At 26.6% G+C, this 72,089-nt stretch overlaps 1 protein-coding gene across 1 annotated transcript; it reads left to right on the top strand.

The window, feature by feature from the left end:
• The first annotated feature begins 15,300 nt into the window (after nucleotides 1-15,300).
• LOC145830085 (phosphatidylcholine:ceramide cholinephosphotransferase 2-like) lies at nucleotides 15,301-67,965 on the top strand. The gene is made up of 9 exons (XM_082937973.1): nucleotides 15,301-15,441; nucleotides 19,866-20,045; nucleotides 26,696-26,801; nucleotides 29,987-30,082; nucleotides 31,277-31,469; nucleotides 41,554-41,671; nucleotides 53,271-53,424; nucleotides 64,929-65,095; nucleotides 66,099-67,965. Exons 1-9 carry the CDS (start codon nucleotides 15,331-15,333, stop codon nucleotides 66,288-66,290), a joined length of 1,317 nt encoding a protein of 438 aa, XP_082794099.1. The 5' UTR covers nucleotides 15,301-15,330; the 3' UTR covers nucleotides 66,291-67,965.
• Nucleotides 67,966-72,089: the final 4,124 nt, after the last annotated feature.

The following is a 72,089-nucleotide window of genomic DNA, read 5'->3' as shown; positions in this document are numbered from 1 at the left end:
AGTGATGAGCCCAAACTCACTTGCTAGACCTTCATAAAACGTTTATCGTTGCGAAGGGAAGAGTCAGTTCTGATGTTTTCTACGTTATAAAAAATAGATAAAACTTGTTCAATTATAGTTTGTTATGTTTTTAATTTTCCAAGTATTTTATTTTTGTCAATATAGTACACTATCATAAAAATTAAAATACAAATTATTAATTAATGAAATCAATCATTTCATAATACAATTATTAATAAATAATTGAGCATATAATGTCAGGGGTGCAAGATCAAATTAAGAGATTTTAGGGGTGCGATCTTTTACCCTTAGACAGGTGCTCTCAATAATCATAATTTCTAATAACGAAAAAGTGATTTAAAATGTTTTTTTAGATCTACATCAACATGCAATTTGAATGACATTACATCAGTAATATCTTTTTGGCTGGCTGACTCAATATATTTTAGATTCAAATTAAAAAAACCAAAAGTAAAAACAGCAGAAGAATTGGTGTCCACAAAATAATCGATGCACATTATTCAACAATATTTACAGGAACTTTTGGTAAATTTCACATTGATATTATACTTATATGTGCTACAAGGTCCAAATTTCAAGGAGATACTTTTTAAAAAGTCAAGACATAGATAAGGTACGCCTATAAGAAGTACGCAACCGCATAAAGTACGCTCTAAATTTTCATTTACTACCAGGTACAAAACAGTGCACCAAATTTATCTTTGATAACTAATGTGTTTTTAGAAAGTTTATTAGATATTTATAACTATAAATATTTACAGATCACGGAAAGAAATGAAAGTTTTCAAAGCAAAACAAAATGTTGTAATTTCTGGTGATATTCCAACTTCGATTGACATTTCAAAGATTTATTGTGACATTAATAAAAATAATACGATCATTTGTATTTATTTTAAACTAAAATTTAGATATAAGATATTATTCATTTTGATAACTTAAAAAAGTATTAACAATAACCACTTTTTTATAAATAAATATAACTAAAATAATAAAAATAATAAACTCATGATCTGTTAAAAATTAGTCTGTTTTCCTTTTCAAATTCAATCTTGTAGTTTTTTTGTCTAAAAGTAGATGCAAGCACAGTACCTGGGTTTATTAAAAACAAGAAAAATGTGATTAAGTTGTTTTTTTTTCTACAAACACACTGACGCACAGTATTTATGCCTTATAAAACAGTAAAACTATGGTTAACATGTTTTTTTATTCTACAAACACTCTGACGCACAGTATTCATGCCTTATAAAAGAGTAAAACTATGATTAACTTGTATTTTTATTGCTACAAATACACTGACGCACAGTATTTATGACTTATAATACAGTAAAACTATGATTAACTTGTATTTTTATTGCTACAAATACTCTGACGCACAGTATTCATCTGTTAAAAAACAGTAAAACTTTGATTAACTTGTATTTTTTTTGCTACAAATACACTGACGCACAGTATTTATGACTTATAAAACAGTAAAACTATGGTTAAGTTATTTTTTTATTCTACAAACACACTGATGCACAGTATTTATACGTTATAAAAGAGTAAAACTATGATTAAAACTATAATTTTTGTTAATAAGAATTTTATTTTTCGAAATTAAAAAAATTCCTGCTTTCAATCCTTTAGAAATTTAATTATACACTTTCTGTAAAATTTTGAAGAAGATTGCTTAATTAAATGAAGGAGGAGATAGATTTTTTGTGAAATGGTCTTTTTTCGCGTTTTTGTTTGCACCTTCCATTAGTAAAATATTGAAGTCACCAACTTTGATCGCTTTTATCTCAAGAATTACTTTGAATATTTCAAGTGCTGGAAAATGTTTAAAGCTCAAATAAAACTCTATATAATAAGATCAATTTGAAAAAATCTAGGCACCCCCCTATTCCCTTAATGTTCTTCGTCATAATTACTGCACTTATAGCATTGAAAGTTAATATCTGACAATAAAAATTCAAAGTTTCATCAAAAGATTATATTGATATAACAATATATAAAATTTAAAACTATTGTATTGATAGATTTATTTAAAAAAAGGCTGACAGTTTAGTAAATGAAAAAAATAATTTAACTTTTGATAAAAAAGTTTAATAAAAATAAATATAAAGCTTGTCTAAAAGTGTTTATATATAAATATTATTAGATCATAGGACCATTAATTTTAAGCGCACTGTTTTAGTTAAAAAAATATATACAATTATTGTGTTAAAAAACAAACGAAAATCTTATATAAATAGCACTACTTCATGTTTTTAACATTGTAAATTATTTAATCTAAACTTAATTAATATACTATAAAAACTGTTTAGTTTTGCAAGATTTTCGAGGTGAAATAGCCAGCCAAGATCAAAGTTTATCTAACTCAACTGTAATTAAACTGAGAGTAGAAAGAAAGAAAATGTGATCACTCACAACTATGGTCAATGGATTGGTGTGGAGAAAGACCTTTTGGTCATCGAGCCTCACACCAGACATTTTATTTTTTTTTAGCAGCAATATTTTATAACTTTTTTTTTATTTCATAACATTTTATAACTTTTTTTGAGAATAGAAGCAAGACTCAATTACGCTAAATCTAAAAATCTTATCAATTGTTTAACTTACTCCGTCAACAAGATGTCTTCTATACAAATTTTGGCCAGGGGTACAAATACAGTTATCCATTTTTTATTATTATTAATATATATCCATAAGCTTATTAATAAAAAAAAATTACACAGTTTAGAAAGTAAAAATGTTTGTTTATAATAATGTTATTTGTGTTGTATTAATGTTTCCGACAAGCATTTTTTTAAGGTAAACATAAAAAACAAAGCGATAAAAAATTCCATATTAAATAAAGAACGAATAGTGTATATGCAACTATATACATCCGTATCTGTACATGCATTATAATACAGAAGAATCAAAAATTTACTGTTTAATAACAGACTAATGTATTTTTTGTTTCTATATGTACTAAAGAATCACTTTTATAAACAGTATAGAAATATGCGATCGTCTATTAAAATACAATATAAAACAACTTAACCTTAGTTTTACTGTATTATAAGTCATAAATACTGTGCGTCAGTGTATTTGTAGCAATAAAAATACAAGTTAATCATAGTTTTACTCTTTTATAAGGCATGAATACTGTGCGTCAGAGTGTTTGTAGAATAAAAAAACATGTTAACCATAGTTTTACTGTTTTATAAGGCATAAATACTGTGTATCTTTCGCACGTTGCTTGTGGTTGGTCTGATGGACCAGGTTGGCTACGGCGCGAAGAGTGTGGGTCAACACCCCTTTTGTTGATCCCTCTGTCAATGTTACGCTGGCTACAGCGAGTTTCGGGGTTGTTGACCTTGTCTAAAGTATGATGTATGTTCTCTTTAGAGAACATACTATCCTTTTTGGGGGGCTTGGATCTATTACTCATTATGCTATACCAAGAGTTAGGTGTGGCTCACTAGTTGTTTAATTAAATTTAGATATTTTAGATATTTAGATATTTAAATTAATTAAATTTGATTTGTAAATTTCAGAGATTATTAAGAGCACCAAAAGCAGCTTGCTTCTTAATTAATTATCCACAACAAAGCTTATTTATTCAATTTTATGTAACCAAATTACAGATAATTTCAATATAATTAACTATTAACACCAAAGTTTATTTATTTAAATTTATGTAAAATCAAATTACAGATAATTTCAATATAATGAAGTATTAACACCAAAGTTTATTTATTTAAATTTATGCAAAACCAAAAGTACAATTAACTTCAATTTAATTTTATCAACAGCAGAGTTTATTTATTTAAATTTATGCAAAACCAAAAGTACAATTAACTTCAATTTAACTTTATTAGAAATTTCATTTTAAGAGACAGAACTAAAAAATAAGAGATTAATAACAATACTCACAATTTAGCACATAGAAAGGTTAAGCTTGTAATGCCAAACATCTAATAATTCAAATCTAAGGCGGCAATTTAGAAAGTTAACAAATTAATACAAAAAACCCCTAATTAGAGAAAACTCTTTTGCTGAATTTAATTTATAGCCAGAGGCGTTGCATTTTCCCCTCTTATTAAACATTTTTAGAATTTTAACTTAGGTTTTTTAGATAAATATTAGTTTTAAGGTGTTAAACGTTTGTTAAACTGAAAAAAACTTTAAATATAGTCCAGGTGAAAACCATTATACACTAAAGCACTCAACTTAGAGATATATAAGCATGCAACATAAGTTTATAACTTTCTTTTTGTAATTTACATGTAATAATCAGAAATAATATTTTAAGAGATACTTATGATCATCAACTTTATGTGCTAAAAGGTACTTGCATATAGCAACATTTTTGAGCTAATTCAAAATCTGGATTTAAACACTCTACTAGCTATTTTTAAAGTAAAATTAAAACTATAAGTATTTAAATGTAATAAATGCTTAAGACACTTTTTAAGTGTGGTAAAAATGCTTTTTTTAACAAAATAAAAAAGAAATTCTAAAGAAATTGTAAAGAAAAGACTTTTTTTGAATATAAATTTACAAATTCCTAATTACAATCATGAGTCAAAAGTTTGTTTAAAAGTCAATGTTTACCGTTCATGATGATGGTTCCTTACTCTTACACTGGAGGTTGAGGCTCGGCCTCTTCTTACTCGCCTTCTCCTCCTCTTCTCTGGTTGCTCCAGCTGCGGCCGCTCTTCTTGTAGCGGTTCTCCCGGAACTCTGGCGGGAAGTTTGGCTCCACTGACGTCCTTCTCCGCGAATTAATCGCTGGCGACCTGGCGTTGTTCACCATCGTCATCAACGCCAACGGATTTGAGGGTCTGCTTGACATCATCAGCAGACGGGTTGGCATTGCCCCCATGGGATCCGAAGGTGTGCTGCCATGTATGCATTTCCAGACGAATCGACATCGTCACTACAATTCTGCTGTACGTAGTGGCAGCCTGTTCTTATTAGAATGGTTCATTCTGATGTCTCTGGGGTGTGGCAGTTCGACTTACCCCACCAAACTAGATGAGTGAAAGTTACTGAGCCATGATTTTTACAATTTGCTTGGCAAGCTTTCCCAGTGCTAAACAGGAGACAACCAAAACTCAATGCAATATAGAAAATTTTAGATTTTTATATAAAATATCACACAGTACCTATTTTACCTAAGATAATTACAAAAAAAAAATACATGTCTATAAGATACCAATTTTTAATGGTTGTACAAATACATATAAAATCAAAAACCCCATTAATTTTCAAATTAGAAAATTAAAAAGTTAAGTCATTTAACAGTAATATAAAAAATGCAAGCAGCTTCTAGGTGTTGTACAAAATAATCAGTGAAAATCAACTGTTGCTTATTTGAATAAGCCCTTAAGTAGTATTCATCTAAAAAGTACCAAATATCTTTCTATGCTTGTACAAAAAAATACCAGGTCTCCTGGCTTTGACCATGGCAGGCTTGTAACTATCCAATATTATCTCGAGCTCGTAGTTGTGTTTTGGCTTTGCGTGGTAGGTTGGCTTCCTGGTAATTTCAGGGAAGTCCATTAATAGTCTTTTGCATTTTTCTTCTAACGGAGTCGTATTCTTACCACCCAGATTGATGTGGTTGACTGAAGCTACTATAGGGGTGGGCAACTCAGCAGGTGCGAACAGTCTAGCTGATTCGTTTGACCCCATCTTGCATAGTTGAGAGGTAGATGGCAGGATCGCTAGTTCGTTCTTTCTTAACAGGTCCATGCCAATAATGCCAAAGTGGCGTGATTCTTGAATAACCCAGAACGAGTGGTTGATGGGTTCTAAATTCCCCAATTGAAGTTCGACATCCGCGCTACCAATAGGGTGGGTTGTTTTGTTACCAAACCCTTGGATGGTTCTACTTTGTTTAGGAAAATATTTGTCTACACCGTTAGTCAATTCCTTCGGCAGGACTGAAATTTCGGATCCGCTGTCAACCAAAAAGATAACATTTGTGTTTGAATCCGCTAAAAATAGTAGACCCTGAGGGAGGTTCTTCGGTTTGGTCGCAGGGAATTTATTCAGTTGAAAAGTCCATTTTTCTACACTTTTATCTTTATTGTGATTGGTAGTGTCGAGAGATTTTTGTTGTGGTTCTGGCTGCGGTTGCACTGATCGTTTGGACTGCCCGTTGTGGTGCTGGCTAAGGTGGCTCAGATCGTTGGCGCTGGTCGAGGAGGTGCTGGCTTCGGTGGCGCTGACCGTTGACGCTGGTCCTAGTGATGCTGGCTGTGTTTGCGCTGACCGTTGGGACTGCCCGTTGTGGTGCTGGCTAAGGTAGCTCGGATCGTTGGCGCTTGTCGTCGAGGTGCTGGCTTCGGCGGCGCTGACCGTTGACGCTGGCCCTGGTGATGCTGGCTGTGTTTGCGCTGACCGTTGGGACTGCCCGTTGTGGTGCTGGCTAAGGTAGCTCGGATCGTTGGTGCTTGTCGTGGAGGTGCTGGCTTCGGCGGCGCTGACCGTTGACGCTGGTCCTAGTGATGCTGGCTGTGTTTGCGCTGACCGTTGGGACTGCCCGTTGTGGTGCTGGCTAAGGTAGCTCGGATCGTTGGCGCTTGTCGTGGAGTTGCTGGCTAAGGTGGCGCTGACCGTTGACGCTGGCCCTGGTGATGCTGGCTGTGTTTGCGCTGACCGTTGGGACTGCCCGTTGTGGTGCTAACTAAGGTAGCTCGGATCGTTGGCGCTTGTCGTGGAGGTGTTGGCTTCGGCGGCGCTGACCGTTGACGCTGGCCCTGGTGATGCTGGCTGTGTTTGCGCAGACCGTTGGGACTGCCCGTTGTGGTGCTGGCTAAGGTAGCTCGGATCGTTGACGCTGGTCGTGGAGGTGCTGGCTTTGGTGGCGCTGACCGTTGACACTGGCCCTGTTGATGCTGGCTGCGGTTGCTCAGAACTTTGGTTCTCATCAGGTGTTTCTGCTGCACTACGTGAGGCTGTTTGCTTTATATGAAAAGTCATCTTTGGTTTGTTTGAAGGTGTGGACACTTCATTTCCTGGATGACTTATAGTGCAGTTTGAGGCATTTCTGGTTGATCTCGGTTGAGATGGGGGTTGCTGTCGAGGGGCGGTTTTATTTACAAACTGGACAGCTTGGGTGTGAGATAGTGTAGCCCCAATCACTCTCCCTCTCACTGCGGAGAGTTTGGGAGCTCGTTTTTTGCATGAGGCGGAGATATCACCTGGCTCCTTGGTAGGTCTTCAGCCTTTGAGGTGTGTGAAACATGGTGGGGAACCTGGATTTGAGGATCCATGTATGTATTCTGTCTAACCTGAGTTGAGATGTCGTGATTTGTCCTTGTGGATGGATTTAGACTTCTCAATTCATGTAATTCTTCTTGTAATTTTCGAAATTCCTCTAGAAGTTTAGCCCGTCGAATTTGTTCCTTCAAATCTTTGATCCCCTGTACTAACTCCTCGGCACCCAGTTCTTGAGGTGGCACTTGAATAGGGGGTCTCCTGTTGTTTTGGAGGGAATAGTCCATGTTTAAGTGGTTAGGTTGGAGTTGTTGTTGGAATGGCAAAGGTGAAGTTCTTGCTGGAGGAATGGAGCTGTTGCTAGGTGGTCCTGTCACCCTTGGTGGAGGCCCATAGTTGCTAGGTGTAGAATTTTGTTGGGGTGGGTAGCTTTGTCTTGGCAGACCACTTGGATTAGGCTGGTCTCTAGGTTGTTGATAACTGCCCATTGCTGCCTGGGGTTCTTCCTCCTTTTGGTTATTTCCTGACTGATCCCCCCCTACGTTCATGTCAATCTCGGCACTGATTTCTATACCCTGTGTATCAATTAAAGCGTGTTCACTCACGTCGTGGTCACTATATCTTTCGCACGTTGCTTGTGGTTGGTCTGATGGACCAGGTTGGCTACGGCGCGAAGAGTGTGGGTCAACACCCCTTTTGTTGATCCCTCTGTCAATGTTACGCTGGCTACAGCGAGTTTCGGGGTTGTTGACCTTGTCTAAAGTATGATGTATGTTCTCTTTAGAGAACATACTATCCTTTTTGGGGGGCTTGGATCTATTACTCATTATGCTATACCAAGAGTTAGGTGTGGCTCACTAGTTGTTTAATTAAATTTAGATATTTTAGATATTTAGATATTTAGATATTTAAATTAATTAAATTTGATTTGTAAATTTCAGAGATTATTAAGAGCACCAAAAGCAGCTTGCTTCTTAATTAATTATCCACAACAAAGCTTATTTATTCAATTTTATGTAACCAAATTACAGATAATTTCAATATAATTAACTATTAACACCAAAGTTTATTTATTTAAATTTATGTAAAATCAAATTACAGATAATTTCAATATAATGAAGTATTAACACCAAAGTTTATTTATTTAAATTTATGCAAAACCAAAAGTACAATTAACTTCAATTTAATTTTATCAACAGCAGAGTTTATTTATTTAAATTTATGCAAAACCAAAAGTACAATTAACTTCAATTTAACTTTATTAGAAATTTCATTTTAAGAGACAGAACTAAAAAATAAGAGATTAATAACAATACTCACAATTTAGCACATAGAAAGGTTAAGCTTGTAATGCCAAACATCTAATAATTCAAATCTAAGGCGGCAATTTAGAAAGTTAACAAATTAATACAAAAAACCCCTAATTAGAGAAAACTCTTTTGCTGAATTTAATTTATAGCCAGAGGCGTTACATGTGCGTCAGTGTGTTTGTAGAAAAAAAAACAACTTAATCACATTTTTCTTGTTTTTAATAAACCCAGGTACTGTGCTTGCATCTACTTTTAGACAAAAAAACTACAAGATTGAATTTGAAAAGGAAAACAGACTAATTTTTAACAGATCATGAGTTTATTATTTTTATTATTTTAGTTATATTTATTTATAAAAAAGTGGTTATTGTTAATACTTTTTTAAGTTATCAAAATGAATAATATCTTATATCTAAATTTTAGTTTAAAATAAATACAAATGATCGTATTATTTTTATTAATGTCACAATAAATCTTTGAAATGTCAATCGAAGTTGGAATATCACCAGAAATTACAACATTTTGTTTTGCTTTGAAAACTTTCATTTCTTTCCGTGATCTGTAAATATTTATAGTTATAAATATCTAATAAACTTTCTAAAAACACATTAGTTATCAAAGATAAATTTGGTGCACTGTTTTGTACCTGGTAGTAAATGAAAATTTAGAGCGTACTTTATGCGGTTGCGTACTTCTTATAGGCGTACCTTATCTATGTCTTGACTTTTTAAAAAGTATCTCCTTGAAATTTGGACCTTGTAGCACATATAAGTATAATATCAATGTGAAATTTACCAAAAGTTCCTGTAAATATTGTTGAATAATGTGCATCGATTATTTTGTGGACACCAATTCTTCTGCTGTTTTTACTTTTGGTTTTTTTAATTTGAATCTAAAATGTATTGAGTCAGCCAGCCAGAAAGATATTACTGATGTAATGTCATTCAAATTGCAGGTTATGATTAACTTTAGGTGGGCACCAATATTGAAGTGTAATTCAATATACAGGAATTTTTCACCTTTATTTTAAATAGTTTTCAGTTTTATTTTGAAGCCCTGCTTATCTACTTATACTACTGATAGTACTGAATGTAATTTTAGGTGACTCTTCAACTGTATATAACAGTTTCATTTCAACAATGCAACTATTTTTTATTCTTTTAGTATTATGGTTTATGTAGGTTACATATCGCTGTGAATTAATTATAAAAATTAAGTCGGTTCCTTATTTAACTCTAACGATAATGTCATTTCAACTAAGTGTCATTTCAAATTATGTTATACATCAATAGATAAATTGATAGTTTCTGTTCGTTTTAATAATACTAACATCAGAAAGCTAAATATATTTTATAAGAATAAAAAAATTTAAAATTTGCATTGTTGAAATGACACTGTTGTATACAGTTGAAGAGTCACCTAAAATTACATTCAAATTATAACTGAAAATTATTTAAAATAAAGCTGAAAAATTCCTGTATATTGAATTACACTTTGATATTGGTGCCCACCTAAAGTTAATCATAACCAAATTGCATGTTGATGTAGATCTAAAAAAACATTTTAAATCACTTTTTCGTTATTAGAAATTATGATTATTGAGAGCACCTGTCTAAGAGTAAAAGATCTAGACCAGAGGTCGTCAAGCTAATCAAATTCTGTGTACACCAAGCTGCAAAAAATAAAATCGGTGCACCCCAAGATCTAATTTCAATAAGCGCTGCTAGTGGTGGGACGTAAAAACTTTTATTAGTGCGAAATGCTCAAGTTAGACACACATTCGGGTACAAGTTCTATATTCGACTTACCCCTCCATTACTCACTTTAACTTTAAAATATCCTTTTAATATTTCGTACATACAATTTAGAACATCTCCTCTTTAGGAAGCAGAACATATCGAGAAAAAATGACGATTATTGACGTCATAATCGACTGTATAAACCAAATACTCGTAAAAACACCGAATTATCGGAAAAACCCTCCCATTACTCCGTTTACTCCTTAAATATCCTTTTAATATTTCATACATACAATTTAGAACATCTCCTTTTTAGGAAGCAGAACATACCGAGAAAAAAAGACGATTATTGACGTTATAATCGACTGTATAAACCAAATACTCGTAAAAACACTTATTAATCATGTTTATTTACCCTGCTATAACTTATTGCAGGGTTTCTAAAAGGTTTTAGCATATTTTTTCCATGTTTTAACAATTTCTTCCAGGTTTTTCTCAATTTACACGTTTTAGGGTAAAATTTGTTTAAAATTAGAGTTCAAGGTAAAAAACGGAAGTAAAACATTTAACAATATTAAAAAGATATCTGATAGCTTCTTTAACTAAGTTTATAACAAAACAAATTAAAAAAAAAAGACTTTATTTGTACAATAGAATTTGGTTTTGAATCGGCATTTTATACGTAAAAGTAGTTTGAAATTAAATTTTTTATTTCAGGTTTTTCCGTAATTTATGCTCAAAATTCTTTTTTTTTAATATCCCAAATTCACGGTAGTTTTTTGCCGGAAAAGACTAGTTCTAAGTTTTTCTTAGTTCTGTTCGGCAACGCTGATAATTCTAAATTTGTAAGTCTGTAAACGCCTTCCAAAAACAAAGTTTTGTACACAATATAGAAACTCATATAAACTTTTTTTTACCCCGTAGCTAAATTAAAGTAGTCAATTAATCTCAGCTTTTTGCATAACCGCTCTGACTTTTTTATCATACTTTTAGTTTATCACTACAGTTTTTTATTTTCGCTAGTATTTTTTTGGACTAGAACTAATTTTGGAGAATATAACAATCTGGCTTATTTACTACGGAAATGTAGAAAAAAAAAAATTTTCAGCGTGCAATTAGAATTTATAGATAGTGTATCAATTTAAAGTGAGTAATATATGTCCAAGATTGGAGGAATTTACATATTTGTTTGTTTAATTAGATATAATTAATTATTAAACTGATTTTTTAATTATCTTATTTTCGTGTACTTTTCGGAAAGCCTGTTAGCTAGAGAAAAAAAAAGTTTAATTAAAGCTGTAATGAACTGCAGTAGTTATTTAAATTAATCATTTTTAAACTTTCTAAACTTAAGAGAATATTTAGAGCTTGCTGTAATTATGAGTAATTAGGCTTAAGATAACTGATGCAACAGTTCATCAATGCAGTTAAAATTTAAAAATTTAGGTTTATGTAGCAGTCAGTGTGTTGTTGTGTAGCTGTTAGCAGAATCTACTGAACTTATTTTGAACTTGTTTGTATTTTTTCATTGAAGGTATTGTTTAAATATAGATTTAACATTTTTAAATGCACTTTAATTGCTTTAAATTATTTGAATTTAATTTAAACGTTGAACAGTTTATTAAGCGTTGTATAGTTTAGTGTTCACTAAAAGTTTTTCCTTAATTTTTATTAACTTGTTTTAAGTCTTTTTAAAATAGATTTAATAGTTATTAGTTTTTCAATTGTGTTATAGTTTACTGCACTAAGCTTGGTTTATAATTTCGCTTTTTTTTCTGCTGAGTGATTTATAGAAGTTTTAAAAGTTATTTAATTTTAAAATATAGATTTTGTAATAGTGTTTTGTAGTAATTTATTTGTTCTTTATATGATAGGTAAATGGCTGAAAACGTCTTGTCTAATTTTTTTAAATTAGTGTCAATTAGAATAAAATATTTATAAGTTAGTAATTAAAGGTAATTTTAGTTAGTAAGGTACCATTTAGTTATAATAAGTACTAGTGATAAAATAAGTGTACCACAATACACACCTTATAAAGCTGGTTTTATTTGAGATTTTTTATAAAAAATGACCAAGCCTTTTATTAATACAAAGAGAAAAAAATGTAGCTTATAAAATTAAAAAGAGGTAACATTAAAGCAAATTGCTGGATACTTTTAGCTACATAGTTTTATGTTTTTGAGATTAACAGCAAACACCTTATTTGTAAACGTTTGGAAATTGCGACAAGCATTATAAAGAACGCAGGTAATATTAAGTTAAGTAAAATATGAATCACTACTAAGCAAAAATAACAAGGATAAACTAAGTTGCTATTTTTATGATCAATTTTACTAGTTATACCTACTTTCAGTTATAAATCAAGACATCTGCTATGAATGCCATAGAGTCGACCCTGCTACGCACAAACAAATCAAAAATGAAAAGGTAAAATGGGTTAGTAAGTTTATATTTATTTTTGTTTAAATGTCCATCAGTACTATCTTATTGTAAATAAATAACAGTTTTTAGTTTTTTGTGTTTAAAACGTATCTATATTTTCAGTTAGGATGCTCAAACTGCAAAAAATGGTTTCATTTCTGTTGCCTTCCATACAATAACTCAAACGAAATATTTGAGTCTTTTGATAAGAAGAAGTGGTATTGCGCACTTTGTGGATATGTCCAAAGTTCTGACGAAGAGTGTTTTAAAGAAGATTTTTTTTAACCACATACAACTTGTTAAATAGTTAATAATTACAAGATGATATTTTTTGTTTAGTTTGTTTTTGTTTATAATAAATTTGGCTTACAATATGACTGACGGTTTTTTATATGCGAAGGTGACTATATGTTACATTATTAAAAATTTATTAAAAAAAATTACTAAAAGTCTAGTACTTATGAACAATTAATTAGTATTACTACATTTTTTCATTTATAATATTCGATTTTATATAATTATACACTGAAAATGCTATTAGTAAAAAACAAGTAAAAACCGCAACAAATGTACAATAATTATAACAAAATAAAATTATGAGTATTTGGTACGAAAAATTAAGAGTATATTTATGGAGTAATTGGAGTAATGGGAGGGTTTTTCCGATAATTCGGTGTTTTTAAGAGTATTTGGTATATACAGTCGAATATGACGTCAATAATCGTCTTTTTTTCTCGATATGTTCTACTTCCTAACGAGGAGATGTTCTAAATTGTATGTACGAAATATTAAAAAGATATGTAAGGAGTAAACGGAGTAATGGGAGGGTTTTTCCGATAATTAGGTGTTTTTACGAAAATTTGGTTTATACAGTCAATTATGACGTCAATAATCGTCATTTTTTCTCGATATGTTCTACTTCCTAAAGAGGAGATGTTATAAATTGTATGTACGAAATATTAACAAGATATGTAAGGAGTAAACGGAGTAATGGGAGGGTTTTTCCGATAATTCGGTGTTTTTACGAGTATTTGGTTTATACAGTCGATTATGACGTCAATAATCGTCATTTTTTCTCGATATGTTCTATTTCCTAAAGAGGAGATGTTCTAAATTGTATGTACGAAATATTAAAAGGATATTTTAAAATTAAAGTGAGTAATGGAGGGGTAAGTCGAATATAGAACTTGTTTTCGAATGTGTGTCTAACTTGAGTAACGTGTGCATTTCTCCTTAAAAGTCTAACTCAGTTTGTATTTACATGCAAACTATTTAACAACTGAAGCTGTCTTTTTTAATTTGATCATCTTTTTAATTGACCTCTTTATTTGTTTTACTTATTTTCACAATAATGGTTTAGTTATATGACTTTGTCATACATACTTATTAGTTGAACACTTCTCCTATTACTACAAAATCCCCAGTTTAGTATTCTTCAAATACTTTATTAAATATTAACTACATAATTCATAGAGACTGCATGTTAATTTCTAAAAACTAGTGTAATTTTATTGTTTAAATATAAAGAGTTTTTGTTTAATTAAACAGTAGTTATTTATCTGTATCAAGTTTTATTTTAGAGTGAAGTATGTCATTGTTTTTACGTAACTATTATTATTTTTTTCTTTATGGTAAAAAAACATCAGTCTCAAACTCAACCCCTTGCAACAATAAACATTTTCTGGGAAAAAGTGAGTGTGTTACATCATATGTAATTTTACCTGCCCCATTAATATTTGACTATAACTTTCAAAAAAAAAAACCCATGGTGACTCGCCATTTGGAGAACACTCACAAGGCTAAAATCTCAACACTAAAAACCACAAAGTGTGGGAAAATCATGAAGCTCAAATCCCCAAGTTAGTGTTCTCTGGTGCTACAACAAAAAAATCACACCAACAATTTTGAACAAAAAAATTTTATTTCTTAATAACTTTACACTGTGTGAAGATCAACTTATTACAAAGCTTGATACCATTTTTGTCATACTTCTTTTTAAAATATTGGAACAAAAGTGGCAAGAAATTATACAATAAGATAGTTTTACAAACTTATTTAATAACCAAGTAACCAAATAATCATAAAGTAATCAAGAGATTAATTAATGTCAAAAGCAATTAGTAACAGTTAAAATGTTTAAGTTTACTTAGTTGTAATTGATCTATAGTAAAACTAAACAAAATAAAATGAAAACAATCCTTATAAAGTATACAAAAATAAAGAAACAGTTTAGTCAAAATCTTTTTGCTTACATAAAACAGGTTTCCTTAACAAAATACAAATGGCTTCTAATTAAATTAAATCGAAAACATTACTACAAGTTTTAATAATTTTAAGTCTATATAGATTATATCTGTTTGCACAAGTTGAATTCTTAACCAAATGTTCTGCAATAGATGAATGTTTTGATGCATTTAAAACATTGACTGGTATATCATCTTTATTATCTAAAACACAAAAATTTTCTTTGTTCTTTGGCACATGTACTTTTATTCAAAAAAAATTAAAATATAAAAAAAAAGCTGATTTACTTCAATTTAAATTTTGATATTAACATTTGTTTAACATACAATATATATATTTTTTTGATTATCGAAAAGTATTTAAGCAGTTGTTTGTTGTTTAATTGGGTTTATATTGGAATGACTAAAGAAAATAGTAGAATAGATTTGAGCTATTTAGAAGAAGTTGCAGACTGGACATCAAGTGAAGTTGCAGAATGGTTTCAAAAAATAGGCTTTGGTGAATATTCTGTAAGTAGTTAAACTGTTAGTAATGTATCTTTAAAATTTGTTTTAAAAAAAATAAATTGTATTTGAATTAAAATTAAATAATATATACAAAAAAATATGTAGTTCATTATTATCATATATATTGAGGGCATAGAGGGGGGGAGTCCACCTTGATATTTACAAGTTTATTAATTTTATAGAGTTTTATCTGAGCTATCAGACATTTTTATCCGCTTGAAAAAACTTAAATTAATTTTTGAGATATAACGCTCAAATGTTAGTGACCTGCTTAATAGGTTGCTTATAGAAAGCATGAACCAAAAACGCAAAAAAAAAGATCATTTTATTAAAATTCTATCTTCTTCATTTTTAAGTCATCTTTGTCAAATTTTAAAGAAAGTTTATTATTGAATTTTATAAAGATTGAATGCAGGAATTTTTTTAATTTTAAGAATGAAATTTTTATAAAAAAAAAACACTTTTTTTTTTGTTTTTGTTCTAAAATTTTTATTTTTTTATATTAAAAAAATACCAATATTCAAAGTCCTTTAAACTATAAAATGAATGTTTCCTGAAAGTTTGAGGTCTTTAGCTCAAAAAATGAAGGAGAAGATATATTTTTAGTGATTTTTATAATATCAGTGAAAATCACCTTTATCACAATTAAGTCTTATTTTATTAAGTTTTAACTAAGCTACAAGTTGATTAAATTTTTTTTTTTTCAACTTGAATTAATTTTTAAGATATAGCAGGTCAAAGTCAAAAACTACAATAGGTTCCTAATGGGAGGCGCAAACTAAAACGTCAAATAACTAGAAATCAGTAAAAACCTATCTCCTCCTACGTTTTTTGAGATATCTACTTCAAACTTTCAGGAAATCTTCCTTGCATTATTTAGAAAATTATGTTGGAATTAAATAAAAAAAAAAATATTTAAACATTTTAGAAAATTATTTTTTGTTTATTTTTTTATAACATTTAAAATAACATTTTTTTTCTAAGTTCTTTCTGACAGAATTTTCTTTCTTATTACTGCAAGGAACATTTCCTGAAAGTTTGAGGTATTTATCTCAAAAAATGTAGAAGAAAATAGATTTTTAGTGAATAATTTTTTTCCCAGTTTTAGTTTGCTCCTCCCATAAGGAACTTATTGTAGTCTCCAACTTTGACCTGCTATATCTCAAAATTTATTTTGAATTTACAAAATCTTTAAGAAGCATTTTGTAGCTTAGTTAAAACTCTATAAAATGAGATCAAATTTTGAAAAAAAAAAGATAACACCTCTATGCCCTTTTTACTGGTTGAAAAATTGTCTAAAAACTAAGTAAAATATTTTGCAAATAAAGTAATATTATTTTCATAATTTTATGTTAAAATTTTTATTTTAAAAAATGAAACTTTTAGTAAAAAAAACACCAAGCAGTATAAAGAAACTTTAGGCTTATTTGAATGCAATTTTTTCACAAATTTAATAAATTTGTGGCTCTTAAATATTTTCAATGTATAGATGCTCTTTGAAAAAACATTTTTACAAGTAAAAACAGTAATAACTAAGATGTAAGTTTTAATTTTATATCTTTTTAAATGGTCATATTAATAAAGTGTTAAGTTGAATAAAATCTATAAAGTTTAAACTACACAAAATGTGCTGTTTTTAGTTATTTTAGAAATTTGTTAGAAAATTAGCCCTAACATATGCTGACTATTATGTGAATTAATATTTTATGGTGGTTACCTTAAATCATATATTTCTTTTTAGTAAAAATTATTAGTTTGTATCTATATTATTTACTTTTACAAGATAGCCACTTAATCAGGTTAACTTTGGTTAGAAATATCAGGCTAATATGAATCATATTAGGCTGAATTAGACTTTTTTTTGAGAAAAATAGGCTAGTTATTATTTTTAAAAGTCTAGGCTAATTTTTTGCTAGAATTTAAATGAGTTTAGGTTGATTTAGTTAAAACTTTCACATCTAAAATTCAACTTATGTTTTACTATTTAACTTTTATTAATGTGGTTGTGATTTTAATCCTAAAGTAAAATAATCTGCCTTGCATTTAAATCCACTTAAGTATAACATAGTTGTTTACATAGCATTTTATAAACATAAAATTGAAAACATATGTGTATACATTTCTGCTCTTAGTGAATTAAAAGTAAACCGTATTTTTTTATGATTCACTGTGCGTAATTTTGAAGATGTTAAAAACCACTGCTTACCATTATATATATACAGTGGTTTTATATACACGGTAAGCATAGGTTTTTAACATCTTAAAAAATGTGCACAGTGAATCATGGAAAAATCTGTGCACAATACACTACTGACGAAAAATATATTTACAGTAAACAATTTAAGGCTGTAGCAGGGTTGCCACACACTAAGGGAAACTCATGATATTTGACATTTTGGAAAATTTCACGGTAACTCATGATAATTTAGGATATTATGACTTATTTTTAATCAGGATGACTCAAGACAGTTTTTATTTTCTATAAAAATTTCAGGACAGATTTTTTCTAATTCTAGAGCAGGGTTTCCTAAAGTGGGCGGTACCACCCCCTAGGTAGTACAGAAGGGAGGCGTTTTTGAAATTTTGGGTAGTCACAAAATTTTGAAACTTACACTAGATATTCTTGAGTTGCAGATGAAGAGCTAAAAAAAAAAGGTCTAAGGTGTTTTTAAAAGGTATTTTTTGAGTAATCTTGTTGGAGGGGGGCATATCCTTTTTAATTTCTTTAAAGGGCGCCATTTGAAAAAATGTTTAGGAAACCTTGATCTTGAGTGAGATTTAATTGATCCATTTTTAATATTTTGTTAATTTTTATAACAAATTTTGTTCAAGAACATGATTTTTCTGATTTTGAAATGCCTATTGAAAACGTTTTTAGCCTTCCGGCAAGTTCTTCACTATCATTATACATAACATTGTAGTTTTTGTTTAAAGTCTGAAATTAATATTTATCATAACTTATTTATTCATGCAACTGAGTACTTTATGTAATTAAAGTTAGTGAAATAAAATGTCAAAAAAATTAAAAACTATATTCTGCTATTACAAAGTTAACTTAAATGGTTACATAACACTATCCATAAATTTTGTTTGTTGATATAAATTGATTTAAACTTTTAATGATGAATATTCGAAAACATTATTTCTCTTAAATTTAAGTATCATCTAATGCAGAAGCATTCATCACATACAACCTTACTTTTAATCATTAAAAAGTAAAATGAACATGAGGTACAAGTAGATTGGGTCAGAATTTTATTTAACTTTTTTTTCATAGAGTAAAAATCTTTTTTTGTATATTTTATTAATAACTAGCTACCATTTGCTTTTTATTGTCTAAAAAACTAAATTAACTTTTATATTATAAGCAGCCAAACCATAAGAGTTTCACATTTAAGACAGTTTTAGTACAAAAAAAGCTATTCTACTAAAAGTATTTTAAGAAAGCGTTTCAAACTTTATCAGTTAAGTTTTTATAAAATTTTAATATTTTTTTCATAAAGCTATATGTTGAAATTGTTATACTGATTTGAAAAAGAAAATAAATTTATTAATATTTTTCTAAAATGACCAAAAAAATAAATAATCTGTTTCTATTATTTAATTATTGACTTTTTTTATATTTTATTCAAAATAAGACTGAAATTTTCTTGACAGTTTAAGTTTTCTAGTTTAAGAAATAAAAGAGAAGATAGTTACTTAGTGTTTTTTTATTGGTGGGAAAATCGGATGAAAAAAAGATGTCAATAGGTTTTTATCAGAATTTTTTTTACACAAATGACATATCTAAAAATTTGATTGTTTTTTATTCTTTAAAAACTGATTAATATTTTATTTAAGGTTTCAATTTTAAGCCAATGTTAATTTAAGTAAACCTCCCTGTGACCTGAAATTGATATTCTTTTCTAAAAGATTAGTTGTTGTTTTAGTTTCATGAATTGTCATTTACTATGAAAAATAAGTTGTATGGGACAAGACTTATTATGCAATTTTTTTTTAACTCAAAAATTTTTTTGTGCACCTTTGAATGAAACATTGCTGTGCTCAATGCACACTGGTTTAGATATTATTTCTCAAAGTTGCAAAATAATAATTTTTTTTATAATATAAGTTTATATTAACAAATTCTGACTCTAGTTTTTAGTTACTAAGGCTAGTTATTTTGCATCAAATAGTGGCAACCGGGTTTTCAAAACATTAGTTCGGTTGTTACTTGTGAATGAGTTCAGCTATAGAATCAAAATGTGTTATGTTAAGCTGATTCTATTTCAAAAACAAAATAAACGCAAACATTTTTTATATAAATTATTATTTTAGTTTACAATACTAATTTAGAACAATTAATTTTAGTTTTAAATAAATAAGTTTTTTTCTCTGTGTTTGAGGTGAAGTGAAAAAAAAGTTTCTATAAACTGAAAACTTTGCAGACCACTGTAACTGGTTCTTTAAAAAAAATTAATGGAAGAAAATTACTTCAATTAACATTTGATGACCTTCATAACTCACCTTTTTTCATTGAAGAGGTTGAAGATTGTGAACAAATACTAGCTGCTATTGATCAGTTAAAAGAAAAGTTTCATATACACAATATCAATCAACAAAGCAAAGTATGTTATTTTACTTTTTAGTTTGTTATATGATAGAATAAGTTTGAATTTCATTAAATAAAATTGAGTCCTGAACTTATCATTACTAATTTATTTATTTATTTTTGAGTATAAACAATATTTAAAATGATATTGTAATTTGCTTAAAATCAAACAATATTAAAGTTCTCAAATTAAGTATATTTAATGGGACGAGTTGCATTTTGCTCTCACAGATTATTACAAAAAAATAATATTTACAAACTTAAGGTTTATTATTAACAGTTTTTTTATTTTGCAAGTTCCATGTGAGTTCAGTTGTATTATTAATATATAAAACTTCATACTTTGTATTAATGCAGTAATAGTATTATTTTAAGTTAAGGCCATGGGGGGGGGGTAAACCATGTTTTTTACAAGTTGATTTTATTTTATAGAGTTTTTTCTAAGTTTCAAGATGCTTTTTATCTTTTTAAAAAATTCTAATTATTTTTTGAGATATGAGCAGTCAAAGTCGGGCCGCATAATATGTTCCCTTTGGGAAGGGAAAACTAAAACAGCAAAAAAAGACTATTTCATTTAAAATCTATCTCCTCATATATTTTTTAAGCAATCTTCTTCAAACTTTCACAGTCTAATCTTTATACAATAACAAAAAAACATTACTTTGGAATTAAAAAAAATTTTTGTTAAGATATATTTTTTTATGAATTTTTTATATTTTATTTTATTTTTATTACACTTTTTTTTTTGTTATAATTTTTTTTTTTTTAATTATTAAAATTCTAATGTAAAATTTTTCCTTTTATTATAAGGAATGTTTCCTGAAAATTTGAAGAAGATTGCTTGAAAAATGAAGGAGGAGATAGATTTTTAGTGAATTTTAAAATTTCCAAGAAAATTGACCTGGAAAAATTTGCGGTCTATACGTTTATATTAGAAAATTTTTACAAAAAATTAAATATTTCAAAAGTTAAATGATAATTTTGAATTCTATAAAAACTGGCTTGTAATTTGTACTGAAAGCTTTCTTATAAAAGCAAAAGTTAATTTTTGTAAAAAAAATGTTGGACACCCCCCCTATGGCCTTATAACATTATATTTTAAACCATAAGTTTTTATATGCTTAATTTTTATTTAGTTTTGTGTTACTTAGTTTTATTTAAAGTAATACCTTCCAGTTATTCATTAAATATTTTCAGAAATATTTTAGCAACTGATGGTCTCTCATTACTTGATATAAGAGTGAAACATTTATTTGTTTGTAGTAGTCAGAAAATAAAATAAAATATTTATTATTAAAAATAAACAAAGATAACATAACTTATAGGGGAGATGTCATAAATTCATGGAGTGTCAATTTTGCACGAACTGATCTAAAATTAATCTAAAATATCTAATTTTTAAAGAATTAGCAAAATATTTATTTATTTATCAAAAAATAAAATTTTAAAGAAACAAGTTTTAAATTGTAAAGTTAGTACATATAAAACTCGTTCAAAAGCAACTTGTGCAAAAGTTACATTTGTTGAAAAGTTTCACTCCTTGTATTTGTGACACGTTCTCATTTGTAGAAGTGTTTACATTTTAAAAGTTTATAACTATCCTAACATTTAAATTTAAACTGATGGAAATTTAAACCAGTAGTTTTAGAACAAAGTGATACATTAATAAAAATTTATTTGTATCAAAAAGAATGCTTAAGTTTCGAGTTCGTCTAGTTATGGTAAATACAAAAAAATATTAAGTGAAATAACAACTTTTGTTAATAGTAAATTATGAAAAGTTATTTTGCACTCTAGTAAATTTTTATTATTAGTTAGCTTAAATTTTTATCCAAAAGTATTTTTTTAACTATTAAATAAACAATATATAATTCAGGTATGTATACTCAGGGTTGCCACTCGGTCAGGAAAAGTCAGGAAATCAGGAAAAGTCAGGAGAAATTTAAAAAAATGACAAAAGTCAGGAAAAGTCAGGAAAAAATGGGGGGTTTTGAAAAAAAGTCAGGAAAAGTCGGGAAATTTGATAAAATTAAAAAAGAAAAATTAGATTTTGTCAGTTTAAATTTACAAAATTCCTTGTTTTTCAAAGCCTTCAAATGGTAAAAACTAATTAAAAGTCCTTTAAAGTCAGAAAAAAATACCAAAATTTCTTAAAAATTTACAAAAATATTTAATTTTGTTTCCAATGCCTTCACCTGGTATAACTTAGTAGAATATCTTTTATAAAACTTTTTAAAAGTTCCTTATATGTCGTTTGTTTATCTAGATACATTTATGCTAGGAAATGTTAAAAAAATGTGTCTTTTTTCAGACAAGCTGTGTTTATAAGGTAATAATACAAGTATTTAGCTGATAGAGCTGTTTATTACAAACATCAATCATACACAGATGGTTTAAGTGATGTACTGGAAGTTTGATGATAGAATTCAGCAAAAAACTGTTGTTTTTAACCAGTATTAAAATTAGATTGAAAGCTTTATATAGTTTCAAGTGTTAGATTATGTATATTAGAATAAGTTTAATTTAAGAGCTTGATTAAAAAAAGTCAGGAAATTTTTGGTAAAATTCAGGAAAAAGTCAGGAAATTTTTCTCAGCTTGATCAGTGGCAACCATGTATACTACATAGTAGAGTGAGAAGGTAATAGTTTGTTGGATGATACGAATTTATGTTTACAGTATACTCTCGCATCTTTACGCACTCGTGACGTTACGCACTCTCGTTTAGTTACGCATTTAAGAATTCTAAATAATTCAAACAATGAAAATCTTAGTTTTCTTTAATATTGCACAAATTAGGTTTATTGTATATTTTTAATGTAAAGTATGTTTTTAAATATTAACTCACCTCTCTATATCTTTATATTTTGTAAACTTATGTTCCTTGACTTATTGATAAACATTTAGTTATACCTCAGTATATCAGAAATGTGTTAGCAATAAGAGATTAAATTAAAATTCTGAAAGAAATATGACTGTGTTAAATAATGAAAGTATAATGAAATAATGAGAGTTTGTAACACAAACAAATAATACAGTACTCTTGCCCTATATATGAATAACAATCTAAAAAAGAAATCTTTGAAACTTTCTAGCAAAAAGTAGCAGTGATACTTTATAAATATAGAGCTTACACTTAACACAAATCTCAATTGTTTCTTTTTAGTAAACATATAACTAATTTTCATTTAACGTTTTGTTTTGTTTAAGTTCTTCTTCTGTAACACTTGCCTTGCACAGCAATTTGCTAAGGTGAATAGAATATAAATGTCAAGTATCAAATAAGTCAGATATAAGTCAAAGATATAATCTACTTATTATTAAAATTAGTAAAATTTTTCTACAAGTATTATTATTTTATATAAAATTAAATTCTTATTTTATATGTATAGTTAAATCTTTTGTTTTCGTATTTATAAAATAAGTAAACAAATTGTTAAAAGTGGAAAAGTCCTCAGTCTGCTTCTAACTAGAAGCAATATCAAAAAACAGCCATTATAGTAAGTATATTTGGTACCTCTCGTATCTTTACGATCTCTCGTATCTTTACGCACTTTTTCTGTGGACACAATGTGCGTAAATAAGCGAGAGGTTACTGTATTTACTTAAAAAATAAAAATGAATGATAAAAAATTATTTATCTTTCAAACAACTGTTTCAATAGTTTATAGTTTCTTAGTCTAACCATAAGTTTTTACAGAGTCTAGAATTAGTATATGAAGAAATAAGTATAAAATAAATTAATTTACATAATAGAGAACATCTACTATAAACTATAAAGTTGAATAAATGGAACAATAACTGTCAGAAAAGCTAAATACAAAATGTAATGGAAAAAAGATTTCTTGTTGTATTATTAATTTGTTTATAAACAATAAAAGATCAGTAAAGTATAACATAATGTATTACACTGGATTTCTCTGAATAATTGCAATTTTACACGAAAGCATTGAATATCTTTTGATGAAATTAAAAACAGTCGCTTTCTAACTCTAAAAAAATCTGTGCATAGTAGAGTATCTACTGGATAAGTTAATGAATTGTCTTTAACATTAGATTGTTAAGTAAATACATATCTTATAAAAAAAGTTTGTAATGATAGCTGTACGAAGTTTCATAAATTTTAAAAGAATATCAAGAAAACAGATAAAAATGTATGCAGATAAAATTTATGTTAAAAAAAAGTTTTATAACAAATAAGATTTATTTATAAAATTTACACCTGATTTTTGTCTTCCAACACTGATTTTTTTTTGAAATTTAAGTAGTAAGTAAGCCTGAAATAGAATCAGGTACAAAGGTTCAACAATTATTAATTTCAAATGATAAATGTTGATAGAAATCAAAACAAAGAAACTTCTTTTGAATAAACAATATAAACAATTTTCAAAGTACTTGATTTATTGAACTGATGAACGTTTCTCTTTGTTGATGGGATAAAGAAAATAAGATGAATGTGTGTATTCTATAAACATTTAAAATTAATTGTTTAAGTAGACCAACTAAAAACTAATAACAATTACAATATATGTTAATCATATACAGTATTACAGGGTTGTCAAAAAACTTGAGATCCTGGAAAACTTGGAATTCGACAATAAAGACAAAAAAACTGGAAAAACCTGTAATTTTTAAAATTTTAGTTTTTTTTGAAAATTATGGAACTTTAAACAAAAATCAGTAAATAACCAGGAAGTTTAATAAAAAATAACACATTAAACAAACATTTTGATTAGATACTTATAAACAAATATTTAACAAAATTTAAAGTATAAAGCTTAAGTACTATAAATTGAAAGCATTAATAGCAGTTTTAATAAGAGTAAACAGACTTATTTAAACTTTATTTAAAATAAAATTAAACAACAAAAACAAACTAAGCTACTTTCGCTACTAAGTTTTGTTTTTGTTGTTCAATTTTATTTTAATTAAAGTTTAAATAAGTCTGTTTTCTCTTATTAAAACTGCTATTAATGCTTTCAATTTCTAGTAAATAAATATTTGATATTTGGGTTGCTAAAAAAGAATAACATCGAATTGTTCAATTATGACAGAAATAACCTGAAATTTTGAACAAAAATTACTAAAAGTACTTGAAAAACATGTATATAAAGAAAATTTATGAAAAATACAGAAATTTTGATTAAATACAAAAAATGTGTCATTTAATTTACTTATGTGTTATTTAGAATTATATTTATTATAAAGCACATTTAAAGTAGTATAACAGCATCTTTTAATTTTTTTTTATCTTGTAGAACTGCGTTTTTTATCTAAATTTAATTTTATAATAGGAATGTACAAAAGAACTTGTACTTTTAAAAACTTGGAAGAAGTTCAGAATGCCTGGTAAAAATTTCAAAAAAAATATGGCAACCCTGGTAGAAAGATTTTAAATTTATTGAAAATGTAAATCAACTTGACTTTTTTAATATCTAGAATATCAAACAAATCAAAGTTTAAAATTAAAATAAAGTTTAAAATATATAAGTAGAGCTTGGTTTATACTTTTTAAAACTGGTTTAGTTTATTTTTTCTTTTAGTATTTTAAAAGTTATTCAAGTTTAATAGTTGTCAGTTTTTACTAATTTCAGTAAATAAATTACTCAAAATTCTCTTTATAATGATAAAAGCTTACACAAATTGTAAATAAAAAAATAGAAATATTTACATATCGCTGTTTTTTTTACCTTTTTCTTTGGTATAACACAGGGGTCAACAAACAACGGCCTGCGGGCCGCATTAAATATTCTGTTTCAACTAATTTAGTATGATTAAAAAAAAAGTGTTATTTTTAAAAGATATTTTATCGCTTAATTTTTTTTTGTTAAAAAAAAGTAGTAAATTTTTTTTTCCTTACATTAAAAACGTTCTTTTTTCGATTAATTGAAAAATTACAAAATTTGGCAATATTAAAATCTACAAATTTTCTTAGATAAATTAAAATATAAATACTATTTTTTGCTTTCCTTTAATTGCTTTATGTATGTTAATCATTGAAAGAATTATAAAAAAAGTCCAGTTCTTATTTTATTTTAGAAATATATAGGGAGTAAAAACTCTATGAAGCCCTAAATTATAAAATTATTCTTTTATTAAGTTTCTGCTTCTTAAAATATTTGATTTCTATTCATTGATTTCTACATAAAATATTTTTTTATTTTACGCTGACATTTTATCGTTATGTTATTGCTAAGTCAACTAAAATGTCATTTGACTTCGTTGATGAGTTCATCAGTTGTATTATAGTGTAAAGTATTCAAACTTGCTTTAAAAACTTAGCTATGAATATTTATTTATTGTACGATCGTAATCATACTATACTTAAATTTATTTCAAACTGTACGTAAAAATAGTTAATAAACTAAAAAGTTTGGTTAGGTGTCAGAAATGCACTTTAGTTTAATTAAATAAATCCAATTTTAAAATGAAATTAGTAAGAAATTAGTTATTTATTGAAAAACAATGTTTTAACAAAAAAATATTAATTTATAGAAATTCTTAGTTTCAACAGTCGTTTAAGTTAGTGCAAAAGTGAATCCGTGCATTTGTCACTCGTTCCCAACAAGTTTTGCTATCTAAACAGCTGACTATTTCTTGCATATTTTTATATGTTCGAAGTATTTACTTAAATAAAAGTTACTAACTAAAATACCATTCTACAATAGGAACGTTATTTTTATGGAAAAGATACCGTAAAAGCTGGTGGACATAGTTTGAGTGTATTCCATTCTGAAGCTGGAGATGAAAGTATGAGAACACCACTTATTTCAGGTACGACTAAATTGTCTATACTTAATAATTAGAATAACTTAGACATAAAAGTTCTGTAGTTTATAATAATGTCAGTGTGAATTAAAAAATAAGAACCTGTCTTTAGTAGTTAAGAGTTTCATGTTATTTAAAATATCTTCTTAACAATCAAATTGATACAGTTCTACGGGCTTCTCATTTTCCCTGGATTTCCCTAGATAATTCAGTTTTAATTCAGATTTCCATAAATAAAATAAAAAAAAAGCTTGAAAAGTAGTTTAGTTCCCTAGATTTATTTTTCCTTTTGTTGAACCAATTTTTAGTTTAATGGATAACTATTAATGATAAAGTTTTTTTTTAGATCAAGTTGGTCTTATTTTGTAGAGTTTTATCTGAGCTAACAGACATCTTTAACCGCTTAACAAAGCTCAAACTAATTTTCAAGATATAAAAGATCAAAGTCGGTGACCTCCTCAATAGGTTGCTTACAGAAGGCGCGATCCAAAAACGCGAATAAAGACTATTTCACTAAAAAAATATCTTATCCTTCATTTTTTAACGAGTCTTCTTCGAATTTTCACAGTAGCTCTATTACTAATATCTAAATCGATTGAATGTAGGAGTTTTTTAACTTTGTAAAAAAAAATATCTATATTATATTTTTTGTTTTTATCTAAAATTTTTATTTTTTAGTATTCAAAAAGCCCAACATTCATAGTTTTTTAATGTAAATTCATTAAGAATTTTTCCTAAGAGTTTAAGGTATCTAGCTCAAAAATTGAGGGAGAAAGTAGGTTTTTAGTGAGTTTTAAAACTTCTGAGAAAATGACCTTGAAAAATTTGCAGTCTATAGGTTTACAATAAAAACTTTTTTAATAAAAGTCTATATCTCAAAAACTATTAATTTTTTTTATACTCTATAAAAACTGGCTTGTAGTTTATACTTAAATCTTTCATATAAAAGCCTATGTTAAATTTTGTACATCCCCCTTTTAAAATCTTAAAGCTTTTCGAATCTTATCTTGATTTTTTTTTAAAAGTTAAATGAAATGTAAAACTAACTGTTTTGGAGATTGATAAGTTTTGTAACTATACAAAGTTATAAAATTTAAAATGAAAAGTATAGTCATATTAATTTACAAATGGTTTTTATTTACTAACTAATTTATTACATAATTGACTCACTATTTTTAGTGATATACCGGGTCCGCATCTTTTTTTCAAATTTAGATCCGACACGATCCGGATACTTTTTCAAACAAAGTCCCGGCTGAATCCGGGTTCAGTTAATTTAGAATTTCAAAACTTTGAAGATAAACTAGACCTATTGGTTATATTTTAATAATTTTATACCTAAAATTGAGTGTAAGAAACTTTTTCAGTGTATGAGTAATTATTGTACCAGAAAACCTATTGCTGGCCGGACATAATAATTGAAATTTCTGCGCAAAATTGTATTCTAATAATAATTTTCAAGTACTATCATGCAAAAGGAATCAAATTAATTGCACATTTGTTTTAAGAAAGCTCATTGTTAGTTGCTTTGCACAAGTTTGTTTTCAAGGTCAAAATTAGGTATTACGCCAAGGATTCAGCTAATGGGCCGTACGTTGCCCGTTCATAACCTATTATTATGTTTTAGTTGTTAATTAAGTCAAGTTAGATAAAAATATTCTTGATTATATATTAAGTTCAATCTACTTTGTTATTGAATAAGGATGGACAGCATTCGGCCTGCAGGTAAAATCGGGCTTGCGACTACTTATTTAAAGATAACAATTTGTATTTAACAAGTATACAAAAATTAGTAACATTTCCATGTTTTCCTGATTGAATTAAAAACCAATATTTGCAAAATTATCATTAAACTAGTTGATTAAATATCTGAAAAACTGGTCAATTAAATAAATACGTTAATTGTTCATCATTGTTAGAATTAATAACGTCTGCCAAAGTTAAAGTCATTATCAATTTAACCAATATAGGTTTTTAATACTATTAATTAACAACAGGGTTGCAAAAAAACCTGGAGTCTTGGAATTTGAAAAATTTTGAAAAAAACTTTGAGTTTTGAACAAAAATCACTAAAAAACCTGGAATTTTTAACAATTTTTACATGTTAAGTAGTAAAATTTTAATTTGAAAAATCTACCATATAGATAACAATTTTTGTCATCATCCAGAATATTTTTTATTAGAATAAACGTTTAAAGTAGCTTTACAGTATCTTTTGAATGTTGTTTTACTACTTGGCACAGTTTTTAACCTTAAACTTAGCTTTAAACTAAAAATAGACCCAAAGACGTGTACTTTTAAAAACCTTTAAGAAATTAGAAAACCTGGAAGAAATTTCTCAAAAAAATTTTGCAACTCTCTAACAAATTGTTGAGCAAATAACTTTGGGTTTTAAAGCTTATAATGTCTACAAATATTCTTGTACAAATCTACAAAATTATTTTTGTTGTTATTAAATACGTACAATCCCTGGGCTAGGTCTAGCTTGCCATTTTTTTCAAAGTTTAAGTGGAATGCGGCCAAAAGGTAAAACTACGACCAGCTAAACCAATTTTTGAAACTTATATTAGATTTTGTTGAATTAAATTTTTATCAATTAATTATTTCATATAAAATGATATTCTTAGCGTATTTTGAGTTAAACGTTCAAATTTTTTCTTAAATTGAAGTTTAATTTATTTTTACTTAAATCATTAATTAAAATAAAATACTTCTATATTTAAATAAAGAAATATTAGTTTTTGTATGAATACCCTGTTTAATAGTTAACGTATGTAAATGACTTCATTTGTTTAATTAATATTAATACCTTAGTAAAAATATTTATTTTAATTAATTAAAGTTAAATGATCAAGTTTAAAACGATCAAGTTTAATATGATTGCGAGTTGAAAATTATTACGAACTAATGGTAAAATTAAAAAGTTTTATAAATTTTTTAGGTTATCAAAATGAATAGTGAAAATAAATTTGAATAAAAAATGTTTTTTTTGAAATAAATCCAGGTTTTTTAGTGAATAAAATATATTTCAAAAAAGTTTCCCCGTTTTTCTTTATTTTTATTAGAATCAAAATACTTATTTAAAAATAAAGTAATTTATAATATTATAACTTTATTATTCGTTGAGTAAAAAAAAAGAACAATATCAATCCATTTGTTGATTAAGTGTAATGAAATTTATTCTCACACAGGAGATGGAAAGTCCCAAAACACCAATAGTATTTGTAGTGAATTGTACCCAGTTGAGAAATTAAAAACATTTATAGCACTAGCTTATCTTTTGACAGGTGTGTTGTTGTTATTATATTTGAAAGTATTTTATGAAATTATCAAATAACTAAAAATTTCCTAAACGTGATATATTTATCAATTTTTTTAAGTAGTATGAAATTAAAATGGGATGAAGGTAGTCTTCCTCTTTTGATTTTAAAGACCGGACAGGATTGAATTTTAGATATATATAAACAAAAATGGTAAGAACCATTAAAAAAATCAGTCACAGTATTATTATTAGTATGAAATTAAGATATAAGTTTCCATAATAAAAGTGAAAGCACTTTATCAAGTTATTTACGCCTTTTTTTTGTTTCACATTGTCAATTATATTTAATGCTGAAGCCAAGTTTTCGAACTAAATTTACAATAGGTAGAGGGTTGCCATAAAACCTGGAAACCTTAAATTTGAAAGTTTTTGAAAAAACTGAGTTTTGACAAGTTTTGAAAAAAAACCTGGCATTTTGAACAGCAAACACTAATAGCCCTGGAGTTTTAAACTAATTTTACATGTAGAAAAATAAAATTTAGATAAGATAAAAAAATCTATAATGTACTTTTTTTTATTTAGAATTTTATTTATTATAAAACACATTTAGTGCAGCACTAAAGTATTTTTTCAATATTTTAATGCTTTTTAATACAGCTTATACCTTTAATTTACTTCTATACTAAAAATGGACAAAATGGAATCGTAGTTTCAAAAACCTAGAAGATATTTAAAAAACCTGGAAATTTAAAAAAAAAAGGGCAACTGTGTAGGTATAAGTAAAGATGTTTGTACCAAAAAAAAAATATATTTTATTTCTGTTATTCATTGTGTTCTTGATCTTGTTGTAATAGTTTGTTATAATTTGTCATAAACCATCATGCGTTAGTATTACTAAAAGTTCGAAATCAATTTTATCTAAATTTTTAAAACTAAATTGATTATGCGTTCATACAAAAAACTTACAATATGCACATAAGTATTAGAGTGTTTTTATTTTTTATTTAAGGTGTGAAGAGCATTCTATTTTTTTTATTTAAGTTAAATAAAAAACCCTTAAACTTTTGCCATAAAATATTATGATGATTTAATCACAGTAACCCATTTATCAAAAATTATTGTTGGATGCTAAACTCTTTGACTTTTTTAAATTTCCTGAAGTATTATTTACACTTTGAGAAATTGTTTATATAATAATTATTATAAATTGGGTTTTTAGGTTTTGTAGTATCAGTATTGACATTGCAATTTGTACACGAAAGAGTTCCGTCAATGGAAGAGGAACCTCCTCTACCAGATGTCTTCTTCGATGTTGTACCTCAAAGATTCAGTAAAGCTTTTGATGTTTGTGAGACACTAGGATGCATTCAAGCTGTTTTTACAATTCTTGTTGTTGTTTTTCATAGACATAGGTATGTTAGAAAAAAAATAGTAGTTCAGTTTGTTAACCTTGACTTATTTTTCTGCTTAAAATTTTATCAGGGTTGCCAAAAATCATTAAAAAACCAGGAAAAACCTGGTATTTTAAACAATTTTTACATGTAGAGAAGAAGAATTTTGATTTGACACAAAAAATCTACCATATAGATAAAAATATTTTGTCATCATCAAAGTTTATTGTTAGTATAAAACACATTTGAAGTAGCTTTACGGTATCTTTTCAATGTTTTTTATACTATTTAAAACAGTTTTTTACTTTAAACTCAACTTTAAACTAAAAATAGACCCAAAGAAGTATTCTTTTAAAAACCTGGAGAAAATTTGCCAAATAAGTTTGGCAACCCTGTTTTATACTTAATTTTATCATATGCAAAGTGTTCAAATTGTTTAAAACAATTATTTATTTACAGCATACTTAATCAAGCCTAGACATTTGTCATTTTGATTAGTTTTTCGATTGCTTGTCAAAGTAGATAAAAAAAAAGCTAGTCCAATAAAAAATTTGGTCATATTTATAAAGTTAAAATCTGTAAAATAAATTATCGATAAAGTTATTATAAATTGAAATTAGGTTTTAGAATACTCCAAAAATTGTTAAAGTTAGACAAAAACAAAGAACTTTTTCAAAATTAAAACGAAACTAGTATAACAATGGATAATTTAAGTTAAAAAGGTAAAATAAATAAGTTCAAAATAAAAAAAGGTTTATAAAAATGTATAAAGTTTGAATAGTTTATGTTATTAAATTTTTTTTATATCTGGGATTTCTTTGTTTACGCTACTTCAATTCATTATCAACATGAAATACTGTCATAGCAGTTTTTTCCAAGTACATCAAAAGTCTTACAGACATATACCAAATTTGTTTCAGGCTTAAGTACTTGAACTATACACATATATAACTATAATTAAAAAAATATTTAATTGAAAAAACATTAGTTCTTTTAACTTTAGATTTCAGATAATGTTGCTTAAATTTGTTTTGTATAGTGTTTTTATCAGTTTATACACTTATCTCCATGTTCTATTTCGTCTGTAAAATTTTTTAATTAAATACTGATATTTAACCTTTTATAATTTCAAGTATCCATTATTTTTATTAGTTTTCTATTGAACTGTAAACATATTTTTTGTCCTAATTTAGCTTTTTTTTATAATACATTAATTTTTATTTAAATTCTTCATTCAATTACAGCTTCATACGTGTCAGACTAAATCAGGCTAATATATTTTTTTAAATTGGAAAATATAATTTTTGGTCAGTTACGATCCTTAAAATTTTGAATTATTGAAATATATTAAAAATCTTCTTTTTTCAGTAGATTATTAAATTGAACTTTTTAAAAAGCATCTAGTCTTTGTAACCTTTGTTTTACCAATCATTGGCAAAATGTCAGGATTTTTCAGTAGAAGTTCTAGAAAATTTCGTAACTTCTTAAAAATTTAATAAGAAGTTTGTTTTACTTTCAATATATTACTAAGTAATGAATTTCTTTGTGAATAAGCATATGGTTTTTGTAGTCCAAAACTCTGTGAGCTAAGCCCAATTTGACGCCGGTCAATAAAAGTTAGGAAATCGTCAGTCTCATTGGGACATGTCAGTCTAAAATTGCAAAGTTTTGAGTACAAACCCTGATATTAATTTTCTTGATTATTTATTTTTGATCTTAAAATATTCATTTTTTTGTTTACCCAAATAATTCTGGTAAAAGAACAATAATTAGATTGAGTCTTTCTTTTGTTTTTTTTAGTAGGACCTTCTAAAGATCTTTACTTCCTCGTCTCATTGTATTGCATTTAAAATGTTATAGTTTGTGTATCTAAATTGTTATTGTTCAACAGCAAGTTAACATAAGGTTTGATCCATCCAATTCAATCATTAGATTACAACAGGGTGCCCAAAAACCTGGACTTTGATAATTTAATCAAAAAAAAAAACTAGAAAAACCTAGAATTTTGTACAATAATTGTGAAAACAGGTTTTTTTAAAGTTTTAGTTTTATATCGACTTTATTTAAAAAAAAGTTTTATCATTATAGACAAAAAAAATATACTACAAGTTTTAATTGATAAAATATAAGTTAAAATATTACTTTAGTTAATGAAACTACTTTTTTACTTGCACTTCCATTGTTTTGAATGTCATGTAAAGTCTTTCAACAAAAAGCCATTTCTGTCTGATGCATCTAAATAGAGTTTATTTTACAAGACAGTATTTCATTTACTGTTTTCGTTATAGTTCATTGTGTTTTACATAAGATAAGTGAAGTTTATCTATTATAAAATTTAATTGTCCCAAAAAAAACCATCATAAAAGACTAGTGCGAAGTGAATCAAGTAGGAATACAAGACGAATTGTAAACTATATAAAATTTTTATTGTTCATATTTCATAAATTTTTCTTTAGTTCTTGTTTTCATTTTTATTTTACTTTAAATTAGATGTTGCAACTATTATTCAATTAAATCAATTGATTAATAATAATAAAAATTAACGAATTAAAACTATTAACAAATTTTAACTAGATTGCATGGCTATTTATGTAAGATATCAACATAAATACTTTTTTACAATCATATGAGAAGAACTTTAAAGAAGTTGGTTAAAAATATTAGTACTGGTTGCAATAGAAGAAAAAAGATTAAATAATAATGAATCGTTTAAGTAGTTTAAATCTATAAAAGCAACTTTTTTTAACTTTAGATTAGTTTACTAAACAACTGGTGAAAAAAGATGTACTTTTAAAATCCTGGAAGAAATTCTGAAAAACCTGAAAATTTTTTTTAAACCTGGAAGAAACTTTCCAAAAACTATTGGTCACCTTGTTTAAAACCTTCGGTAGACTGAGACCCGGGTTTCGTTTATATTAAAACACGTCAGTCAGCCGCAACCGAAAAACTTGCATTTGTCAATCTACAAACGGTAAGTTTCTTTATGGGTTTCTTAATTGCGGCAGCAAAAATTTTGAGAAAATCGGCTAAAGATTAACTTTTTTCATCGTGACGTATTTTTTAAAACTTTTTTATATAAATATTTTGGTAAGTTTTTTTCAAAACTAAGTTTGTGAAGTTATTCAATTTTATTTTCACATGACACCATTTATGCAACCTTTTTTTAATATAATTTGTTAAATTATGGGTTCCCTTATTTAGCATATGCCATAAAGCTTTAAGTCACTTCAAATTTTAAATTTTATTAACAAAACAATGTTTCATTCAACTAAATAATTTAATCGAAATCTTTGGTTGATTAATAAATTTTACTTGCTTCTATTTGAATAAACTTTATTAATCAACTGAAGATATTATTTAAACCATTTTAACTCCTAAAACATTTTTTTCTTAAATTTTAAAAGGTGCATCGTAAAGCTTAAAACATTAAATGCTTCATTTATAATAGTTAAAGAAGAATTTTATTTTCATTGTTCAATCCTAACTAGCTTTATTTAAACTTATTATTACAACTAAAAATTTTTAGTTTTAATATGTGTAAGTATATTAAAAATTAACATCGTTTGACTTTAGTAACTTGCTTAGATAAGAAAATAGTTGTAACACTTTAGCATTTAGTTGTGTTATTGTAGCAACCACTCTAGATTAACTTAGAGGACTAAAAATTGCCAATTAGTTTAAGAGTAACTTTTAGTATTTAAGAATAACTTGGCTAATTTAGAAAAGTTAGGCTTATAACCTTTATAGATTTTTTTAATATTTTTTGTTGCACATGATTTGAATATAAAATTCGAAGTATGCATAAACTAGTTTAAATTAAATAATTTAATATTATATGTTTTGATTTTTCGAAAACTAATAAAAAGATCTCAGATTCTAACTAATAAAAAGATTCTAGAGGAGAAAGTATATTTATTAAATTCTTTCAATATGTTTTAAAGTAGACTCAATTTTGGTCAAAGACTTCTTCAGTGCTTATTTCAATAATCTTATTCAAGTAGAATCTTTTTGAATTTTATTTGAATAAGATTTAAAAAATAATCACTGAAAAGGTCTTTGACCGAAACTGAGTCTACTTTAAAATATTTTGAAAGAATTTAATATTAAACATAGAGTACTACAAACCACAAAATTTTTCTTCTTTATATCATTGAATAAGTGCCCCATAAAGTTTAAAGCTTTATAGCCTTTTCAAAAAAAAAACATAAGTTCATATGTGTTTTTATCGGTTGAGTTGGTCTTTTTATAGGTTTCCTAGTTGTAGCAGCAAAAGTTTTGCCAAAACTGCTTAACTTATTTTTTCATGATTAAATCATCTAATTATTTGGAAAATCTTAAGTTCTCTAAATCAAAACAGAATGTTTGCTGCAATAATATAACTAAATGCTTAGATGTTTCAATTATTTTCCTAACCTAAGCAAGTGTTTTTTTTTCAGTATATATCTACACAAAAATAAAGTTAAGGCATCTATAAGTAAGTTATTTTACATAAAAAAATTCAAAATTTTTCTTCTCTATATTATTAGAAAGCTAACACATGAGTTTTAAAGCTTTATAGTACTACAGTGCTTCCTCGCTAATCCGGTCCTCGCTAATCCGGTTCCTCGCTAATCCGGCCGGTTTTAGTCAAGAAGTCGACTTATTTACTTTAGCGTTTTTAGCGTTTAATTTCATTTTACTTCGAAAAAGTTTTCAATTTCCGTTTTATAAGTATGCAAACAATATATTGTTACGTCATAATAAAGTATCATTTGTATAATCTTAAGTTTTTTTCATACTTTTCCCGCTCAGTTGTAACAAACTTGTTTATTATTCATTTGCAATTTTTCTGTCTTTGCTAAGCAAGTTACACTTTAATATAAATCAACATATCTGGTTAAAAAATGGATAAGACAGCAAAGAAACGAAAACGCGTTCAACTAACAATTGAAAACAAGTTAAAAGTTTGCAAAATGGCAAACAATAATGTGCCTAAAGCTGTTATAATGAGCCAGTTTAACATTGGTAAGTCAACTTTAAATGACATTTTGAGAGGCGAAGAAAAGTTCAAAAAGTTTAAAGCCGAAAAGGAGGAGCTGGGACTAATTGGAGCTGCTAAAACGGCAAAAAAAGTAGAGGGAGGCGTCTTTGACAAGCTAGACAGCGCCCTTTACATTTGGTTTCGTCAGGTCCAATTACTGGCCCAATACTATTAGAAAAAGCCTCCGAGTTCCATCGTTTAATTTACGGTGAACACTCAAGGCCCTTTTCAGCAAGTACGGGGTTTCAATGGAGGTTTTGCAGGAGATTTGGCTTGCGTAATCTTAAAATATGTGGCGAAAAATTAAGTGCAGATAGTTCAGCTGCTAATAAATTCATAAATGAGTTTTCTGTCATAACTGAGGGCTAGTCTGAACACCAATTTTTTAACTGCGATGAAACTGGGTTATACTTCAGAATGTTGCTTGGTCATACATTAGCTTCAGTTAACGACCGGCCAGATGGAACGAAGAAAGCAAAGGACAGGGTAACAATAAACGCATGTGCTAATGCAAGTGGCACAATAAAGCTACCTTTATTGTTAATTGGAAAGGCTAAAAACCCGCGTTGTTTCCGTAACCTCAACAAGGAAGAGCTGCTAGTTGTCTATCATAGTCAAAAAAATGCTTGGGTCGATCGTGACATTTTTCGCGATTGGTTTTTTAACTGTTTTGTTCCCGAAACAAAACAAAGACTAAGAGAACTTGGGCAAGAAAAGAAGGCATTTTTGTTTCTTGACAATTGTTCTGGTCATCCTAGTGAGGACGAACTTGTATCAGCTGATGGAAAAATCACTGCAAAGTTTCTGCCTCCAAACGTTACTTCACTCGTACAACCAATGGATCAAGGTGTACTCGAGTCCATAAAAAGGGTTTATAGAAAGTCGATTCTTAGAGATCTTATATCGCAATCACATTTCACAATTGAAGATTTTTTTAAAAGAACCGACATGACAAAAGTTGTCGACACCGTTTCATCTGCTTAGAGTATGGTAAAGCCTTCTTCCATTAGAAACTTATGGAAGAAATTAATGCCATTACAGCAAAGCTCTTCCATGCAAAACATAGACCCTTCAAAAAAACTCAAGACAACGAGTTTGTACAGCAATTTGCGAGATTAAATATCACATTTACAGAAGATGATATTCAAAGATGGATGAGTTGCGATGGTCCTGGATATGAGCATATGGACGAGCAAGGAATTGTTGAACTGGTTACTGGGGATAACGAAAAAGAGACTGTTGAAGTTGTTAAAGATTGGTGTTTCCCAGCCTTCTAAGTGTCCATTTTCTCATGCTGAAGCCATGCAAAAAATGGACGATTACTTAGCTTACTATCGTTGCTAACCAGAAGCCACACCTGAAGATGTGTCAAAACTCATCCAATTTCGTGAGTTTTCTGCTAAGAAACGAGAAAGCACTGTAAAACAATCTTTCATTCATTCTTTTTTTCGAAAAAAAATCTTAATTTAGTTAAAGTGTTAACAGAGTAGTTTATTTCCATTAATTTTGAACTTATAAAATTTTGTTTCGTTTAGTTTTGTCTGTTTTAATTCTTTTTTCTTTGAATAAAGTAAAATAAATTAATTAACAGAAATTTTATAGTACGTTTTGTTATATACATTCATAATATAACTAAGGTAGATAATTTGTAAAAAAAGCTATATTTTGTTCTTATCCGGCCAAAGGCAAATCCGGCCGTATTTTCAAAAAAATCTTGCCCAACTTGGCCGGATTAGCGAGGAAGCACTGTATTTGCTAAATTAGGGAACCCATAATTTAACTAGTTTAACAAATTATATAAAAAAATTACTAAAATGACGTCATGTGAAAACAAAATTGTATAATTCTAGAAACTCATCTTTAAAATGACCTTACTTTATAACTATATAAAAAAAGTTAAGAAAAGTAGACTACGTGAAACAAAATATAATAATTTTCAAAAAAGGAAACCGTTAAAAAGACCGACCTATCTACAAACGGTTTATCATGTTTTACGATGCAGCAACCGTTTACCAGTATTGATCAGTGACATCAGCTTTATATTTTGCAATGCTACGTTTTATACATTGTCCGCTTGGCAAAACAACTGGTACGCTTATTCAATAGCACAGAGAAACGTTGTTAGCTTTCATAAATAAATAATCTATTATTTATTTTAACAGTTTATTACTAACAAAACAATGTTTCACTCCTATATTTGCATATAGAAGATCCTCAGTTGTTGTAAACAAATCTTATTAAAATAGATTCTTAAAAAGCACATGTAGATTCTATTTGAATAAGATTTGTATACAACAACTGCTGAGGATCTCCTATATGCAAATATAGGAGTGAAACATTGTTTTGTTAGTAATAAACTTTAAAAAAAAAAAAGATAAAAATATTCTTAATAACATTTAGGTCGAGAACTTTTAATTTTTTACATAAAACAAGTAACAATATTAAAAATAAATTATTTGAAATAATGATTGTCGATTGCAAAACTTCTTTTGTTTTGGTTTCATACTAGCTAACTTTATTAACACTAGTAATTTCCCTTGATATCCTCAGTCGTCCCCATTAGGCGATATTGCTAATTTTAGCAAACCCTGTAGTAGAGTTATAATCGATAGAAAAATAATTATTCTCTCAGATCTAGTAAATATCTTAAAGCCTTTTAAAAAAGTTATTTACGCTAAAATCACACCTGAATGGAGAGCTTTTTGTCCCAATCAAATAATCCTAAATTTTATCTAAAAAGTTTAAGTTGTAATATCGATATACTTACAATTCCAACCCGCGATCGATTCTCCCCCTCGCATGATTCCAACCCATTTTTTTTCCTTATTTATTTTTGTATTTATTTATACTCTTTTCTCTTTATAATTTTTTTACTATCACTGTTACTCCTAATTCTTACCCTTGGTCGGTAAGCAGTTCTCGGATTCGATCGGGGGGAATTTGATCGCGAATTTACTGGGCGGTTCACGCCCCTTACGCGCAAAGTGGGCCCAAATCACGTTTAGCTGCAGATAAGGGATAAAGTTTATTAAAAAATCAGTGTTTGTAAGTCTTAACAAATATTTAATTTCTTATGTAGTCTAAGGTTGTGTCTATTGTGTTTTTCAAACTAAATAAAAAGTTTAATACTAGAACAAAGATTTAAGTATATAGTACAAAAAATACTTTAAGTAGTAGTTCTTATAAAACGTTTTGCTCTTTGAATGTTTTTATATCGAAAATATGTTTGTTTTAAAATTAAAATTCAGCAAATTAAGCTCATATTTTAATTAATTTCGTTATGTAACAGCTTGTAGATCAACTTGATAAAAGAACTCCTAAATTCATTAAATGAAATATTAAAAATAGGTTTTATAGGGTGTTTTCGAAAAATACGTCGGCTAATTTTGAGTAAAAGCTATGTATCACTAAAAACGGCATACGGAGACTATGTTTTGTTAGTGATTTGATTTACTATATCTGAGGGCTAATAAAAAAGTATATATATTGTCTTGGCGTGCCAAAAAACCTTAGTTTTATAAATTATGTTAGACTGTCGATAAAAAAAATGCAAAAAATTCATATTTTTTATTCATTGTTACAAAAAATGAACAAATTTTGATAAAAACACTAAATGAATTAATTAAACAATTCTTAAGATACCTTTTTTAATAATAAAAACAGCATTAAACTACTTTTATGTTAAATTAGTTTTTTAACAGTTCTTTATTTAACTTTTGACTTATGATTTTCAAGACATCAAAGTTTTTACATATAAAAGGGCATTCGAATTGTCTCGCGTTAAATGGTATAACTTTTGTTATAAACATAATGTTTTAGTAAGAGTTAAAGCACTAAATGCGCTAGAGTCTTAGTTTTATACTCAAAAGTTTTTAAAGATAAATACCAAATTTATTTTGCTATTTCCAATCGCGAACCCACTATGGCGTGTTTGTTAGCCGAACACGTTTTTTTGGTGACTGAGTTTGCCATAATATTAGTATTAACTGTGAGTTGGAAAATATTATTGCATGGTTGTTTTTATTCTTAGTCCGTATTGCCTAAATCAGATATTTAGCAATTAGATAATTTAGTTAGATATTGACAGTCCGTGCGAACTACTACTAAATGATATTGCATCATACCTATTTACAAACAGTGTATTGCTTTATTTAGTGATTAATTCGCTACTTTGTAGTAAGTATCATCTACCTTTTAATGAACATAATAAGTTTGTTGTCATAACTTTAAATATTTTAAGATTTTAAAATCAGAATAATCTTTTACTCAAAAAAAGAGATCATCAGTTGATATTAAAACCTTATTCAAATAGAATATAGTAGTTTTTTTTATCAAAATTGCACGATTTACTCTATTTATTCGAATCCTTAGATTAAACAGTATGTACCATTTTTATAAGATTATTTGCGTTTGTATTAAGATTATTTGGCTAAATACAAAATATTAGACATTTTTTTTATTACCATACTTATATTTTCAATATTGTTTTATAATTCAGATATTAAGATAAAATTATAATTCTTTTAGTCTGAAATATATACAATAAAAAACAAATAAATTCTTTGAAATTACGTATTTAATATTTTAGCTACCTTATTCGATATAGTAAGATAAGTGTTATTAATAAAGTTTACATATACACTGTTAAATATAAACTTATTACGCTAAAATTTAGCTAGCTAGATAGTTTTTTAAGCAATTTACACAGCACTTTTTTTGATTCAACTGATGCACGTCGCTTTGTGTTAAACAATTAACACAGTTCTACAGAGTGTTAGTTGTTTGACACAGAGAAACGTGCGTCAGTTGAATGAAGAAAAGTACTCTGCCAGTTGTTATCATTGTATATTTGAACAAACTTGTTTTGTAGGGAATTTAATAAGCAAATTATCAGCAAGTAATTTTTGAATATTTGTTAAACATTTTGATAATTTTACTTCGTTAACACTAATGTTTGTAAACAATAATCTATTTAATTTTTTTATCTCGTGATGCACTAAGCTTATTATACAACTTTATTAACATTAATACTTGAGTTAAAAAAAACGAAAGTATAAAATCGTATTAAAAATAATAAAATTTCAGGTACATAGTTCTAAGAAGAATTTTCTTTATAGTAGGGACTCTTTATTTGTACAGAAGCTGTACCATGTACGTCACAACTCTGCCTGTACCTGGATTGCATTTTAGATGTGCACCAAAAGTTTGATTACATTTTTACTTAAAAACCTTTCTTAAAAAATCAGTTAAAAATTTATTTTGTTAAAGAAGAATTACGTTTGCTAATATTAAAATTGAAATCAATTTATACTACCACCTGATACGATTTATTTTATTAAAGTTTGTAAAATAAGTTTTGCTGATGTTTTCAGTTTTTGTGTGCGTGACTTTTACTAAATGTTTATATTTGAAAGTTTAAAATCTTATTTCAAACTTGATATCAATTCAAAAAAATATTTAATATAAAACATGTTTTTAGTTTTCTTTACGAGTTAAGCATTTATTAGGGTTGCTAAAAATTTTGGAATTCGAGAAAATTAAAAAAAAACTGGAATTTTGAACAAAAATTATCATAAAACTTTGAAACACCTATAATTTAAAAATAATTTTACTTGTAACGTAATTAAATTTCGGTTAGGTACGAAAATTCCATTAAAAATTATGTTTTTTGTATCATTTAAATTTTTTTTGTTAGAAAAACTTTCAAAGCAGCTTTACTTTACAGTATCTTTTCAATGTTGCTATACTATTTTAGACTGTTTTTTGCCTTAAATTTATTTTTTTACTAAAAAGGGATCATAAAACTTGTTTTTCAAAAACCTGGAAGAAATTCTGAAAACCTGGAAAAAAAAATTCAAAAAACCTACGGCAATCTTGATTTAAATGACTTGTAGAGAACATAAACAATTGTTTTTTGTAATACTAACTACTAGAATATTATAGCTCAGTTTTTAAAGTAAAATCATTCTGCTTTTAAAGTTTTCAATTTATGAAATTTTTATAACACGTAAGAAAAAATTGCTTCGTAATAAAAATTTTGTTTAACTTTTGTGAAGGACCAGGGTTGCCACTTTACTTGGAAACCTGGAAAAACCTTGAAAAACCTGGAATTTGACAATTTAGGCAAAAATAACCTGGAAAAACCTGGAATTTGAGAAATTTAAAAAAAAATCTGAAAAAACCTGGAAATTTGATCAAAAATCAATAAAAATATCTGGAAAGACCTAGAATTTTAACAATTTTCACACTTACAGTAGTAAAATTTCAATTTGACTCAAAAAATCTATCATATAAATGAAGAATTTTTGTCTTCATCAGAAACTTTTTTTATTAAAAAAGATATTTAAAGTAGCTTTACATTATGTTTTCAATGTTTTTATACTATTTAACATAGTTTCTTATCTTAGACTTAACTTTAAACTAAAAATAGACCCAAAAATGTGTACTTTTAAAAACCTAGAAGAAATTTGGAAAACCTGGAAATTTTTTTGAAAAAACAAGTGGCAACCCTGTAAGGACACATAAAACTAAAAGCTTTTAAATAAATTAAAAATTAGTATAAATATGCTTAAATGAACTATTATTTTATTCTTGCCACAGTAAAAAAAAAAAAAAATGTTTATTGAAAGTTAACAAACATATTTTTTAAAACGAAACAAAAGCATCACTTTATTTACTGATTTCCAGTTTATTTACACATTTATCTTTAAGTTTTGGTAGTGTAAGCTGTGTAATTTGAATAATAAATTCTAAATTAGAACTTATCTATCTATCTACCAAAAGGGTCATTGTAGGTTTTTATGCCCACAAATATAAATGTATAAAGTTATGTTTTATAAAATTAGTCGTATTTTTTTAGTAAAAAAATAAAACTGAGTGGTTTATGATAATATATGAAAAAAACTGAATTTAGAATTTTCAAAAACGTTTAAAGTGTATAGAGTTTAAAAATAAACTTGTATTATATGATTAAACAACGATATTATTAAAATTATTTAAGTGCAAAAGATGGGTAGCTTATTCATTTGTTTTCAAGTTAGTCTTATTTTTTAAATTAACTCTGAGATATGAGCGATCAAAATCGGAAATTTAATATGTTTTATGTGAAAGGCAAAAACAGACCATTTCACTGAAAGTTTATCTCCTAGTACAGTTAATTAGCAACTGCTTTTAAGCTTTCTAACAATTATTAAATTACCTGATAGGTCTGTATGCCTTAAACAAACTCGGGCACTTATATAGCTATAACGATATCGGACTTTACAGGGATGACAGCCTCGTAATAATAAGCAGAAAAAGTAATCAATAGCTAGAAAGACTAAAAAAGAACACGGTGAAAACTTTTAATGAACTCAGTTTTAAAATAACAAATGATATAGGTGCGATTAGATACAATTTCCTAGATATACTCCTAGAAACTGCTAACAACACATTCAAAACATACCAAAAAGAAAACTCCAGCATCAGTTATATTAACAATTATTCGAACCATCCGTTCATTATCTAAAAGAACCTACCAAAAATGATCGAAAAAAAACTCAAAAGACTATCAAAAACCGATTTTTTTTTTAAAGAATCAATAACCGGATACCAGAGTCCATTAACTAATTCCAATTTTAAACAAAAACTTAAATACTCAAATCACCAAAACAATCAAAACCAAAAGAAACCAATACGGACAAGACAACTATCTATTTCAACCAACCCTACTGCCAATCAGTGAGAACAAATACATGTAAAGCTTTTCTGCAACTATTAGATAAACATTTTAAAGAGGATCATAAGTTCAATAACATAATAAATAGAAATAATTGTAAAATTTCATATTGCTGCATGAAAATATTAAGCAATTAATCCACAAACACAATCGAAAATACTTGAAATAAAAACGACGAAGAAAACGAAACACTTTGCAACTGTCAAAAAAAAGTCTCCTCAATAACAAAAGCTTATTTGAATATATATCGTATATAAAGTGACAATCAGATCAGAATACGAAACAAAAAACTATTTGGGCTCAACGAATGGGAATTTAAAAAAAAATGGTACAAAAATATCGGTGATTTTAAAAAGTACAAAGAAAGTGGCACAGAAGTATCAAAATACATCTAGAAACTTGAAATAACAACATTGATTATAAAATAGACGGGGAAAATATTGGCAAAGCCAAAAACCTACAAAGCATTTGCAGTGCTTGCATACTAGAAGTAGTCGCGATTGCCAAAGCGGACAGAAGGGATAACTCAAATGAACGATACGAACTCTTCTATTCCTACCCCAACTTAAAAAAATTAAACTTCAAAACTTAAGTCTTAATTTGTCTGTGAAGTTTGTTTTATGCATGCTCTTAAAATGTTTTTGTGTAGCTACTATTTTCTGGAAACTAAAAGTTTTACATAAAGCATTTAAGCAAAATTTAATTTTTTTAATATTTATTACAAGCATATAATTCTTAAAGTTTTCGATAGATACGTCACAATTAAAATTAACTACATTAGAATTAATTTTAACTTATAGCTCTTTTACTACTAATAACTATATTTTTATTTTAACAATGTATTGTTTATTTTAAAAACTCATTAAAAGAAAAAAAGAAGCTTACATCTAGGTTCTAGTTATCATTACTTTTGTAATTTTTTTGATTTCGAAACATAACTAAAATAAAAACTTTACCATAATTTCAACCTTTTAATTTGTTTTGCTTTTTAAGTATTTTTTATAATTGTTAAAATAAAATTTTCCATGACTGTTACATATATTTTTCGATTTTTTATATAGCACTGACAAGGTCTTTGAACGAAACTTAGTTTGCATAATAAAGTCTTAAAAGAATAAAATAAATTACAAAGAAATTGTAGTTTTTCAACTTAACTAACAAACAGTCGCTTCAGTACTTCGCACTTAGCCCGCTTGGTTAGATTTCAACAGTGGTTTCGCGACTATGCCTGCCCGATGATTCCTAGTTAGGATGAAACTGGTCGTAGGTTGTCTCGGAACGGTTGTTGTTGATCGTGCGGTAAAGATCATTGTTTGTTATTGATGGCGCGAAGCATCTCAACGTTGTTGATGATGGCCATAATAGGTATTGGTTACAACCAGGGATGTAGCTAGCTCAAAAAAGTTACGAATCTCCAAAAAAAAAGTACCACATAAATGACGCGTGATGACGTCATTGGAACAGAGCAGTTTAAACTGGGAACGGGTCTAAATTGCGCGAAGACAAAATTGCACGAGTGTACAAAATTGCACGAAGATACTTTTGCGCGAAGACTAGTTTTCACGCGGGCACAAAATTGCACGAAGACCTTTTTGCACGGAAGCTCGAGTTACAATTTTGCACTGAAGGTCAATTTTGCACGACAGACAGTTTTGCACGGAGAGTCAATTTTTCACAAAAAAATGCTAACTTAAAGAACAAAATAAAAAATATAATAAAACCTTTATATTTTATAAAAAATAAAAATAAGCATGTAAAAGTGTAATTAATTTTAATTTAATTGTTTTATAACAATTTTATTTATCTATTTTTAAAAATTTATTTAGGTTTTTTAAATTGAAACTAAATTATTGTGTTTAAAAACTAATATAATTTGAAAAGTCTTAAGTAAAAATAAAACTAGAATTTAAATTTAATAAAAATATTCCTTATTAATGAATAAACATGTATTGATGTAAACTTAAATTAAATTAAAATTATAATAAACTTCAATATAAAATAAAACAAGATTAAAAATGTAAATAAATAAATAATATTTACATTGGGTAGGTGTTAAAATTGCACGAGCGTACAAAATTGAACGAGGGGACAAAATTGCACGATGATACTTTTGCACAGAAAAAAACGAGCATGCGAAATAGTGAGAAGAATAAATAAATTTAGAAAGGAGAAAATCCGTCTGATGAAATTTTTATTGTGCATTGTACAGAAAATTTTGTTACGGCTGTGTAATTCCATAAATTATACTTAAAATTGGATTTTTTTGTTTGATATATAAGTTTTAAACATAAATTATATATCATTATTTTTATTTGTCTAAACTTTTGTTCTAAACGTTTTACTGTAATTAGCTCTTACGTTTCTCCTGCTCTGTTTTTTCTCTTTATCTAACCCAGACTTGCGAAAAAGCACTGTCAGAAGCAACCTTCTTACGTTTTTAGAAGAAAAGGATACAAACTTTTGACTAAAATGAAACAAACAAAATGATACAACAGCTACAATTAGTTAATTTCTCTTTTTAACAAAATTTTTTTATTAATATAAACAAAACTCTTTTTGGAAATTAAATTTTAATAATGGTTAGAATCTAATTTTATAATCTAGTTTTTATTTTTACTTATATAATTTTATTAAATTGATTTTTGTTTATTATTTAATTTGTTCATTTTGACTTTTAATTGTTATTATTTCTTTTAAATTTATTTAATTATTTGTTTCATTTATTTTGTCTTGTTTTATTAATTTTATTAACTTTTGTTTTGGAGATTTATTTAATGTATGTATTTCATTTTTAATTTATTAATTTTTGAACTTTATAAATCTTAATTATTTTTAAACTTTTTATAAATTTATTTATTTTTTAGTTATTTGATTTTAAATTTTGACTTTTTTTAATACTTATTTTAATCTATTTAACATTTAGTTTTTACTTTTTACTTGAAAATATTTTTTTTTGCTTAAAAATATTATATATGCATTTTTTTTTATTTAGTTATTATTTTTCTTTTTTACTATTAGGTTTGTTATTTTTTACTTAATACTTATTTATTTATTTTATTTTTATTTTTAATTGTTTTGTTGTTTATTTTTTAAATTTTTTTTATTAAATCTACTTCAAATTTTTTACTTAATTTTTTTCTTAATTTTTTATTATTTAGTTATTAAATTTTATAATTCAATTTTTTTAATTTTTTTAAATATTATATATATATTTTATGTATTTTTCTATTATTTAGTTATTAAAATTTTAAATTCTGATTTTTTTATTTTATTAAATATTATATAAATTTTTTCGTGCAAAAAAGTCTTCTCGTGCAATTTTGTCCCCTCGTGCAAAAATGTCTTCACGCAATTTTGACCCGTTCCTGGGAAAGAAACAAAATCCGTGCAAAATTGACCCTCCGTGCAAAATTGACCCTCCGTGCTAAATTGTCACTCGTGCAAAAATTACCCTTCGTGCAAAAGTGTCTGCGTGCAAAAGTGTCTTCGTGCAAAAGTGAATCTTCGTGCAATTTTGTCTACATGCAATTTTGTGCTCTCGTGCAAATTATTCTTCGTGCAAAAGTATCTTCGTGCAATTTTGTGCTTTCGTGCAATTTTGTCCCCTCGTGCAATTTAGACAGCTACCCGTTTAAACTACCTCTAATGTTATTGAATTTTATATGAAAGTATGCAGTTTTATTAAAAATTCAAAATAAATGGAATGTTGAAGTATGAGTAATAACTGTATGCAAGGCAATTTATGTAGCCCATGACCCCCTGTAACTCCTTATGTGTTGCTACTTTTATAAACTAATTAAACCTTTCACTCAAAATGAAAATATAAAATGAACAATTTAATTTTAAAAATAATATTCATAGGCTTAAATTTTATAATTTTGAAAACAATTAACATATTTCAGAAAATGTTTGCAAAAACTGTTGCTTTTATTAGAGAAAAATTGTATTAACTTTTTCATTTTAGTCTTTTATAAGAAAAAATATCAGATTCATTTTACAATCTTTAACATCACCTGAAAACAAACGTTTATCAAATAATTAAACTGATATATCTTATAAATCTATGGTATCCTTTATAAATTTTGTAAACCACTCTAAATCTTTTAAATTGATTTAAAAAACAGAGACAATACATAACATATTCTTGAAATGTTTATAAAAAAAATAAATCCAAATAAAATTCATATTGTAAACAACGATGCTTGAAAAAAAAAACAAACATATTTAAATACAAGTTGAAACAAACTTTAGTATTTCCATAGTTGTCTGATAACATTATTCAAGGAGCTTTTTCTTAAAATACTTTATCTGAAATAGTTTTTTAACAAACTGAATTAAACGGCAAAAAATGGCATCAAAATCTGTCTGGCATATAACTCTGTAAAATTAGCAGGAAGCTAAAAACCGTGGCAGGGCCATATTCGAGATCCTGCAAATAATGAAGAGTTTCTGTAACTTCCAGGATTGGCTGACTTTGTTAATAGCATTGAGTGTAACAGGTACCGAGTGGGTGATTTTACTTTTAAACGATACTTGCATCATTTTCACCTTAGGAACCTTAGACTTTAAAACTTATTTTTAAAAACCTTTAAAACAACTAAACTTGTTAAAAACCACACATAGTGTACCAAGTTTACAGTAGTAAAACAAAGAAAACTCAAAAACTAATTTTTAAAATGTAAAGCTAACTGGAAAATACAAAAATGCTTATTTATTTTATTTTTATTTTTGTAAAACTGCTTAAAACTTGTTTATATTAAGATGAAAAAAACAGAGATAATGAAAAATCTTTGAAAAATAGGAATAAAAACAAAAACTCTGAAAAATTATTCATATAATAAAACACTATGCATAAAAAACAAATTCATTGTAACAAATTATATAAAATTATAAATTAAACAACTTTTAACAACAGCTCTACTCTCCGGCCAACACCAATTCCAGAGTTTTTTTTAAATTTTTCTTAACATAAAAACTAGCGTTTACCATACAAGAATGAAAATAAAACAAGTTAATAAAAATAAATTATGGGACAGTATTTTTTCCTTAGTAAAAAAAGTTCATTTTCCAATTTTTTTGCCTGATAAAATGTTGTAAAACTTTTTCCTAAAAATTTACCTTTCCTGCTAGAACCTTTTCATTAACCAAGGACTTTTCCATTGTTAGTACACCTAATTCATTTAACCTGGTATTACTCATCCTTCTTCTTAACCTGTTTTTATCCTCTTCATACAAGAAAACTTCCTTTCAGCATCCGAAGTTGACAAATGGGTTGTAATAATAATCTCTCCTAAACTCACTATTTCGTTAAAAATACTATCTAAACCAGGGTTTCCCAAACTTTTCTACAAATGGCCCTCTTTAAAGAAATAAAAAAAGCCATGGCCCTCTTCAATAAGACTACTCATAAACTACCTTTTTTTGCTCTTCATCTGCAGCTCAAGAATATCTAGTGTTAGTTTCAAATTATGACCTCATGGCCCCCCTGTGGCTCCTTTACTGCTCGTGGCCCCTGAGAATCTGTCATGGCCAACTTTGGGAAACCCTGATCTAAACCTTCTTCCTTGAATTTTTTCAATAATTTTCCAATGGTTCTTCACACCACCTTTAGTAATAAATTTTAAATTGTAGCCTAAGTTTACAAATATTATTGGAAGTATAAATTTATAAATTGTTTAATTCTTATAATTTTATTATAATATTTTTCTTACTATCTTTGTTACCCTTAACCCTTACCCTTGGTCGGTATAAAAAAAAAACTGTATAAATTTTTACTTTATTTTTATTTTTTTACTCCAGTGCAAAAGTGTCTTTATGCATATTTGACACGTCCTCATTTATAAGATATACTAATAATGTATGTATTTCTTGTTTAAAGTTGGAAAATTGTATTTAATAATATTATCAATGTATAATACGCAAAGTAAAAAGAAGCTGTATGTACCAATTTCTTTATTTTAGTTTCTTTTTTAATTTTACAGTCTTTATTAAAAATAAATGTACTAAAAAACTATTTTGATTTTTTAAATTATGGTTTATTATCAACTTTTAACTTTAATTGTAGTTATGTTTTCGGCGATCTCCTGTTAAGCTGAGATGCTTTCCCGCCATCACAACAAGCATTCAACTAAACTTTTAAACGCGGTTAATCTAATGCTATTTATTATTAGAAAATATGAATTTGAAAGCTTGTAAAATATTCTTAAGTTTGAAAAAATCTCTTAGTATGTAAATATTTGCTTGAAAATTAACATACTGATTTTATATTTCTGCCTTTTCCATTGTTCACTTTAATATTTCTTAATTTTCTTAGTAAAAAACTTTTAAGCAGTATTTTTTTCGGCCATCATCAACAAAATTGATATGCAGGGTTGCCACTCGGTCAGGAAAAGTCAGGAAATCAGGAAAAGTCAGGAAAATTTTGAAAAAATTACAAAAGTCAGGAAAAGTCAGGAAAAAATGGGGGGTTTTGAAAAAAGTCAGGAAAAGTCAGGAAATTTGATAAAAAAAAAATAAAAAGTCAGATTTTGTCAGTTTAAATTTACGAAATTCTTTGTTTTCCAAAGCCTTTAAGTGGTAAAAGTTAATTAAAAGTCCTTTAAAGTCAGAAAAAAATTCAAAAATTTTCCTAAAAATTTACAAAAATATTTAGTTTTATTTCCAATGCCTTCAGCTGGTATAAATTAGTAAAATATCCTTTATAATACTGCAAAAGTTTTCTATTAACATATTGAACAAGTACCCTACTTGAACAAGCAGATTTTGTAAGCTTTTTAGTATTTATGATCTGTAGCAAGGACACTTCATAGTGAAACTTAATATATATACACAAAAGTTTATCTAGCATAATTTTAGAATCAAAGTGTTTTTTGTTCAAGTAAATAATTGAGTTCTTTATAACTAAGCAGTTAGTTTAATATTTGATGTAACAAGTTAATGTGTATACTTTACCTCTTTATAATTTTTCATATTTGTTAAAATTTTTTAAATAAGTTATAAGAGAGGTATATGCCAAGATTTAATTTACTAATTATTTGTATTTTTTGTAGAGTAACTCAAGTTTTTAAATTAAATTATATATATTTATTTGTTAAAAATTTTACACTAAATGATAAGAGGAAATATTTTATACAACAGATATATAGTTTACTTTTTTATGTCTTTTTTTGCAGTCACTTAAGTATATTCTTTTTTGTTTTTTATTTAAGGATTTTATATTAAATAGTTTGGGTAGTATTTTATTAAACTAAGTGAACAATTTATATAAGTAAAACATGTTTTAAGTAAATACTTTTTATTACTAGATATTTTTAACATATACGCTATATTTTTATTACTAGATTTATTTTACAACTTATTTGCTAAATCTACTTTATGCTATAGATACATTTATACTAGGAAATTCTAAAAAATTGTGTTCTTTATTGTTTTAAGGTTTCAACTGTAAAAACTTGTTATTGTTTTAAGATTTTAGTTGTGAAAGTTCGTTATTAATTCAAGGTTTTAATTGTAAAAGTTCCTTATATTTCGTTTGTTTATCTAGATACATTTATGCTAGGATTTGCTAAAAAATTGTTTCGTTTTTCAGACAAGCTGTGTTTATAAGGTAAAAATACAAGAATTTTGCTGATAGAGCTGTTTATTACAAACATCAATCATACACAGATGGTTTAAGTGATGTACTGGAAGTTTAATTATAGAATTCAACAAAAAACTATTGTTTTTTACCTGTATTAAAGTTAGATTGGAAGTTTTATATAGTTTTAAGTGTTAGATTATGTATTTTAGAATAAGTCTAATTCAAGAGTTTGATTTAGAAAAGTCAGGAAAATTTTGGTAAAAAGTCAGGAAAAAGTCAGGAAAAGTCAGGAAATTCTTCTCAGTTTTTTGAGTGGCAACCATGGATATGTTTTGCGCCATCAATAATGAACTTTACCACACGACCAACAACAACAGCATCCTAGACAACCTATGACCGGTTTTGTCCTTATTAGAACTCATCAGGCAGGCATCTCTCGCCGCTATGTCTGTTTGATGAGTCCTAATAAGGAGGAAACCGGTCGTAGGTTGTCTCGGATGCTGTTGTTGTTGGTCGTGTGGTGATGTTAATTATTTATTATAAAAAAGGTACAATCTATAAAACTGTTAGAAGAAAAACTGAATTAAAAAAAACTAAAAAAAAAAATGTGTAATGTGCTTGTAGTTTATTGATTAAAATTATATTTTTCACAAAATTTTTTTCTCAAACTTGAGTTTTAAGTTTTACTGAATTTAGTTTCATTGTATAATTGCATTTTATAATTAAAAACGTATATTTAAAAAAATATTGGAAAAGTTGCTTAAATTAATAATTACTGAAAAAAATATCTATTAAAGGGCCGACAATTGAAATTATTGTAATTCAAAATTTGATAATTCCTAGGAACTGTTAATTATTAAAGAAAAATAAATGTTTAAAAACAAAATTATTTTACTATCATAATCTTATATTTAAGACCTACATGAGCATTTTTTATTTTCTAAAAGTTTAAACTAGTTTTTGAGTAATGGCTAAAGTAAGTTTTAAAACGTGCTTGAATATAGTAGTTTTTGGAATTTATAAATTCTCTGTTTTTATTTTGAAAATTAATTTTTTAACCATGATATTCTTAAAAATTAGGCCTCAAAGATATTTTATTTATTATAATATTATATAACTTTTTGAGATATAACCCCTTTATATTATTCTTAAGAATTTGAATTGTCATGTAATGTTTTTATAGTAAGTACAATATAAGTATTTTGTTCACAAATACTTTATTAAACTGATGGCGTTAGTTAGAGTTTTATGTTTTTATTTTGAAAATAAAAAGATACTCACTTTTTAAAAGCTCAATAAAAATTTATTTAAGCGTAATAGTTATAAAGTTTTTTGTATACCGATTTTTTTGATTAAATAAGGGTGTTTTACAATTTTTATTCGATATTAAGAAATGACCAGTAGATTGTTAGACAAAACTTATATATTTATAGTTTTTTATAAATTAGTTTGAAATACATTTAACAAATAAATTCAAGAAATTTTGTATAATCTTTGTTTCCTAAGGCACATGGACAAATCTCATTGATGTTAACAAGAGCAATTGGGCTACTGTTAGGCGGCGGACTTTCTATAACTGGATCCCATCATTTATGTGGAGATTATCTGTTCAGTGGACATACAGTTATGATTGTTGTTTGCGTACTATCTATTATCGAATGTAAGTTTGAGAAAATAAATAAGTCTGAATAACTTTATTTAGTTATTATTTAAGCTTGAGATGTATATATATCTTTTAAAAGTTAAAGTAAATAAACTGATATACTAATTTTATAGATTTTTTTATTTTCTTTAGTGTATTATATGTGTTTAAAACTACAATAAAAAGATAGTACAGTTTTTCTCAATATTATTTTAAGTAATGTAAACTAAAAGTAAAATAAAAGTAGTGAAGTAAAATTTTAATTTATACTAGTTACTATTAAAGTAGCTGTTATTATTTTAGTCGTAGTATTTAACCTATAATTTATTTCAATACATAGTTAAGTTTTTTTTTGTAATTTACTTTGTATATTTAATTTAAACTTTAATAATACATGTTTATTTAATATAAAAAGCAAATACTAAAGTAATTTGATGAAAGTTTTACTGTTTTCTAGCTAATTAGTTTTAATAAAAATGCATCAACAATTGTAAGTTTTTTACTACAAACTTTATTTCGGTAAGAAATACAAGCTATAAGTTCTTCACGGCTAAATAATTTGGATCAGGGTTACCACTTTACCTGGAAACCTGTAAAACCCTGTTTTGACAATTTAGGCTAAAATAACCTGGAAAAACCTGGAAGTTGAGAAATCTTGAAAAAAAACCTGGAAAAACCCGGAATTTTGATCAGAAAACCTGGAAAAACCTGGAATTTTTAATAACCTTAACATTTTCGGATGTGTAATTTAAATTTGACACAAAAAGTCTATCATATAACTAAGATTTTTTTGTAATCATCAAAAAGTTTTTGATTAAAAAACACATTTAAAGTAACTTTACAGTATCTTTTCAATAATTTTATACTATTTGACACAGTTTGTTAAATAGAAATTAACTTAAAACTAAAAATAGACCCAAAAATGTGTACTTTTAAAAACCTGGAAAAAATTTTTAAAATACGATTGGCAACCCTGTTTGAATATTATTGTAGCAAAATAAACTAATAAAGACTGATAAGTTTGGTATAAACAATCAAGGTTGCCAAAAATCCCGGGAGTCTGGAAAAGCCTGAAATTTGACAATTAAGCTAAAATACCTGGAAAAAACTGGATTTTGAGAAATTTTGAAAATAAAACCTGGAATTATGAACAAAAGTCACTAAAAAACCTGGAATTTTAAACAGTTTTTACATATTAAGTAGTAAAATTTTGATTTGACACAAAATCTATTGTATAGATAAAACTTTTTTGTTATCATCAAAAATTAGTTTTATTAATTAACACATTTAAAAAAGCTAAAACATATCTTTTCAATGTCGTTATACTTTTTAACTCAGTTTTTTACCTTTAACTAAATTTCAAACTAAAAATAAACCCCTAAAACGTGTAATTTTAAAAACCTGGAGAAAATTTGCCAAAAACATTTTGCAACCCTGAACATTATATACCTGAAACTAAAAAAAAATTGTAAACGATCCTTTTTTACTGATTATACTTAGTTAATTAAATTTATTCTGTTATTTATAATTAAATCTTGGCAAGAGTAAATTTATTTTTATGTTCATTGTATAGTAGTTTTTGGATCTAGATAATCTTGTTGTTATGTTTTTGTTATGTAAATTTTTATAGTTAACAAACTTCAACAACTATGTTGGAATTTTTTTTTGCATTAAAAAGTTTTTTGTGTTATCTAGTTTGTTAAATTTATTTTTGGAAACTCATTAGTTTTTTAGCAATATAAGTTCTAAAAGTTCTATAGAGTTTTAGTTTCTATAAAAGCAAGATTCTATAACTTTCTTCAGCGCATAGGCTCGTCAAAGATAGATATCTGACATTATAATTTTTATGTTCAAACAGTTTAAAATATATAAATAAAGTTAGTAAATTAGCATCTGTTATATCTTCTTTGTCTATTTGTGAATATATTAACGCGCAAAACCGGTCGTAGGTTGTTTTGGATCTTGTTGTTGGTCGTGCGGTAAAGTGAAATTCATTAATTATTATTTATTATGAGTAAGCTAATTAAATTATTTTTATAACTACGATCAAAATACTGCGAAAACATATTATAAACTTTAACATTTAACTTCTCTTTTATTCTTTTAGCTAAAAAATCTTTGTCTAAAAATTTATTTGCTGTTAGCGTGGGTTATTTTAGTTGTCAAAATGATTATATATACTACAAAAATCTTTTTATACTAATTATTTATTTTCTTACTGTTTTAAGATGTTTTCAAACCCTTTATCTTTGCTTTGTTTTACACTGTTGGCTGAACTAAGAAAGGGCATATAACTCAACAAAACAATCAAATATTTTTTTCAGTTAATTATATTTCGTTATTGTTATTGTTTTATTTTCAATTTCAATTTGGTTTTTAAAATATATCTTCTTAGCGTTTAATGTTGCCATCAAAAACATAAGTATTAAAACGAAAATTTTCTGCTTTGTTTTATACCTTATAAATTATTTAAAGATAAATTTAAATAAAATTTAATCTTCATATTTTTTTACTACTTAAAACTTTTAATTGGTGTTAGAATTTATACGATATCTTACATTTACACTATGCATTTCGCCTGAATATGCATTTTTTTTACAAAGATATTAACATAATTGAATAATTTTAAAAGCAATCCGAATTTATAAAAAAGCCACACTATTTGGTTAAAGCTGCTTTTTGATTGTGTTTTGTTGATAGTTTTTGTTATCTAACATATGTCATTTAAGGAATAAGTTTGTATATTCTAAAACAACTTAGTTGTTGTAAGTCGTTTTAATTATTTTTTTCCTAAAATGAATAGATCAAAAAATGTTAGAATGATTACATTTAAAATAGTTTATTATTATCACTAAAAGTTCGAAGTGTACTAATTATATGTGTTAAATATTAAGAACTGTATTTTGTAGTTCATAAGACCCAAGTTTTTTTAATTGACAGTTAAATCATAAATAACTTTGTTGCTTGATATTTCTAACAATTTAATCATTAAAACTTTCATAATTTTTTTATACGCCTTAATAAAAAATCTAAAAACCAAATAGCGAAATATAAAAGTATTTAATGCAAAAATAATGCATTATAAACAATTTCAAAGTCCACTGGTACGATTGAAATCTACACAAAAACATATTTGAACAAGAGTTGAACGTTGTACTCTCTTCTCCAAATAAGTGATAAAATACATGAAACCAGCAGTACTCCGTAAGGTGTAACATAGCTTTGTTATTTTACTAGCTCTAAAAAAAATTCTGGTATTTAATCGCTAAGTTCTTATTTTAACAGTTAGTTTATTTTGTTTTATTTTGTCTAGAATTTGGTAAGTATAAACTTATAAAACTATTATTCTTTATTTTACTTAGTTTTTATAAGTAAGCGCGAACTAATTTCACTTCATTAATTTTTAGTCAATATTAACTTCAAATTAAAATTAAATTCATAAAGAAAAATCTTCGTCCATTTTTAAATTGACCAATATTACTACTTATTAAGTGCATAAAATCTATGAGATTAATAATTTTTTAAGTATTTAAGATTTTTGTTAGTCGAATGAATTATGTTTAAACAGATATAAGGTTGAATAAAATGGTCCATAAAAGTATTAATTATTTAAAAACATCGTAATTGTTTTAAAAGTTTTTTACTAAATTCAAAAACTAAATATTATAAAAAGTATAGTGAAAAATAAATATTTTTATAATTCTTTATTTTTTACTTTGTTATGATTGTTTACTAGTGGTTATCAAAGTATTAAACATGTTTGGTATTTAGTTGGAAAAGTTTTCCTGAAATAAAAAATAACGACAAGTATTTTGCATTTTTATTGAAGTAAAAAGTTTTTTGATGCAACCTTTTTAACTAATTTTGTGTACAACTAAGCTAAAGAACATAATATTAACATTTATGAAAGCTTGATAATGGATACGTCATAATGAGTTTAAATAAAAAAGTGAAATAATTACTGTTTAGCTAAGAGATTGGTAAAATTAAGTAAACAAGACTTTTTTAAGCATGTAAGTAAACAGAAACTTAAGATGGTAAAACGGTATTACAATAAAATATATACATACATGTTTCAAAAATTATATAAATTAAAAAAAACAGCTATGATAACGTTAGAAGTAAAATATAAATATCGGAATTTAGTTGATGTACTTATGTAAAAAAAATAAAGCTATAGTGTTTTTGAATTGAAATTTCAGAACGAATATTAGAGAATATACTAACAGCAATTAAACAGTTTTTAAAGTAAACTAAAATAAAATCTGAAACAATTTTTACAAATTAGTGTTGTAACAAAACTTTTGTTTACGAAACTTTAAATTACAGGTTTTTATAAAAAGGGATTTAAATACACTTTAGTGATACTTATTACCTCCTTATTTAAGATTGTAAATTTATTGTCATTTTAATGCTTAGAGCATTCCGGATAGTTTAGTGAGTTATCTCCAATTGCCAAAGGACTATTGGTATTATTACTACCTCTATTGGCCATCCAGTTTCTAAAGGATTTTCATACATTCTGATCCCTTCTCAGATGGAATCTCTGAGAAGTTCTCCTGATTTATACACTGTCACAGTGACCCTTAAAATGGTAAATAACATATTATTTTTAGGATCGAGAGTAACATCTTTAAATATTCCATTTAAAAGTGTTCTAGTGCAGTACTAATTAAAAAATTAACTGCTCTAAATTAACTATTGATTATGTGTTTTATTTTATTTTCCAGGAACTTAGCTTCATTACCTAAATAGGGAGTTTTAAGTACACTGGGCACTTTTTTGGGCCTTGTTTTGTAGGACTAGTGGATTTTTAATGGTATTGTCAACCTTTTTTTTGATAATAACCGTTAGGTAACCTAATGATCTTAAATTTTAGTTTTTGAAAAATTAATATTTTTTTTTTTTTTAGTTTATTTTTAAAAATTTAGTTTAGTTTGAAAACTGTTTAATTGCGTAAGTGGATTTTATTGTAGTTTATTTTAAATTTTAAGTCCTTAATACTATAGCTTAAGTTCTTTTAAATAAGTTAATCAACTAAGTTCCGATAATTATATATTTTTCTTTCAACTTTTTTCTAGCTGTTTTTTATATTTATATAATTTCGATACATGTATTTGTATATTTTACTGTAATACCCTTTTACCATCTTAAGTTTTCATTCACTTACTTATGATTAAAAAATCTTGTTTACTTAATTTTAAAATTTCATAGCTGAATAGTAATTATTTCACATTTTTTTATTTAAACTCATTATGAGGTATCTATTATCATGCTTTCATAAATGTTAATATCATATTCTTTAGCTTAGTTGTACACAAGTAGTCGAAAAGGGTATACTGAAAAATTTTCTACTGAACTTCATTGAAACTAAAATTATTTGTCGTTATTTAGTATTTGTCGTTATTTTTCCATATAAACAGGGTTGCCAAAAAACCTGGAACAACCTGGAATTTGACAATTTAGGCAAAAAAAAACCTGGAATTTGAGAAGTTTTGGAAAAAAAAACCTGGAATTTTTAACAATTTTAACATGTTGAGTAGTAAAATTTTAATTTGACACAAAAAATAATCTATTATATACATAATTTTTTCTTGTCATCACCAAAAAAGCACATTTGAAGTAGCTTTACAGTATCTTTTCAATGTTATCATACTAATTAACACAATTTTTACCTTAAACTGAAGTTTAAACTAAAAATAGACCCAAAATTTTGTACTTTTAAAGTCCTGGAAGAAATTTGAAAAACCTGGAAAAATTTTTGAAAAAACGAGTGGCAACCCTGTTAACATACTAGTATTTTATTATTTTAATGTTCTTTATAGATTATAATTTTGTTATTCATTTATGTTACATTGTGTATCAAATATGTTTGAAATGATGTTGATTGAGTTATGGTTTTTTTTATGATACAGGCTTGTAAACTTATTTGTTGAGTTGTTTACATAATTAGTCTTTTAAAATATCACAATTTTTTTTATTAGTTATAGGAGATCTCAATTTTTTTTAGTTATAAGAGATTAAACTTGGAAAACTTAACAAGCTCCTTGTTGAAAGTTCGATCTATTAACATTAGTCTATCTAAAATATATTTAACTCAACATTTTTTACCAGTCAAAAAATATTTAAAACTTATAGTATTCAGTATTCAGCTTTAGGAATTGAGAAAAGGTAGATTTTAATGCGTTCAAAATTTGTAAGAAAACTGATGTTATAAGTTAAAATATAAGTCTGCCTTCCTTAAGTTTTTGCGGGGATTTCCTTTAAAAAACTGAGTATGTGTTAGAAGTTGATAGGATTTTCTGTTCTATAGTTGTGACTTAAAATGTATATACCTAATGTTTCACATAATATAAAATGTTAAATTATATTAAATTATCTATAGTCTCCTTCATTGCTTCAAACATTTAGTTTTTTTCTAATTGAGTAAAATATAAATAATTAGTAAGAATGTAAGAGTTTTACTTGTATTTAACTATTCAATACAACTAGTTTTGAACTCAAGTTGTAGGTAATTGTTAATTGATTCAAACATTTAGTTTTTTTTAATCAAGTAAACTATAAATAATTAATAAGAATGCAAGAGTTTTACTTAAGTTCATTTAACTATTCAATACAACTAATTTTGAACTCAAGTTGAAGGTAATTGTTCTTTTTTTTCTTAAATATTGTTAACAAATTTGAATAATTTTAAGTGTAGCTATTAAGCATAATGTTGATAATAGCTTTTTAAAAACAAAGTCAGTGAAGTATTTGCGTACAAAAAGAGATGTTTTAATTTTTCAAAATGCATCTGTTTGTTTGAATATATAAGACTTAACCTGTTAAAACTTATAGTCATTTATCTCCGGTCGGTCTTTTATGGATGGTTTGATTGCTGCAGTGTATTTTTGCGAAAACTGCTAAATTTGTTCAATTTCTTTACTGATAACAAATGAAACACTTTGATAAATTTTAGTTCTAAAACACCCATGGTGGTTTTTTTCTTTAATATAGTTACAAAAAACACCAATTAAAATATTTTTCTCTGGGGTTGGTTTTTTTATGGGTATATTTTGAAAGTTATACATAAGTTAGCATAAACAAGTAAAAAAATCAATAGTAAATATAATTTTTTTTTGAAGTTTAACTCGAAATCATCCGTACTTGTTTTTCTCTTGAACACTAGAGTGCTTATAAAACGGCGACTATTGAGTTTTCGGCTAGAAATTTTTACACTTGGCAAATACCACGAAACCACCCTGTGCAAAATTTTAAATGATTTAAAGAAACTTTCACTTTTGCGGAGTTTGATTTAAACAACCCTAATGCAAACTGTACGAAACCAGAAAAATGCAACTTTGGATTTTTTAGCCAGAAAATTTTTGCATTAGACAATTATCACATTAGCACCTTGTGCACCAAGTAAAACAATTTAAAGAAAATTTTATGGAGACAATTCTTGATTTTATATATTCTCTTTAGTGATGTTTCGGACCCGGATCCGGACTTTTTTTTCAAATTAGAATCTGGCCTGATCTGGACTTTTTTTTCATATCAAGATCCGGCCGGATCCGGATATCAGACAAAAATGGCAATATCCGGCCGGATCCGGACCCGGATAGTGAGTCCGGTACATCACTAATTCTTTATCACTTTGTAAATTTTCTTGAATTTCAATGGCTTTTTTTTTGAAAAAATCAAGAAGTGCCACCATAAAACCTTCTTTAAACCTTCTTAAATTGCGTACAATGTGTTATTGTGATAATTGCAACTTGTAAAAAAAAGTTCAAGCTAAAAACTCTAGGGTCACAATTTTGGGGTCCCATACAGTTTGTATTGGGGTGGTTTTCAGAAAATCCAATTCCGCCTAGGGAAAAGTTTTTTAAATCGTCTAATTTTGCACATGATGTTTTTGTGGTATTTGCCAAGTGTAAAATAATTTTAAAGGTCACCGTATTTATAAGCACCCTAGCCTTGTACATTTTAGATTTAGACCCATATTTTTCTGTCTTCAGTTTACTTGTCGTTAGATTTTTATTAGTTAAAACTAAAAAAAAAATTGAAATTTTTTCAATAATTGTCTCTCACATCGTTAAGAAAGAAGTTTATAAAGTTTAAATAAGAAAATAATAAAATAATATTGCTCGTAAAGCTGAAAATATACAAAAAAATATTTTCTTTTTTTGAATATTGTAAAATGACAGCAAATAAAATGTTTTTCAGGGTTTCCACGGGCCAGGCTAAGTCATTTTTTTGGAATAAATAGAAAAAGTCAGGCTAAGTCAGTTATTTGGGTCTGAATAGCAAAATGTCAGATTTTGTCAGTTCAAATAAAATAAAATACGTTTTTCCAAACCTTCAAGTGCTAAAAAATAAATTTAAAAAATTCTTTTAAACTTAGAAAAACAGTAGAAAGTTTTTCTAGAATTTAACAAAACTCCTTAGTTGCCAAAGCTTCAAATGGTAGAAAAAAATTCTTTATACAGGGTTTCCACAGATCAGGCTAAGCCAGTTTTTTGGGGTTAAAATGAAAAAAAGTCAGTTTTTAGGTCATAATGGCAGAATTTGTCAGTTCTAGTTTACGAAATTCTTTAAATTACAAAGCTTTAAAATAGTAAAATGAAATAAATAAAAAACTTATTAAAGTCAGACCAAAATTGCAAAATTTATTTAGAAACATGTTGAGCTATTACCCTATTTGAACAAGTAGTTATTGTATGTAAACTTTTTAGTATTGATGATCTGTGGCAAGGACACTTCCATAGTGAAAATTTGATATTTACACAAAAGTCTAGTTTGCAAAATTTTAGAATCAGATTGTTTTTTGTTTAAGTAAGTTATTAAGATCTTTATAATTAAGCACTTAGTTTTGTATTTTATGTAACTTGATTTTCTTTATAAACATTATGATTTTTACAGTTTATACTATTTAAATTGTTATTTAAGACATTTACACTGAAAACTGTTTCTTAGAGTTTTTTTTTTTATGCATCATGATTTCATAAATAGTACACTAGTTTAATGTTTATATTTTAAGAATTAAAAAAAAAGAGCCTTACACTTGTTTATTAATTAAAGTTACTATTTTGTTACATGCTTATTTTCTTTATTTTCGTTTATAAGGTTTATTCAAGTATTTTATGTAAGATCTTGGTTGATTTTTATAGTGTACATCATGATATATTAAAAAAAAAAAAGTTATAACGAAATTAATTACTAATGTTTAAATTTTGATACCATTTTTTATTTTGCAGAATTAATTATTATTTAGTTTGAGTGTTTTGATTTAAAATTCTCTGCCAGTAGTTTTCTTCATATTTGTGACACTTGGAGATTATTTGCAAAGAGATAAGCAGTGAGAAAAAAGTAACCCAAGTTCAATGCAAATCTTTTTATAATTAAGTTTATATCATTTATTTTTACATTCCAGTAACTTATCATTACAGTTATATTTCGCTGAAGTACACATTCTGAACACAGCAGCTACTCAACAGAAAGCTGGTAGTTTAGTATTACTAGTCTAAATAAAAAAGAAACCTGAAAGAAAGTTTTCATTTTGGTTCAAAAATGTTTACTGAATAAGAACTTAGTACTAAAATGCGTACTTGTCAAAATATGTGTACTCAAAATGCGTACTTATCAAAATATGTGATCTCAAAATGCGCATTTAAGTGAAAGTGCATACTTTAAATGCGTACCTAAGAGAAAGGTAAACGTCAAGCTAAATTTACAAAATTTTTTGAGTTATTATCAAGGCGTGACAACCCTGTTTATAAAGTCAGACTAAAAATGCAAAGTTTTACTCGAAAGATGTTAAACAATTACCTTATTTGAACAAGCAGTTTTTGTAATCTTTTTATTATTGATGATCTGTGGCAAGGACACTTCCATAGTAAAACTGTGATATACACACAAAGGTTTATTTTGCAGAATTTTAGAATCAATCTGTTTTTTATTTAATAATATTATTAGTTTCTTTATAATTAAGCACTTAGTTTAGTATTTTATATAACAAGTTTATGTGTATGCTTACTAATTTATAATATATTTAGACTTATTTAAATTTGAAAAATCCGTAAAAGCCGATTATGTTATTTATTTTTTTATTTTCAAGGTTTCATAACATAAAATAGGAGGAAGTATTTTATAAAACAGATACATGGGTTACTTTTTTATAATTACTATTTTATAAATTATTAGTATTTTGGTTCAAAAAAGCGTACTAAATAAGAAGTGCGTAGTTAAATGCGTACTTATTAAAATTGCATAATATAAATACGTACTTGCCAAAATATGCGTGCTCAAAATTTGTTCTCATTAAAAATATTCGTACTCGAAATGTGTATTTAGCTAGAAAAGCGGATTCAAAATACTTACCTAAGAGTAAGGTAAAAGTCAGGCTAAATCGGTAAAATTCTGATCAATTCAGGCTAAATTTACAAAGTTTTGCGTGGCAACCCTGTTCTTTCTTCATGGTTGGATTTTCCAGAGTGTGTTACTTTTACAGTGATGTAATATTGTCTTTTAATTATACAAAAAAAAGACCTATCATTACTTTTCTCTATGTATATTTATGAAACTTGTTTCATGTGGTTTAATTTATTTCATTTTTAAATAGAACAGGGTAGCTAAAAACCTTGGAATTATGGAAAACCTTGAAATTTAGGAAAAAATAAAAAAATAAAAGTTGAGAAAGTTTGAAAAAAAAACCTGGAATTTTAAACTTTTTTACTTGCTTAATAACGAGATTTCGATTAGATGTAAAAAACTTACCATAAAGATTTTTTTATATTAGTTAACTTTTTTTCATTATAAAACACATTTAAAGTAGCTTTACAGTATCTTAATTTTTATTGTATTTAAGACTGTTTTAGTTTAACTTTGTACTAAAAATGAATTAAGAACTTTTTTTTAACCTTGGATAAATTTACAAAAACTTGACAACCCTAGATAGAAACAAAAAGTATTAAAATAAATTAATTAAAAAGTTCAGACAGTTAATGAGTTTCGGATTTTAAAACTGTGAGAAAGAAACAAAAGTATCTATATGTGTGTTGAACAAAAAACATCGGCGAAAGTCAGCAAAGCAGAAGCCTGGACTTTCGTTTGCCGTGAGACAAGCTCAAGTTTAACAATATAGTTGATCACGCCAATTCGATCATCAGACAAAAAATTTTTTTTTGATCGTACTAAAACGAGCGTGCCAGATGTCTTGCCTAGTGGACAATGTTTTAAACGTTGCACGGCAAATGACAATGCTGATGTCACTGATCATTGCTAGCAAATGGTTGATTCATGTGAAAGCATGATAAACCGTTTGTAGATTGACGACTACAAGTTTTTCGGTTGTGACTGACTGATGAGTCCTAATAAGGACGAAACCGGTCTCAGTCTACCGAAACTTGTGGTCTGATGATCGAATTGGCGTGATCAACCCTATTATATGGGTGTTGTTTGGTTATGTTGTTAAATCAACTTTCTATGGAATTATATTTAATTAAAACTGCATACAGTATGAATTAAAAAAAAAATATTTTTAGATACACCTCGTAGATGGTGGTATGTACATTGGATTAGTTGGATGGTGTCAGCAGTTGCCATCATTTGTATTTTACTAGCCCACGATCATTACACAATTGATGTCGTAATTGCCTACATGGTCACTACTAGACTTTTTTACACATATCACACTTTGTGTAATGTCCAGGTATTTTCTCGTTTTTGTTTGAGTACATTATGAAGCTTAAACATATTTTTCTTATATTCATATTAAGATTATTTTCTATACAATTTATCTATAAAAATATTTTGGCGATATTTTTATTTCTTGATTTAAGAAAATATAATGCTATAAAAAAGTTTCATTATTTTTAGTTGTTAAATAAATTATAATAGTGCTTATTTTTACAAAAAAAAAAGTATTTATATTAACGATATGAATATTAACGATATGAGAAAGTAAAACAACAAGCTTTAGAACTTATAATTTTATAAACAGCATGGCTATTAAACCTAGAATTTGAGAAATTTTGAAAATAAAAAATAGGAAAATCTGGAATTTTGAACAAAAATTACTAAAAAACCTGGAATTTAAAACAATTGTAGATGTTAAGTAGCAAAATTTTGATTTGACACGAAAATTTTATTAAATAAATAAAAAACATTCATAGTAGCTTACAGTATCATTTCAATGTTATAATATTATTTAACACGGTTTTTAACCTTAAACTTAACTTTAACTAAAAACTGACCCAAAAACGTGTACTTTCAAAAATCTGGAAGCATTTTCTCAAAAACCAGTGGCCACCCTGCATAAAGTATACAAAAAATTCAATCTTAAGTTAAAAATAAAACTGCAGGAAACTATATTTATAACGTAAAAGTATATTACCGCGGAAATTAAAAACTTTATTTTTAATTATTTTGCATGAACTCAGCCTAACTTTGGCTATTTTATAGTGACAAAGAGTAGTTTTTGCCTGGATGAGTAGCAACCTTGTTTAATGTAGTATTAGTTATTATGTAATAAAATTATAATGAGATTTTTTATAACCTCAACTATATAAGTTAATAAAAATATTGATACAAACCAAAAAGTAGTAAGAGTAATTTATGATAAATACATGATTACTACATCCAAAACTAAAAGTAAAAGTTGAATATATAGATAATTCTATACTTATCAAAAGTTGAATAAAGTACTTTCAAAGGTTTTAAGAGACAGTGGAAATTCTAATATGATTTCAAGATATTGGTGGTTTCCACTTTTTAAATACTTTGAAGGAAATGTTAGTTGTAACGGTCCTTTACCTCGACAGTATGAATGGCCTCTTCCTTGGCCGAAAAAATTTGTATCTGGCCCAGTTTGTTCTCATAGAAAGTCTCCAATAAAAGGTGTATAATAGTTTTTTTAAATTGTTGTATTCAATACTTGCTGAAAGTTTATTGCTTTTTTATAAATTATAATGAAATGAGACTATTGTATTTTTGTTAAGTGCACTGCCTATTAAAACTATTTGAAAAAAAAATCTTTGTTTGCAAAATGAGAAATAAATTAAATAAGATTCACGCTTACAGGGTTGCCAAAAAACCTAGAATTTGACAGTTTAGGCTAAAAAACCTCGAGTTTTGAACAAAAATCATTAAAAAACCTAAAATTTTAAACGATTTTCACATGTTAAGTATAAAATTTTTGGTTTGACACAAAAAATTTTTCATATAGGTAATTTTTTTTGGTCATCATCAATTTTTTTTCTTTAAAAATCACATTTAACGTAGCTTTACAGTATCATTTTAATGTTTTATACTATTTAACACAGTTTATTACGTCAACTTAACTTAAAACTAAACGTGTATACTTTTAAAAACCTGGAGAACATTTGGCAACCCTGCGCTTATCTCAATGAGTTAGTTTATATCACAGTTTAATTTTATACTAGTAGTAAAATGGTTGAATATACCAAATATATTTCAAATAGTAAATTTAGGTTAAACAAACTTAAAATTATCAAGAATAATGGTAATCTAATGCGTCTTCAAATTTTGTTTATTATGTATTGATATTTATTCACAATTTTTATGCAAAAATAAAATGAGCATAAAGTATTGTAAGCTATGTGAAGTAAAAGTTAATACGTTTATAATTATTTTAAACAAATTATAAAATTGGTAAAATAATATTTAATTGTTTTTAATTTGTTTTTTGAAATATATAATTTTATATGTGTTATTAAGTTATTAAACAGTTTAGATTATTTCCCAGTATAATTATTTACACCCACAGGATTATTTAATTGCATTTTTCCTTAAAAATGTAGGTGTGAAAAAATCAGAACTCTTTAATAATTTAATACCACGTATATCATTATATATTACCAAAAATATTTTACCTGTCATTTTTACAAGAAGTAACCATTTATTTTATTATATTGCTATGTTATTAATATTTAACTCAAGTTAAATTAATTACACAAAACTCAATGACACATTTTGACGTTTCGTTCAACCTGTGTTACGTATTGATATGTTTTAAGTAAGTTACTCATAAATGCTTTTTGTTTTACACGTTCGTGTTATTTTATGATAATTTTATCATTTCTTAATTTATATCAAAAGTTTTTTATGTAAAATATTTTTATAATTTTCCTTTCTTAAGCAAAAGCAAAAACCATAATTTAATGGTTGCTTTCATAAGGGTAAATTTATTTCTTTTAAATAATTATTACTTGTTTTTCAGTTTTTTAAGATGAACCATGCAACTTACTTACTTTTTATTAAGTTTTTCATTTGTTACCTGTTTATAGTTACTACCTTTAATTTATTTCTTGTTTTTAAACTTGCCACTAAGCTTAGAAAAGACTGTTTAAGTTTTAAACAGCTATACGGTTTATATATACTTAGTTTAAAATTTAAAATGTTTCAATCTAACATAAACTTTTAGTAAAGCATTTACACTTAATTTAGGTAATACATTTGCCATTTTTTGCCTAATTTGAAATATAGTAGCTTCGACTATAACTGTTAGTATCGTAACAAAAACACTTGTTTTCTAATGTTTAACTATTTTGTAAATTTTGAATAAACTGTTATAACATGAAAACTAAAAGAGTATTTTGTATTTACGTGTATTTATCAAGTAAATAGTTTATTTCATAATAAGACTATTGAGTTTGTGCTTTAGTTTTTGTTCTAGTTAACAAGACATGGTAAATATTATCAATTCCCTTTTATGTTGACCTCTTTAGTCTTAATCAAAATTTTCTCAAAAAAAGGTATAAAAATATTTTAAAATGTTTTTAATTGTCCATTCAGAAAAAAAAACATATTTTTGAAGTGTTACTGTTTTAAGTTTTTAAATAAGTATTAAAACTGATACAAGTAACCACTAATTTACAATACTATTAGATTTTTTTTAGTAAAATTTATAATTACGTCACGATATGAAAGTTGATTTTTTTTAAATAGTTTAAGAAGTGTAATTTATTCTAGTGTATTAGTTTACAAGAGGTTTGTTTGCAAACTTTTGTAAGTATGTTGCTTTATTTTTAACTTTATAATATTATTAAGTAGCTTATATTTTTTTAACTTTAGCATGAAATCACCTGTTAAAATTATGATTTTGTAAATCAATAGTTTTAAACTTTAATTTGATAGTTTTATTTTGTTTGTTTTTATACAAGTTAACGCCAGTTTTATTTAAAGTTTAACCTAATGTGTTTATACATGATTAAGTTTACAGATTTTATTATCTAATTGTGAATCTCGTTTGAATTATTTCGAAACATAAGTCTTGACAATGAAATTTGAATTTTTTGTTATTAATCTACTTATTATTAAGTTAAGAACTTTTATTGCAATATCTAAAGTAAAAAGTACGCCGTGATCATTATAGCAGTTTTATATGAAGGTCAATAAAAATAAAGACTTTAATAACGGTTTATTTAATGTTTTTTGGATTTTAAATCTTTTCATAAAATTGTTAGTTTTTAACGTATTGAAATTAGCCATTAAAAAAATGTATCATGGTTTCTTAAGTTCGCAACTTTTGGTTTTGTTCAAATTACGAACTTGAGAGAAAGGTGACTCTATTAAAACGAACATATTACAGTTTGTTTATTTAACCAACAGTGCAGTTGACATTCATATACCCCAAGATTAAAAAGTAGGACAAATATTAGTTTTAAAAGTCCTATTAAAGTTAAGGTAAACAATAAATAATGAACGCTGCTATGCAACTGACGTTTATATTGCCAATAGTTAAAACATAGATATAAAATGCTAAATTAAAGTTTAGATTTTTTACGAAACTAGTTTAAAATGAAATTAGATTTTATCTAAAGCTAGATGCTTTTGGAAACATGCTTGTTAGTGTATATCGCGTTGCGGTCTACCAGACACTTTTTGATGTTTGTAAGTTTTTTTTTTAAATGTTTTCCAAGCTCGTAGCTTTTAAAAGTTGTTTTGCCAGCAGCTACTTGCATTTCTGCTATAGACAGCTCTACTTCTAAAATGACAAACTATAAACACTATCAAGTAAATTGGTAGCTTATAATGTCTGACTCATGGCTAATTCTCACCTGATTAGCGTCGCCAATTAACCTAAAGCCATAGAATTTGACAATTTTAGCTCAAAAACATAGAGTTTGAGAAATTACTAAAAGTCGAAGAAAAACCTAAATTTTAAAACAATTTTTACAACTAAGTAATTATATTTTGATAAGGTATGAAAAATCTAAGTTGGTGCCAAATATGCACAAAGGGACATTTTTGCACGGGTTGATTTTTTTTTTAATTTTTTTTTCTTCTATCACTGTTACCCCTTATACCCTCGGTCGGTAATTTTTTGTTCTTATTCTGATATATATTTTTATACTCCCGTGCATAAATGACCCTTCGTGCAAAAGTGTGCCTTCGTGCATATTTGACCCGTTCCCGAAAAATCTAATATCCACAATACTTTTTTTGTATCATTTATACTTTATTTTTTACAAATAACATTTAAATTGTATACTTTGTATCATTTGAAAATCTATCATACACAATAGATTTTTTTGTTTCATTTACAAAAAACATTTAATTTGCAAAATTCAAAATTATTTTTTAAAATTAATCATTTAATAATAATCGTATTAGCTTTACTGTATATTTTAAATATTTCTATACTATTTAAGATAATTTTACCTTACTTTTTTTAAAATTAAAATAGGACAAAATATATTGTACTTTTAAAAAGCTTGTTGGAAATTGATGTGAAATTATATTCCTTTCACTTCAATCGTCCATATATCGATTCATGCATTAGAATTGTGTTTAAAAACTTTTTTAAATAAAAAGTCTTTTAAATAACGAGTTTCAAATAAATAATAACAACAGTTTTCTAATTTATATTTGAAATTCTACTTTATATTTTTTGATTAACAAAGGCAAAAAAATACAATTTTGTATTTATTGAGTGTTGTGCGCAAAGCCAGGTAAGAGTTTTAGCTGGCTCAAAAAAACATGTCGAGACACCTGCAGCTTCCAACATACTAAGTCACCTGCAACTGTCAACATGTCAAGCCACCTACAAAAGAGAGAGTAAAAATGTAAATAAACGATGAAGCACATCGACAAACAGGTTATTATACCTCAACTACCCTACGGAGCGGACCTAGGCCGCTTCAACGGGGCAACTCTTCCTTTGTGGAAGTAGTTGCAGCTTTTCACGTGAGACTTCGAGGCCGGAGACGTGAATGGTAGTACAATACAAAATAGTTGGCTTGGGATTGCGCGGCCGCAGAGGTTAACTATAGAACGATATAAAACAGCTTACGTAGGACTTTGAGGCAGAAGACATAAGCTGTGGTACGATATGAAACAATTTTGATAGAATTTCTACGTTCAGAAATATCGTCTTTTCCACCGGTATCAGTATTGAAGTTCGTATAAGATTAATGTGTAGAAAAATCAAGCGTCGCGCACCATTTTGTATCTTTTGTCTGTGAAAGTATAAAATTGTACATAGTTTTTGTTGTTTATTTTATAACTAAATAAAGTTGCTATACCTATTTATACCCGCTAAAGATAGAGATAAAATAATATCGCTTATTTACCCATAAATAAATACGGTTAGCAATAAGCTGAATTTATTTTCAATCGTATGGCAACCCTTTACTAGAAACTTACTGCTTGCTGTTCTTAAAAACCAAAAAGCACGAGTTTTTTATACTATTTCTTCTTGGAATAATTGACTACTTTTATATCAATGGCTATAAGTTCATCGATATCTCCAGTGTTGCCAAAAATCCTTAAATTATAAAATTTAGGCTAAAAAAACTTAATAAAACCAGGAATTTGAGAAATTAAAATAACCTTGAATTTTGATCTAATTTCACTAAAGATTTTAAACAATATTTACATGTAAAGTAACAAAATTTCGATTTGATGCAAAAATTTTTATCCTATTGATAAATTCATTGTTATTAAAAAAAAGTTATAACTAAAAAACTTATTTAAAGACTTTTGGCGACCATGTACTTTGTTATGTGGCATTGATGTTTAAACTCTTAAAACTATTTAAATTTTCATTATTGTCAAAAGTACCTGTGTCAAAAGTTAAATTAACAGAAATTTTTAAACTTATTCTCAAGTCATTTTTAAAAACCACTTTTGACAGTTTCATCAGTACCTTTTTTTAAATGCCTTTTCAATGAATACCAACATGTCCTCAACTAAGTTTTATTTTTTACTAAGGCCACTACTTAAAGTTTAAAATGTTTCTAAATAATGAGTAAACATACGTAAATTAGTTTTATAACCTTTAACTAAGTTTTTGTTATAAAAACAAATTAATAAAAGCACAATCAATGTTTACATAAGTTTATATTTGAATAATTAATTACTTACTAAACTTTTAAGATAAAACAAGATACGAGGTAGATTTTAAAACTAGACTATTAGAATACAAAAAAGTAATATGATCGTTTAACACTTCTAGCAACTTCAAAAAAAAAAGTTTTGTTTTTAAAGAAAATTTTGTGGTAAATGTTTTTGTTTTAAGAGATTTTTGTGCAATAGTAATCTGTAAACTTAATAGGCTTAGTATTAGGTTTAATCTAAGTATATAAAGACCAGGTTTTCTTGAGTACTTTTGCGCTGTGTTCGAAATGGTTTACTATTATTTCTAACCCGATCATTTCTACCACGATCATTTCTTACCCGAT

Source organism: Thalia democratica, chromosome 2 (genome assembly GCF_965202585.1).
Source record: "Thalia democratica chromosome 2, ktThaDemo2.hap1.1, whole genome shotgun sequence".
NCBI lineage: Eukaryota > Metazoa > Chordata > Thaliacea > Salpida > Salpidae > Thalia > Thalia democratica.
The sequence above is the reverse complement of the archived record's forward strand: the minus strand, read 5'-3'. Positions and strand labels throughout refer to the sequence as shown.

Bases quoted from the DNA above. Each gene is read 5' to 3' on its own strand.
- LOC145830085 (XM_082937973.1), top strand. From the start codon at position 15,331: ATGACTAAAGAAAATAGTAGAATAGATTTGAGCTATTTAGAAGAAGTT. The intron at 15,442-19,865 runs GTAAGTAGTTAA...AAAACTTTGCAG, and splicing joins TAGGCTTTGGTGAATATTCT to ACCACTGTAACTGGTTCTTT. The intron at 65,096-66,098 runs GTATTTTCTCGT...GTACTTTCAAAG, and splicing joins ACACTTTGTGTAATGTCCAG to GTTTTAAGAGACAGTGGAAA.